Below are 72089 nucleotides of genomic sequence, written 5' to 3'. Positions count from 1 at the left end.
CTCTTTCCCTATATGGCATCTTCTCTCCTTCTATGCCCCTTCCAGAAACTGTATGCCTCCCCCTTCCATCTCTCCTTTCACCCCCATTGGTCTGGCATCTCTCTCCTCTCCTTCCCTCTCCCACACCTCTCCTCTGCAATCCCTTTCCCTTTTTTCCCCTCATTTTCCTTTTCAATTTATTTTCTGCATCTGTCTAGATTACATTCTTACTACCCTCTCATCAATGTCCTTTTTTATTGTCTACCTAAAGCTTGCCACCTCTTTCTCTCACCCCTCCAGTGTTTCTCTAACTCAATCCTTTTCTCCCCATCATGTGCCCCCCATCATGTGCCCTCCTTTTATTTATCCCCTCCTTCCATCATGCATTTCCATCCAGTGTCTGCTCCCCTCTTTCTCCCCTCCCATTTCCTTCCTGCATTTGCTCTCTTATCTCTCCCATCTGCACTTCCATCCAGCATCCCCACTACCATCCAATGTCTGCCCTTTCTCTCTCCATCTACCCCTCTTCAATTAGCATCTTCCCCCTTTCTTTCCCTCCAATATCCTTCCCCCTTATTTCTCTCCCCTTTCTCTGTACTTCAATTGCATCAGCACTACCCTTCAATACCATCCTGCCCCCTTTCTTTCCCTCCACCACTCTTCCATTCCAGCAGTCCTGTTCCTTTCTCTCCCTTCATGCAGCATGGTCCCACGATGACTGTAGCTGCCAGCTGCCAGTCCACCCCTCTCCGACGTACTTGCTCTGGAGCGGACTCGGCAGCCGCATGCTGGAAGGTCCCGCGATGACTCGTCTGCTAGCTCTGCTCTGGAAGAAGTAAGTTACGTCAGAGGGGGTGGACCCGGCAGATGCAGGGAGTTGTGGCAAAGTCTGCGGGGTCCACTCCCTCTGATGTAACTTACTTCTTCCTGAGCAGAGCCGGCAGACGAGTCATCACGGGACCTTTCTGCACCTCAGCGCGGCTGCCGACTCTGCTGCAGAAAAAGTAAGTCAAAGGTAACGTGACCATTTATTTTTTTCATCAAAAGGGGACATCTATTAATTGACTGTGTATCCTTTCTTTCATTTCTTTCTTTCTGCACTCAGGCCCAACATTTGTCCCTTTCTATTCCCTCCCTCCTTCCTTCCCATGTCCTTAGTGCCCCCAGTGCCTCCTTCCCATGTCCTTAATGCCCCCAGTGCCCCCATCCTGTGTCCTTAGTGCCCCCAGTGCCTCCTTCTCATGTCCTTAGTGCCCCCAGTGCCCCCGTCCTGTGTCCTTAGTGCCCCCAGTGCCTCCTTCTCATGTCCTTAGTGCCCCCAGTGCCTCCTCATACCCCCAGTACCCCCGTCCTGTGTCCTTAGTGCCTCCAGTGCCTCCTTCTCATGTCCTTAGTGCCCCCCAGTGCCTCCTTCTCATGTCCTTAGTGCCCCCAATGCCCCCGTCCTGTGTCCTTAGTGCCCCCAGTGCCCCTGTCCTGTGTCCTTAGTGCCCCCAGTGCCTCCTTCTCATGTCCTTAGTGCCCCCAGTGCCTCCTCATGTCCTTAGTGCCCCCAGTGCCCCTGTCCTGTGTCCTTAGTGCCCCCAGTGCCCCCGTCCTGTGTCCTTAGTGCCCCCAGTGCCTCCGTCCTGTGTTCATGGTGCATCCAGTGCCTCCTTCCCGTGTCCTTAATGCCCCCAGTGTCTCCTTTTTATGTCCCCCCACTGCCTTCCAGATTTTGTCCACCCCCAAAGCCAGCCTGCCTAAATATCTCCCTCTCTCCCTGCCGCGCTAAAGCCAACCAGCTTGCCTGCCTACATCCTTCTCTCCCTGCTGCGGAAAAAAAAAAAGCATCTCTCTCCTTCCTTTCCCCCAGTCCACGCCACTGCAATCTTACCTCCCCGTTGCTGCTGCTAATCGCCCTGACAATACGTCTTCTTTCCGACGTCAATTCTGACGTCAGAGAGGACGTTCCTGGTCAGCCAGGCAGAGAGGGAGGGAGATAGGTAGGCAGGCAGGCTGGCTTTGGGGGTGGACAAAATCTGGAAGGCAGTGGGGGGACACAGGAAGGAGGCACTGGGGCATAAGACGCACCTGACCATAAGATGCACCCTAGATTTAGAGGAGGAAAACAAGAGAAAAAACCATTCTGAACCAAATTCTCCCTGCCAGGCTCTGTACCCAACTTCATACTCCTTGTCAGCTCCCTGTCCCCCCTCCCTGCTAGGCTCTGTACCCTGTCACCCCTCTAGTGGTCTAGTGATAGGCAGGGCACAGGGCAGGCAGGCCTAGTGACAGGCAGGCTGACCCCATACCCCTCACATACCCTAAATCATCCCCCTACTTACCCCCAGTATCTTTTTTAATCATACCCCCTGTACTTTTTAAAATCCCTCCTTCCCTCCCTAGACGGCTATCCTGGTATTTTAAACATCCCCTCACCCCCCCCCTGTACCTTGATGCAATCCTGGCGGTCCAGCGCTGCATCGGCAGCCTCCCCTGCTGGACAGCCGCCCAAGTCCCCATCTGCCGCGGCAGTAATAGGCAGGTGTGAGCCCCGAGCGCGCCTGCCTGGTCTCGTGCCGCCCAAATGGTGTCAGCTTGGTCCAGCGCTGCATCGGTAGGCTCCCCCATCTGCACTGGAAGTGAAAGCTAGACGTGAGTCCCGAGCGCGCCTGCCTGGTCCTGCGCCGCCGCTCGAATGGTGCCATCAACTCCCATGAGTCTCGTGAGAACCAACAGCACGATTTGGGCGGCAGCACAGGACCAGGCAGGCGTGAGCCCCGAGCGCAGACCGGGGGAAAGGAAGAGCATGAGGACCCGGACTGGCCGGCTGTGCACCCCCCAAGCCGTGCACCCTGGGCGGATCTCCCCCCCCCCCTTGGTACACTACTGCATGTAAGGATGTGCTAAGGCCACTTTTTACCGCAGTTTAGTATAAAAGGCCCCTTGCTTGTAAATATTCAGTAATTAGCCAGATCAGATGTTCAAGAACAGGGAAAGTGATGATTATTCATGCAGAAATATTTGGTTTTCTTCTTGGGTCAACATACCTCCAAATGGTTAGAAATTAACTTTCAAAATACTGTATGTGTTTAAAAAACTGTAAAGTGATTTCAGAATGTGAATGCCAAAATTTTAAAAAACAAAAACAACAGTACAGGAAGTAATCAGAAAGGGTGGAAGAAAAGGAAAGTAAACACACCCAACACCTGAATTTTATTAAACACACTCCACACCTAACACCTTCTCTTGGAAAGTTCCAACATCTTATTTTCTCTGGCTCTGACTCTGACATCACCATATTAAGAACCTGTAATACTTCTACTTCTTGTAATTCTCTTACACAATCCTCTATCATATGCAACTTTAGTCATTTCCGGCAGAGGTGAGAGGAAGAACACAGCAGTATTAAAACAGTACACATAAACCATTCCTCCTCATCCTCATGGACTGGGATGCTCAACAAGGCCAGAGTGATGGGAGACAGCAGTGTAGCAGAGTATCGAGAAAAAAAGAGTGGAGGAGCCAGAGATCATATATCCTCTATTGAATTAGGTGTACACTTAGATTTAAAGAGAGGGTAAATAAGGTTGGGCAGACTGGATGAACTATTTTGGTCTTTACCTGCCGTCATCATAAGAACAGCCTTTCTGGGTCAGACCAATAGTCCATCAAGCCCAGTAGCCCGTTCTCACGGTGGCCAATCCAGGTCCCTAGTACCTGACCAAAAAATAACAGACTATAAGCTACCCAAACTATTAACTCCAGGGTCCAAGCAGTGGCGTAGTCACCCCCCCTCGACCCCGGTGCTCTCCTCTCCGCCCCCTGATCCTTTCACGCCACACTCGCACCCTCCCTTCCCACCCCCATACCTCTTTAAAACGTCACCAGCACAAGCAGCTTCTCCGGCCTACCTGCTCATGCTGGCTTTCCCTCTGATGTCACTTCCTGGCTCTGCGACCCGGAAGTATTTTCAGACGAAGCCAGGCCGGTGCGAGCAGCAGGCTAGAGTAGTTGCTCGGGCTGGCAATGATTTTAAAGAGGTATGGGGGGGCGGGGAAGGAAGGGCATGAGTATGACTTAGAGTACCAGCGCCCCCACCAAGACAGTTCCTGGGGCAGTCTGCCCCCCACCCCACCCCCTTACTAGGCCCTGGGTCCAAGGTAGGTGAAAAATATATCCTATAAAAAATTTTACAACAAAACAGAAAGAACAATAATAAAATGGCATAAACACATTGATAACATCACCCCTGAATAATGCCACTTTCAGGATAAATATTCTGTGACAGCCGCTATCTGAATAGTGGTGCTGAATTTCCAGATTTATTTTTTTTTTACCATTGCAGCCAGTGTTAAAAACAACAACAAAGGTTAGACTGGCATAAGGGGGGGAGGAGCTTACTGAAGTTGTTGGGCTGAACGCTCCCGAGCTTATTTTCCTAAAATGGTGAAGCATAAGTCCAAGACCCGGGTTTTTCCTGTCGAACCCCATGGATGCGTTCGTCGAACGTCGGGCCCAAGGAGAACCGGAGAGAGAGTCCTCGGCGCAAGGTGGGGGCATTTTGGAGAGCCCTTCCACCTTTTTTGAGGCGGCCAGCTTCTCTCCGGAGGAACGAGACACGCCGGCACAGCCACTCCTTCGACTGAGTTTGCAGGGTGAGGAGAGTGAGGAGAGTGTGGCGGTAACTTCCGGGAGCTGTGAGGAGGAGGAAAATGAAGATCTGGCAGCCCGGAGATTGTCTACTGCCTTTCCAACGCAGGAAGTCTTGGGGAAAATGGAGGAACGGCAAGAATCACCATTACCTTTACATTTTCAAACAGGTACTGAGCAGCTTAAAGATTTGAACATTAAATGTTTCCTAGCTCCTCTAGAAAAACCTTCAGTGGTGGATTTAAACTCAATTTGGGAGGCAATCTCAACATTACAGATTTCCTTGGGAAATCAATTGCAAACTCTGTCTACTCATTGTGCAGGGATACTTTCTGAGACTTTAAAATTGCAAAAAAAAGTGGGCAAATTGGAGGAAAAATCACTAGAACATGAAAGAAAATTGGAAGTTATGGTGAATATTGAGAAAAAATCACTTGAGCAGGAAAAAAAATTGGAAATATTGGGAGCACAAAATCAGCTCCTTATGAGGGATAATGATAATATTAACTTCAAGATGGAGATTCTTGAAAATGTAGTACGGAGACAAAATTTGAGATTGATTAATTTTCCAAAGTTAATATCCACTACAGCTCTTGATATGTTTAAACGGTATCTTTCGGAGATTCTAAAAGTCCCACAGAGTTCTTTTCCACCAATTTCAAAAATTTACTATATTCCCTTGGGAAAGAAGAAGACCCCGCAGGACAAGCAAGAACCAGTAATAGATGTATTGGACTTGACAAACTTATTAGAGAAATCAGAATCAGAGGAATTAATGGTTGCCACACTTTTTGTACAACTAGCATTAGATTCAGATAGAGAATGGCTTTTGAAGTTGTTTTTTTTAATATAAAGATGCTTTGTTTTTGAATCAAATTGTTAATAAAGATAATTGAAGAAAAAAAAAAAAGAATGTATCCAGATGTTTCTAGGATAACTAAAAAAAAAAGGAAACAGTTTTTGCTCTTGAGATTACAGGTGTTAAAAATTGGAGCTACGTTTACGTTGAGATACCCCTGTAAATGTTTAGTTAATTTTAGGGGAGCTAAATATACCTTTTTTGAATCTGCACAGTTATCGAGGTTTATATTAGATAAAGAGGTGATGTTTGCAAGTACCCCTATTTGTAACCAAGAAAATGTTCCTAGTTAGTTAATTGGGTCCACTTCAGTCAGCCTAAATTTCTTATAAATTGTTGGATTAATTAGTCTCCGATTTATGATACTTCTCCCTCATTATTTGTGGACTAATTAACAGTAGAAAGAATGTTTATTTTTCTTATATTGTTTTATGTTATGTACTGTATGGTGGATACTGTTTTATTTCATTATGATTGTGTTATCATATAATTTAAACTCAATAAAGATAAAGTAACAAAAAAAACAAACAAACAAAAAAAAACAACCCACCACTGACTGTAACTGAATATGGCCCAAGTGTTTGTGGTTTCCACTGATTGAGCTCTACTTCCTTATCCTTACTGTGTACAAGCCTTCTGACAATGGCACAAATGGGAAGCCATCTCCAGTTCAGTGATACAGAATCTGTATTTAACTGTTTTCCCACTTTTTTTCTCCTAGCTTTGACTCATCCTATCTGTAGTTTACCATCCTCTGTTGCAATTACCAAACCCTTATCTTTAAGGTAACTTCTCTTTAGTTCTTACTATGACAGGCTGTATGTAATCTGTTGTACATTTTCTGACTATTCTTTGTTAAGAAAGACACAATGCTCCCTAGACATAATTTTTTTCAGCAGTGAATATATAGATATAAAACTGTTGAACTGGAAAGTCAAATTAAGATAAGCACTTTGTTTTTTAATTGGGTTCCAGAAAAACGGAGGTACACAGAGATAAATGACTTGCTCAAGGTCACGCAGAATTGGTTGCAGGTGATCAGGGCAGCAGCTGGACAGTACAGCAACCAGTCTTTTAGGTGATGCGTCAAAACATACCTTTTGGGTGACGTGTCAAAACTGCGGAAGACAACGGCATGCCGACAATCCCGCACCAACATTTGAGCGCAGGACAAATGTGTGCCGCCGCTTCCGCTGCTTTGAGGCCTTCCCTTTTGTGCTCTAAGGAGAGGGGGGGACCTCCCACTACACTTAGAAGTCCTCTTGCTCTCGTTGGGGGGAACCCCCCACACTATACTGAAAACTCCCAAACAGCGAAAAGAACGGGAATTTTCAGTGTACGGGGGGTTTCCCCTCCCATACCCCCCCCCCCCAAACGGGAGCACGAGCTGTTCTAAGTGTAGTCGGGGGTTCCCCCATACACACTTCCTCACAGCATAAAACAGAAGGCCTCAAAGCTGCAGAAGTGGTGGCACGCATTTTTCCTGCGCTCAAATTTCAATGCGGGATTCTCTGCGCCTTGTCCTCCATGCTTTTGACAGTGTACCGTCATTTGGCATCTCCCTTCCCAGCTCATCACCTGACTTGAAAAGTGTAGCTTGGCACCCTCCAGGCTTGACACACAAAATGGTCACCCTGCTGGCCTACTCCTGGCTGAGTTCTTTCATTACTCAAGCTCAGTCCTACCATTCACTTAGAAAGTCATTGAAAACCTATTTGTTCGATAAATTCATAAACTGACTGTATTGTTATATTGTATTGTTATTCATTGATTGTACAGTTCTCTTGATGTGAACCACTCAGAAATTTTTGGTTGGGCGGTATACAAGAATAAAATTATTATTATTATTATTACTCTGGTGCCTATATTCCAGGACTTCTGAAACACTCCAGTGCACTGGTGCTTTATACTTCTCCCTCGTTATTCGCGGGGGATACGGGCAGAGCCGGACCGCGAATGGCAAAAAACCTCTATTATCCGGCTCTGACCCACCCCCACCTCCCTGCTGCCTTCCCGGCCTTACCTGGTGGTCTAGAGGGCTTTCGGGGCAGGAGTGACCTTCCTACGCTCCTGCCCTGTGCAGATCGCCATGAGGAAATGACTGCTGTGAGTTCCCGTAGTCTCTCGAGACTACAACGGGAACTCCCTACAGCCATTTCCTCATAGCGATCTGCATGGGGCAGGAGCGTAGGAAGATCACTCCTGCTCCGAAAGTCCGCTAGACCACCAGGTAAGGCCGGGAAGGTGGCAGGGAGGTAAAAAATGTTTTTTTTAATGTTCCCCCTCCCCAGAAAAAAATTGCGATTATGTGAAATCGTGAGTGCAGAAACCGCGAATGGGGAGGGGGAAGTGTAGTTTGAAATAACAAGAAAAAAAAAAGTTACAGGTTTTTGCTCTGATATTAATAGCGCACAGAATCTGTGAGAGTAGGCCTTATTGAAACAGCGTCCATTGTTTATAAATAGTGTGCAATAGTGTGAGAATACATACTATTGAAAAATTGTGCACATTGTAGGATAATACTGTAACACTATGTAATAAATGTTTATTTTTTTGGTTCCTGGGTAATAAGCATTCTTTCTTAATTGCATATGCCACAAAAGTATAGAAAATGGTTATCATTCCCCTCAAACTTTGCTTTTGTGAGCAGGACATTGATATTTCGAAATTCACCTTTTTGCAGAACATTTCAGATTGATTCCAAGCTGAGTAAACTTAGAGGCCCTTTTACTAAGGCGCGGTAGGGTATTGCTGTGCAGCAAACAATACCGCAGGTGCACTGCACTTGCTGATGTGGTAAAAAAAAAAAAAAGATTTACCATGCAACAATTCAGGTGGTAAGGCTTGCCGCGGCTGTGGGCAGAGATGGGTGGAGGACAGTACATGTTGTGGCCATGCGTACCCATAATGCACTACCCTGCTGTGGTAAAGGTACGCAGAACTTTTTACCACCAAGTTAGTACAGGAACCTTTACCACCTGCAAAAGAGGGTGGTAAAGGCTTTTCAGACGTGCTTTTACCGCAGCGCGTATGGGTAGAAACCTGCCTCAGCAGACACATCTACGAGCCGCGCTTTTTTGACCTGTGGTAATTTCTGAATTGCTGTGGGCCTGCTGTGCGCCTGCTGCATTAAACAGGCCTTAGTAAACGGGCCCCTTAGAGTAACTTCAAGAACTTAAGCCTACCAGTTCTAACTGCCTAAGTAGTAACATATCTTTACTGTTTTAGATGGTATCTAGAGGCTGCACATATCTGGCAGATGCATTTTGCTATGTATGTGGTCAATTTATCAAGACAAGAGGGGGAAAGTACTCTATAGAAGCATCTGCTAAGATGTGCAATGCCTACAAGGCATATTTCCACATGCCTGTTGGGGATCGAGGCAAACCTTGGGCACCTGACTTCACATGTGAGCACTGCCAGAACTCTCTGGAAGGTAAGACAGTTTTGTTTCTCACTAGGATGGTGGAATTTTCTATTACAAAATTTCTTAAAATAATTTTTTTTAAGTATTTAAATTTTCAATGTTATTTGGTAATATAGAGAAATAAAACAAACAAAGGATATGAGGTAATACTTTTTTATTGGACTAACTCAATGTATATGAAAATGCATTATAGTAGTTTATCACCTACAGATCTAGCATTGATGTAGCAGAAAGGCACAGGGAAAGTTGTGCTTTCTTTAGAGTGTTTATGGAAGGTTTAAACATAGCCTAAGTTCCTTGTAAGAATAGGTCTGGATTTTTTCTTGTGTGTCAGTTGCCAGAAAGAATGGATATTAGATTATTATGCAAGCTGAAGTGATTTGTGTAGCACTGACTGGTTTGATTGTGAGGAGTGTCTGTGTTGTTGGATTGGTGATTAACTGCCTTGCTGGGAAAGGATTGGTTGGTGTTTGGTGGTCACAGGTTTGATTTAATAGTCCTAGGAAGACTAGGATCAGTACTTGGTATCACCCTCATGGTGTGGCTGTTGGAAGAGAAAGGAGGAGGGAGAATAGGGGGATTTAACACCGGTCAGGAAGGGGTTATCTTGATGCGGTAGGATGGTCGATCCTAATTATAAGCATCGTGTTTCATTTGGTTGGTCATCCCAGAGAGAATAATTTGATCTTCAGGCTGGAACTACAGTTTTTTTTAGATGGCAAAGAGGGTTGCACATAAGGATGACTGAAAGGCCTGCTCAAAGAACTGTGCACGTTGCCTTTTGAAGCAACCCGCAGCAGGAGCGTCGAGTCTCTTTCATTTGATAGGAAATGCTGGAATGAGAGGGCATAGGATGAAGTCAAGAGGTGATAGACTCTGGAGTAATCAAAGGAAATACTTTACAGAAAGGGTGGTAGATGCGTGTAACAGTCTCCTAGTAGAGGTGGTGGAGGCAGACATAACACATTTGTATACTAAGGTGCATTTTATTCAAACTTTTAATGCTATATTATCGGTAATGCACTGCCAATGTTTGGAAATTCAGTAAAGATTAAAAAAAAATGAACATAAGAATTGCCGCTGCTGGGTCAAACCAGTGGTCCATCGTGCCCTGCAGTCCGCTCAAGCGGCGGCTACTAGGTCAAAGACCAGAGCCCTAACTAAGACTAGCCTTACCTGCGTACATTCCGGTTTAGCAGGAACTTGTCTAACTTTGTCTTGAATTCCTGGAGGGTGTTTTCTCCTATAACAGCCTCAAGAAGAGCGTTCCAGCTTCCCACCACTCTCTGGGTAAAGAAGAACTTCCTTACGTTTTTACAGAATCTATCCCCTTTTAACTTTAGAGAGTGCCCTCTCGTTCTCCCTACCTTGGAGAGAGTGAACAACCTGGCTTTATCTACTAAGTCTATTCCCTTCATTATCTTGAATGTTTCGATCATGTCCCCTCTCAGTCTCCTGTTTTCAAGGGAGAAGAGGCCCAGTTTCTCTAATTTCTCACTGTACGGCAACTCCTCCAGCCCCTTAACCATTTTAGTTGCTCTTCTCTGTACCCGTTCGAGTAGTACCGTGTCCTTTTTCATGTACAGCAACCAGTGCTGGAGACAGTATTCCAGGTGAGGGTGTACCATGGCCTGGTACAGCGGCATGATAACCTTCTCTGATCTGTTCATAATCCCTTCTTAATCATTCCTAGCATTCTGTTCGCCTTTTTCGCCACCGCTGCACATTGCATGGACGGCATCATCAACTTGTGTCTGATTTCAAGAAAGCCTAGGATAGTCACGTGGAATCTATTAGAGAGAGGAAGAGATAATGGTTACTGCGGATGAGCAGACTGGATGGGCCATTTGGCCTTTATCTGCCATCATGTTTCTATGGTAGTATAACTGCAACTGTGCTATCGGCAGTTGTGACAGCTAGCATATGGTACTGATCCATTTGATAGCTGTCGTAGCCATCCACTCTTCCATCCCACCTATGTCACACCTACCTCCTGCACCTACCCACATTGGCAGCTAGTATGGGTTTTATCATGTGGTAAAACCCATGCTTGCTGCTTACTACAGCTTAGTAACAGACCCTTCGCTTACAGTGGTGTATGGATGGTATTTTTATTAACTACTCATAGAATATGGATGGTATTTTTTATTAATTACTCATAGATGGTCCCACCAATGTCAAGGCTCTTGACCGCCACACACCTTTACAGTACCATCCTGAGTCCCTTCGTTCTAAGCAGAATCCAACCCCACCCACCAACAGACCTTAATAAAATTAGAGCCTCTAGAGTCTTCAGGAGCATGAGTGATGCACATTCATCCCTTACTCCACCAGCTACAGAATTCAAAATAGTGCTGGTTGAGTGGTGCCTCTCCTTTGCGCCTGAAAATGAGCAGTAAAACCAACACTGTATTAGTGGTATCATCATAAGTTCTGGCATCTATGGGGCAGGTGCAACTGAGTATTAATTTTGCCTCTTAAGACATCAGCTTGTTAGGAGGTTAGGGTGGGCTGAGAGGTGATCAAAGTCAGCTGGGCCGCCACAACTCAGCATACACTAATCCAATTAATACCATATTAATAGCATGCTAATTAGCTTCAGTGCAAAAGCTCCTGTCAATGAAGCTAATTAAATTGAATCACTTAACAGTGCTCAGAAAAAGTCCATAAGAAACCAGACTGGAATCTTGCCCCAATGCAAGAAAGTCTCTCCTTTTTCAATCATTGCACTCCAAAAAGCTTCTTATATTCAACAGTAAGCAATAGTCCCATGTGTACTTCATTTTTTTAAAAACCTGCCTTAAATGTGAACTTATCTTAATTTGAAGCGTTGCAGATTTTTAACGGGTTCCGATGCGTTTTGTGACAGGCTGCTTCAGAGAACCCGACACCCACAAACTTCTCAAATGGCTGGTCTTGCTCTTTGTCTTCCCTCTATTGTCATTCAACCTGCATAGAAAATCTGCCAAGACAGACTTACACACACTGTACTGGCCCGATACAAACATATATTTATGGGACACTACTATGGACATGGCACAGTGGTTAAAGCTCCTGCTCCTTGTGACCCTGGGCAAGTCACTTAATCCCCCAATTGCTCCAGGTACATTAGATAGCTTGTGATAGGGTTACCAGATTTTCACGAAGGAAAATCCGGACCTATGGCCATGCCCCCAGGCCCACCCAGTTCCACCCTATTCTGCCTATCATGCCCTGTTCCGTCCCCCATCCCCGCCCCCCAGATGGCATCCACACATCTGTTAAGATTTGGCGGTATATTAAATCTTAATAAACATAAACATAACATTTCTGGCAGTGTTCAAGGCCCAGTTAAAAGCCCACCTCTTTGAGAGTGCTTTCGACTCCTAACTCCTCTTACCTTGGGTTCTGCATCCCCAACCCTATATGTCATGTCCAAGTTAGATTGTAAGCTCTTCCGAGCAGGGACCATCTATAAATGTCAAAATGTACAGCGCTGCATACGCCTTTCAGCACTATATAAGTGATTAGTAGTAGTAGTAGGGCATGGGATCGTGCTCTCTACTGATGCAGTGTCTGCCCAGTATAAAAGATGCAGAGCATTTATTAGTCACTAGTTTTTTAGCCCGTTACATTAACGGGTGCTGCCACTTCCTCCAATCTCTCTAGAGTCCCTACTGATCTTCTGTCTCACTCCTCTACGCTTCCCACAAAGACAGCTTTGAGCATCCTCCCATTCCCTCTTCCACAGCCGCCACCACCAACATGTCCGCCCAGGTGAGCCGCAGCGCTTTCTTCTGTGTGCAGCGCGCAGGCGTCGCGTCGTGCGGCAGTGACGTTCAGGCCTCGCACTGCCACATCTCTCCTGGGCCGTGACGGAGAGGGCAGGGGGTGCTGGCGGTTTATGTGTTGGGGGGAGGGTCTCGCTCCCTCCTCGGTCGCTCGGAAGCCTTTCCCCAGGACCTGCTCTGCCTAAGGAGGGTGCCCGCTGCCCTTGGTGCTGGGGCTGCCCCCTCCCTCCTGGGCGGGGACGGACATGCAGCCAATTGCAATTTTTCAGTGCTGAGTTGTGGCCCTTGGTGCACATGCGCACTCTTGCCGGCACAACCCGACAGATCAGATCTCAGGGAACTTGCGGTGAGAGTGCGGATGCGTGCGTAGCATTTTATTATTATAGATGCCAACATTTACTGCACAGATTTTGCACTTAAAGCCATTCATTTTTGCACCTAATGCTTGCTAAATGCAAAATCTCACCGCATTTTAGTAAACAGATCCCTAAGTTTCCCATATTGTATTTAAATGCTGCATTCCAGAATAATGCTTGCAATGGATTTACAAAACGATTGGCACAAATTCACACTGATCTCCTGCAGATCATATTGGCAAGGGCAGCCAAGAAGGGGCTTCTAAAATCATCAGTGACAAATATTTATATCTCCAGACAGTGCTCTGTATATCAGGTCCACACTAAACAAATGAAATAAAAAGGCTCAGAAATTTAATTTTAAAAAAGCAAAGCGTTGCAATTGTTTCAACACTGCTAGGACTTCTCTTTTCCGTTCATCTATTAATGAGATATGTCACATTTCACTTTGCCATCAAAAATAAAATTTAGTTCAGCAGATCCATTTCAGGAAAAGAGCTCAGCAGAATTAAAGCCACATGTGAGTCAAATTCTGAAACATGAGGCTCTTATTCTAGAATCTCTTCCTCCTATGACATCATTCAGAGCCCAGAAGGCTGTCAAAAGACAACACATTACTAACATAAATACATGTCCAAATACATGTGGTAGGTGCCATTAGCCACGCCTAAGCATGATTGACAGGTGGCTGGCACCATTTTTGTAGGCGGCTGCCGATTTAGGTGCCATTTATAGAATTGAGCTCTTTGGCCCGGATTCTATAAATGGCATCATTGTCAGCGGCACTTGTCTTTTAGGTCATCCAAGTGCCAACTTGGGCGGGTTTTTAGACGCGTTTAAGTTTTGATTATGAGTCCTCAGGACCTTGTCCTATGCCTTAAGTAGTTCTTAGGAGGGCCAGCTTAGTTTACCTGGACAGGTACGAGTGAGCAAACATGAAATAAAAAAAATTCAGCTATTACACTTTCTCACATTGCATCAGGATTTACTAATTAGAAAAACCTGTTGATAGATAGGGCCTAATCCAAGAGCAAGTGAGAATGTGGATTAGTAGCTATAAATGAATAAATGAAAATTGGATAAGCTGGAATAAAATGATCAGAAATACAAAAAGTTTAAAAACAGGGATTTTAAGTTAACATATGGATTTGATATATGTCATGTGCTTGACGGATATAGGGAGGCAGGCTAAGACATTTTGTGATTGATAACCACCATACCAACAGATGGGAAAGCTTAAGTTTCTTATAGAGCTTCTTTGTGTTAGAGTGACCAGCCTGAACTAGGCCAATCCTCAGGGAAATGTAGGCAGACAGGAGTTGGCTTTTGACCTGGTATCCACATACCAGGGGGCCCTAGGTTTGCCATGACTTGAGTTTGCTAAGGACAAATCTAAACCACATGTGTATCATGGTATGAATTGATCCAAAATTAAGTGTCAGAAAGTTAGGAAAAATTACACAATAGAAATATTACTTAGGTAGCTATAGGTAATAAGTTAACAAATAATAAATTAACAATAAATATAGATTAGGAATATATTTTATTTTGATTTTCATATATCTGAAATCCTGAAGAGATCCTGATAAGGCAACAGATGGTGTTTGACCTCTGACCTTGAGCAACTTTTTTATACTTCGTAGAATCTTGATGGGAGGGGTACCTGCTCTTTTTGATGGGAGGGGTACCTGCTCTTTCCATCTTTCCTTTGTTCAGTCTTAGTGAGACAAAGATCTCAGAATAGCAAAGGACACTGATGGTTACAGGAAAGGATTTAAAAGTTGTATAGCCTTTGTAAGTATATTACAATATTTGTCTATGTATTTCTTCTTTTTATAAAATATGTAAGTTTAATGTGAGAATGTAACTTTTTAGATATAAGAATGTAATTTGTGACACGCCTATATGAAGCTAGCCTTATATGGGAACAAATAATGTGAACCAATTAGACTGCAGATGGATTGTAACGAAGGAATGTCGTCATTTAGGATATATATGGACGTGTAACTGGTAAAACGTTGGAATTTTTTATGAGCAAGGCCAGCTTTTGGCTTCTGTAATAATTCTCTGATGCAAAATGATACTCAATTGATTTGCTAATCAATGGAATTGAGTACTCTTATGATCTAATATCGATATCTAATAAAAAATAAGATTTTGGATTTTATTAAAATATTTTGCATCATTATTTTTTGTCATTTCATGTGCCACATGAAAGGCTGCTTAGGAAGCTGTGGAACCACGGGGTGGGAGGGGATGTGCACAGATGGATCAAGCACTGGTTGTCGGGTAGACTGCAGAGGGTCGGAGTAAAGGGCCAATATTCTGACTGGCGGGGAGTCACGAGCGGTGTGCCACAGGGATCGGTGCTGGGGCCGTTACTCTTCAACATATTTATCAATGACCTGGAAAAGGAGGCAAAGTGCGAGGTTATAAAATTTGCAGATGATACCAAACTGTGCGGCAGAGTTAGGTCCAGGGAGGAGTGTGAGGACCTGCAAAGGGACCTGGACAAGCTAGAAGACTGGGCAAACAAATGGCAAATGTGCTTTAACGTGGAAAAATGCAAGGTCATGCATATAGGGAAAAGGAACCCGTTGTTCAACTACAAACTGGGGGGGGCATTGTTGGGAGACAGCAGACTTGAGAGAGACTTGGGTGTGCTGGTGGATGCATCACTGAAGCCATCTGCACAGTGTGCAGCAGCCTCGAAAAAAGCCAACAGGATGCTGGGCATCATAAAGAGGGGCATAACGACCAGGACACGGGAAGTCATCATGCCATTATATCGAACGATGGTGCGTCCACATCTGGAATACTGCGTTCAGTATTGGTCGCCGCACCTCAAGAAGGACATGGCGGTACTTGAGATAGTCCAAAGGAGAGCAACGAAACTGGTAAGAGGGCTGGAACACTGCCCATAAGCCGAGAGGTTGGATAGGCTGGGGCTCTTCTCTCTGGAAAAAAGGAGGCTCAGGGGAGATATGATAGAGACCTTCAAGATCATGAGGGGCATAGAGAGGGTGGATAGGGACAGATTCTTCAGACTGAAGGGGACAACAAGTACGAGGGGGCATTCGGAGAAACTGAAGGGAGATAGGTTCAAAACAAATGCAAGGAAGTTTTTTTTCACCCAAAGGGTCGTGGACACTTGGAATGCGCTACCGGAGGAAGTGATCAGGCAGAGTACGGTACAGGGATTCAAACAGGGATTGGACGGATTCCTGAGGGATAAAGGGATCGTGGGATACTGAGAGAGTTGCTGGGATGTAATACAAGTATAGAAAGCAAACCAGGTAATAAGTATAGAAACCCAACCAGGTCGTGAATATGCAAGACCGGAGGGTTTGGACTTCGATGGGAAGATAGGACTTCAATGAGAAACCAAGGTGGCAAGGGAGCCCCTTCTGGTGATTCAGACAGGTCGTGACCTGTTTGGGCCGCCGCGGGAGCGGACTGCCGGGCGGGATGGACCTGTGGCCTGACCCGGCGGAGGCACTGCTTATGTTCTTATGTTCTTAACCCTAGAATAGCTATAAGTACGCTTGTGTGCAATTATCCTGATCAGTCCGTCCCTTTATAAGTGATGCCTTTCGGCAAATTATCTTAATGTATTTGTTACTATCTTTTTAAGATCTGTATTCTCGTCATCAGGCCTATGCAAAGTGAGCTAAAGAAGGGGGCAAAATTCAAAATTTGGCCACAAAGGGGGAAATTCTATTACATAGGCACTAACATTCACGTAATATGCAGGTAAATGTTAATTATGTATTTAGATTTCCTCCCCAAAGAGCTCAGAACGGGTTACAGTTTACATTCACGGTGTTACAATATAGGGTTTCCATACAGTGTGTTGCAATATAAATAATTGATAGTAGTAGTAATATAACTTCATATAGGATTACTTACCGATGCTGGTGAAGGGTTGAGGGAGTGACTAGGCAAAAAAAGGTAGGTTTTTACAGCTTTTCTAAAGTTAAGAAGTCCTTTAAGGCAGTGGTTCCTAACCCTGTCCTGGAGGACCCCCAGGCCAGTCGGGTTTTCAGGATAGCCCTACTGAATATGCATGAGAGAGATCTGCATAGAATGAAGGTGTCAGGCATGCAAATCTGCTCCATGCATATTCATTAGAGCTATCCTGAAAACCCGACTGGCCTGGGGGTCCTCCAGGACAGGGTTGGGAACAAATGCTTTAAGGGATCTGATATGAGGAGGTAAGCTGTTCCAGAGGTTTGGTAAGAAATGGGGACAGGATTGTTTCCAGGCTGTCTGAAGTTGGAGGGAGTGTACTGATGATGTAACTAGCATACACATATGTACATGTGCATATATGCTCGCATTCTGCCTAAGTGCTGTTCTACAAATATCCACTTACCCCCGGATTGTTGATCTTCTACATATTTGAATGGATTAACATGGCAATCATACTACTTTTTAGAAATCTACTTTAAAAACTCAAGGCATTTTGTGTTCAAAATCTAGAAACTGATTAGGAGACATGGGTAGTTCAGAGTATCTGGCAGGGGGGTAGCCAGACATTCAATTTCAGGTGGGCCTGAGCCCAAAATGGATAGAGACAACTAACCCACCCCCATCCCTACCCCATCCAGCATCTCTCTCTCTCCAAAAGTGATTAAGGGGCCATTTAACTCCACTCCCCCAACCTCCCCCCAGGTACCTTTAAAACATTTAGGACTTCACTGGCAGCAAGCAGCAACTCATTCCCCTTGCTCATGCCAGCACTAAGCCTTTCCCTCTGATGCAACTTCATGATTCTGCAAACAGGAAGTTGCATCAGAGGGAAGGCTCAGGCCAATGCAAGCAGGGGGAATGTACTGCTTCTCACGGCTGGCAAAGAACTAAAGGCTGTAAAGGAACCATGAGGGGGAGTTAGGAAAGTGGAGTTAAGTGACCTCTGATTGCCTGGGGAGGAAAAATGCTGGAGGATCCCTAGAGGGATAGGTGCCGAGAGTCTTCACCTGGCAGGACTTAGGGTTCCCCATCAGCCACATTGATGCTGTGCTGCTGTTGGGTAGGCTTAAGTCTAAATTGAGAAGGCTTATGTCCACCTGAGCCGACCTGTGGCCACGCCATTGGTCTCTGGTGTGGAGGTGTCAATGGTCTTATTGAAGACGCTGAAGCTTGTGAAACCTTTTAAAAAGGACCAATGAGAACTATAATTCATGGGTTTTTTGAGATGTCTTTGGAATTCTAAGTAAAAAGCACAGCCAAAGAACTGGCATATTACCTCATCTCATTGTAGGTTGCTTAGTTCTAGCCATATTCACTCCTCTGTAAAGGGACCAAAATCCACCTCTTTTCTGTTTCTGATCTGCAGTCTCTCTTCACCTTTTTCAGCAGTGAACAGTAGACAAGTATTTAATTCAGCATTTTTGAATTTTCTCCTGAGCATTATTCTCCTTTCTGTCCTACAATTACACCTGTGTATGCATTGGAAAATACAACCTCCTGCCTCTGTCCCCCCCCCCCCTCTCAGCACTACCTCGTGATTTTGTAAATTAATATTTCCCCTCTTACACTGTAAAAGACCTTCAGGCAAGTAAATAAATCTTCTCAGCCTTCAAATGTATTTTCACATGGGTATCTAACCTTTCTGGGTGGAGGAATAGCCTAACGGTTAGCACAGTGGACTGGGAACCAAGGGGCCAAGGTTCAAATCTCTCAGTTCCATTGCTTTGGCCGGTGGTGGTGCTGGCATCTCACCCCATTTAGGGCCTGCCATTAATACTTTCATACTTGTGTAGCAACCTTAAAAGCCATTCATGGCTTGCTGCTCATGGGCAGCCAGGACAAGAGAGATCTAACCTCCGTGATCTCCTCAGTTCTGATCATCTTTTACTGCCTCAGTTCTTCAGCAGTACATCATCATCGCCTACATATTCAATGCACAGATCAGGCATTTGTTGCACGACCCTTGTTACTACTACTTTTTGGGACCCCTGAAGAAGACGTGTAGTTCGAAACACGGACCGTGTTGGGTACCATCTAATATAATAAAAGCCTAAGCCGCGCATGCGCACTCCCACCGCGTGTTCCATTTTCCACGCGCTGTAGGGCACTGCAGGTAGGAGTGCACATGCGCGCGAATCTCTCTCTTTCTCTCTTCAAGGCGGCTGTAGGCCGCGGTGGCTGTCGGTGGCTGCAGGCTGCGGCAGCCGACCACGGAGCCGGGCCGAAGTTTCTTTTTTAACTTCAAAGACGCTGCAGCGGTTCCTCTCACCAGCCGCTCCTGCATCGGAGAAGGCGGCGATCGTGAGAGGAGCCGCTGGGAAGTTACACTGCTGGGGGCTCGGGCTGTTAGGTCCGTGCAGGCTCCTCTCGCGGTAAATCCCCAGAGGAAAGATGAGACACCAGTGGGAGTTTGCTATTGCTGATGGAAAAGCAGAGCTCAAGCCTTTCTGTCTGAACTACAGATGGTTGATACTTCTCCCTCTCTCTGATTTTGACATGGCACAAGTGTGTTTAATTACTTTTAACTCTGATTAAGTGTAATATTTTCTTTAGGTCTCTGTGCACTTAAGGTTGCCATTATGTGGGATGGGGAGGGCAGGAGGAGAGGGAGACACTCAGGAAATCAGGTTCAGCTCATCTAATATAATAAAAGCCTAAGCCGCGCATGCGCACTCCCACCGCGTGTTCCGTTTTCCGTGCGTTGTAGGGCACCGCAGGTAGGAGTGCGCATGCGCGCAAATCTCTCTCTCTCTCTCTTCAAGGCGGATGTCGGCCGCGGCGGCTGCAGGCCGCGGCAGCTGTAGGCCGCGGTGGCTGTTGGTGGCTGCAGGCCGTGGCGGCCGAGCACGGAGCCGGGCCGAAGTTTCTTTTTTAACTTCAAAGATGCTGCAGCGGCTCCTCTCACCAGGCTCTCCTGCGTCGGAGAAGGCGGCGATCATGAGAGGAGCCACTGGGAAGTTACACTGCTGGGGGCTCGGCTGTTAGGTCCGTGCAGGCTCCTCTCGTGGTAAATGGAGGGAGAGGGAATGCTGCGGCTGCTGGACAAGGAAGTAGGGAAGGAGATAGGAAGAAAGACACAGGAGAGACAGACAGACAAAGGGGGCCAGGGAGGGAGAGAGACAGAAAGAAAGACAGCGGGAGGAAGAGAGACAGAAAGAAAAAGACAGGGGTAGAGAGAGAACCAGAAAGAAATACAGACATATATTCTACCACCAGTGGGAGGAAGGGAGACAGAAAGAAAAGAAGAAAGACACAGGGACAGGGAGAGACACAGAAAGACAGACAGACAAAGGGGGGCAGGGAGAGAGACAGACAGAAAGAAAGACAGCAGGACAGAGAGAGAGAGAGATGGAAATAAAGACAGACAGACATATATTCTAGCACCCGTTAATGTAATGGGCTAAAATACTAGTATTCTATATAAAGTGGTTTGTTTGTATGCAACAATCTGTTGTTTGTTCTAAATAAACTTTGCCTGCATCTTGTGCCTCGGTCTGCAGTATTTTTCTTTGTCTTTTGTTCATTTGTTTCAATTCACATATGTTCAAAGTGGCCCGTTACTACTTCCATAACATGAAAACGTTTTTCCACTACTGAAATATTAATTTACTAGTCTTTAAGCCCGTTACATTAACGGGTGCTAGAATAGATGTGTCTGTCTGTCTGTGTTTCTTTATCTCTCTCTCCTTGGCCGCTGTCTGTATCCTTCTGTCTCCCCCTCCCCCCGAGCAAAGCTGTGTGCCCCCAGCACCCACCTCTCCCCCAAATATCTCTCCATGGCCCTCTTCTGTCTTCCCCCCCAGAGCAAAGCTGTCTGTCCCCAGCACACCTCCCCCCAAAGCAGCCCCCTTTCCCTATCTCTCCCCCAGCACACCCCTCCCCCCAAAGCAGCCCCCTATCCCTCTCCCTGTCTCTCCATGGCCCCTTCTGTCTTCCCCCCAGAGCAAAGCTGTTTGCCCCAAGCACACCCCTCCCCCCCAAAGCAGCCCCCTTTCCCTCTCCCGCTGACTCTCTCTGGCCCCCTTTCTCTGTCTGTCTTTCTGTCCCTCTCCCTGTCCCTGTGTCTTTCTTTCTTTCTTTCTTTCAGTCTCCCTTCCTCCCACTGTCTGTCTGTCATTTTTCCCCATTTCCCTGTGTAGCAGCATTTCCATCCCACTTCCCTATACAGCAGCAACAGCATTTCCCTCCTATCCCCCCCCTTTCCTGTGTAGAAGCAGTAGCAGCATTTTCCCCCACTCCCCCTTTCCCTTCTCTTACCTTCTCTTCCCTGCTCCATTTGGCCCCTCCCCTTCTTTTACTGCTGTTGTCGATCCGGCCTGCTCCTGACCCTCCCACCGCCGACAAACCTCTGGGCTCCAGCCGCGTAGGCAGCACTTTAAACACGCTGCTTCACGGCCTTCTACTGGCGATTTCCTCTGCCGCATCTGTCTCCGATGATGTCATCAGAGACGCGGCAGAGGAAATGGGCAGAGAAGGGCGCGAAGCAGCGTGTTTATAGTGCTGCCTACGCCGCTGGAGCCTGGAGGCGACGGAGAGGGCAGGGAGTGCTAGCGGCCGGCAGTTGCCGCTCCGCAGGTGGAGAGCAGGGAAGGGCGCGCATGCGCACTTGTCTTGCCTCGCGTGAGGCCAGAGCATAAGCCGCGCATGCGCACTTCCTATGGGTCGCTACAGCTCACGGAAAACGGACGCACGCATAGGAAGTGCGCATGCGCGGCTTACCGTTTTATTATATTAGATAGATGCCTTTATGTCCTTCCATATCGGTTACTGCAAATTCTGTACTCTGGTTGCCTAAATAAAATTTCAATTCTCTGTTCTGCAACATTTTCACAGTACTACTGATCAGCAGTATCAGAAGAAACAATGTGATCACATTACCTCAGTGTTCACTGGCTTCTTGCATCTTTCAGTACAAATTTCATATTTATTTTTAATGCATTTATTGATTTAGCTTATGCCTTTTTATCCAGTTGTACTGCACATGAAACAGAATTATATTCATGTGCAGCAGGTACTATGGGCCCGATATATTCAAAATGCGGAAGTTAGCCAGGCTGATTCCTGTGGCCGGCACTGAACCTGGATATTCAATGCCGGCTCATTTCTGGTAACTGGAATTGAATATCTGGTTTATTTTTGGCTGCTAAAAATTTAGCCAGCTTAGTCGATATTCAGCGCTGGCAAGCTAGGTTTATAGCGGCCAAAAATAGACCAACTATTTAAGTGGTCCAATTTGGCTGCTAACTTAGGGCAGGATGCACAAAGCTCCAACAATCTGGTATAAAATATCGGGTTAAGAGTGGTTTTAATTTACCGGGTGATGCTCAGCACAAATAGCATGCACATCATGTTATTTGTGTGGAGTAGCCTGGTAAAAGTGTGTGGGGGGGGGGGAGGGGGAGACTGTGCCTGGCACCTGCTCTCTTGAGCAGGCAAAATGTCAAAATAGACTTCAGTTTGTCCCTTTCTGCCACCGATCCTTCCTCCTGCTGGCAGTGCTACTCTTCTCTCTCTGCTGACTCAGCTGATCAGGATTCCACGCTTCCTGTGCCAACTCAGCTGATCAGCGGCTCTGATGACTTCTGCTAGCTCAGCTGATCTTGGCTTCCCCTGCATAGTTCCTCCCTCTAGGGAATGGCTTGTGGCTAACATAGGCCACACGGTGTTCTTCTCCATCCACTTCTTGGGCTAGGACAACCCCAGTCCAACTTCTCATGCATCGGTCTGTACCACGAAGTTCTGATTGAAGTCTGGGCTGACCAGCGCTGGTTCTGAGCAGGTGCTATTCTTCAAGGCTTTGAATGCAGTGTCCAATGCTGAAATCCATGAAACCTTCTCCAATGCTTTCTTCTGCAAAAGGTAAATTAGTGGCTTCTCCTTCTCAGCAAACCCCCGGATAAATCTCCAGTAATATCTGACAAGCCCTAGGAAGGTTCGCATCTGTTTCTTGGTCTGGAGTACCTAGGTGATCGCTTCTACCTTTTGGATCTGGGGGTTTCACTTGACCTTTCCCGACCGAGTACCCCAGGTATTGGACCTCCTGTCCATCTAAGAAGCACTTTTTAGAATTTTCTGTCAGTCCAGTGGCCCACAAACTTCCCAAGACTGCTACTACCTAGATGAGATGGGTCCTTCAATCTTTACTATAGATGATAATGCCATCTAAGCTGTGCAGTTACCATTCAGTTTGAGAAGCCAGTCAACAAGGTATTAAAATGTAGTGGGAGCTCCACAAAGACCAAAAGGCAACAGTGGGAACTGGAACAACCCTTGAGGTGTGGAAAAGGCTGTCTACACCTTGGCAGCCAGGGTTAGGGGTACCTGCCAATATCCTTTGATCAGGTCCAAGGTCACAATAAACTGGACTCCTCCTAGCCCAGACATGGGCAACTCCGGTCCTTGAGGGCCGGAATTCAATCAGGTTTTCAGGATTTCCCCAATGAATATGCATGAAATCTATTTGCATGCACTGCCTTCAATGCATATTCATTGGGGAAATCCTGAAAACCCGATTGTATTTCGGCCCTCGAGGACCGGAGTTGCCCATGTCTGTCCTAGCCTCTCATCTCATCTACCCTCAGCATAGGATAAAGTTCCAATTTGGAAACAGCGTTCACCTTCCTGAAATCAATACAAAACCAGATGCTCATGTCCAGCTTTGGCAGTACTACAATAGGAGATGACCAATTATTGTTAGACTCCTTGATTGACACTGAATTTCATCATCTCAGTGACCTCTTTTGCCACAGCCTGTTACCTGGTCTGTGGAATCTGATAGGGATGTTACCAGACTACCACCCCTGGCTCATTGATAATGTCCATGAGTCCAACCCAGCATTCTGGAAAACATATTTTGTTTTTGGCATACCAACTGATCTAGGTCTAGGTCGGCCTTCTGCAAAGAAAGCTAATCACTGAATGGGACTTGCAGGGCCTGGACTCTGTTGGGACCTCTGGAACAAAGTCATCCCTCTGGACTAATACTATAGTCATTGAAATCCACATCTTCAACAGATTGACATGGAAGATCTTTGCCTTATCTCTCTTGTCAGGTTGGGCTACCTTATAATTAAGAATATAAGAATAGCCTTATTGATTAGCTTTCCCTGTCAACATGCTAGCAGGTCTCTATCTCAGAACCCCACCTCTTCCTAGGTTGAGAAACATTTTCCATCTTTGTAATTTCTTTTTCTTTTCCTGCATTTTTCTCACCTCTGATTTCTAAGTTACTTTCTTTCATTTCTCATTTAAATCACTCAGATTGCCTTTAGATATTTTTATCCTTTTGTCATCTTTCTTTAGCTTATGCTATAGGTTCTATTTCTTGTTTTCACCTTTCCATTCCTTTCCCCTCCTAACATCCCTCATTCCCCACACTCATTCTTCCATCCCATCTCTCTATTTTTCTCTCAACCCCTACCTTTTTCAAAACCTCATCCTTTCCTCTGACTGTCCCTCTTTCCTGCTGATGCACATTTGAAAGAATAACCCAAATCAGTTACCGAATGCTAGGGTCCACCTTGGGGATTAGCGCCCAAGAAAAGGATCTGGGTGTCATCATAGACAATGCGATGAAATCTTCCACCCAATGTGCAGGGGCGGCCAAAAAAGCAAACAGGATGCTAGGAATTATTAAAAAAGGGATGGTTAACAAGACTAAGAATGTTAAAATGCCCCTGTATCGCTCTATGGTGTGATCTCATCTGGAGTATTTCATTCGATTCTGGTCTCCTTATCTCAAGAAAGATATGGCGGCACTAGAAAAGGTTCAAAGAAGAGCAACCAAGATGATAAAGGGGATGGAACTCCTCTCGTATGAAGAAAGACTAAAAAGGTTATAGCTCTACAGCTTGGAAAAGAGAATTGGCTGAGGGGAGATATGATTGATGTCTACAAAATCCTGAGTAGAGTAGAACAGGTACAAGTGGATCGATTTTTCACTCCGTCTAAAATTACAAAGACTAGGGGACATTCGATTAAGTTACAGGGAAATACTTTTAAAACCAATAGGAGGAAATACTTTTTCACTCAGAGAATAGTTAAGCTCTGGAACGCATTGCCAGAGGTTGTGGTAAGAGCGGATAGCATAACTGGTTTTAAGAAAGGTTTGGACAATTTCCTGGAGGAAAAGTCCATAATCTGTTATTGAGAAAGACATGGGGGAAGCCACTGCTTACCTTGGATCGGTAGCATGGAATGTTGCTACTTCTTGGGTTTTGGCCAGGTACTAGTGACCTGGATTGGCCACCGTGAGAAAGGGCTGCTGGGCTTGATGGACCATTGGTCTGACCCAGCAAGGCTATTCTTAAGTGATGAAGGGGAAAAGGAAAAAAGAAGTGAAGGAAGAATTACTGAGAGAAAGGTGGGGAGGAGAGATGAAGAGGTTATGGATACCAGCAGGAGAGAGGGGCGGACAGAGGAAGGGATGAGGTTTGAAAAAGGTGGAGGTTGAGAGAAAAATATAGAGATGGGATGGAAGAATGAGTGTGGGGAATGAGGGATGTGAGAAGAAGTGAATGGAAAGGTGAAAACAAAAGAAATAGAACCTATAACATAAGCTAAAGAAAAATGACAAAAGGATAAAAATATCTAAAGACAATCTGAGAGGGAGAAAAATGTGGGAAAAGAAATTAATAAAGAAATTACAATGGTGGAAAATGTTTCTCAAACTAGGAGAAGCTAATCAATGGTCATCTGAAAACAGGGGGGGGGGGTTTCAACATATCAGTCAGAGTTATTTTTAGTATTTATATACTACTTATAACCTAAGTGGTTTACATACAGGTGCTCAAGCATTTTTTCCCTATCTGTCCCAGTAGGCTCAAACTCTATCTAATGTACCTGAGGCAATAGGGGATTAACACCCCCCTTTTTTTTTTTCAAAAAGGCAGTAACAGGTCGCCAAAATTGAACTACACTTCCCCCTCCGTATTCGCGGTGGTTAGGGGCAGAGCCGGCCCGCAAAATAGCCCCCCCCCCCCCCGGCTATTTTAAGGCCTGTATGTCTTACCAAGTAGTCTAGCGGGTTTTCAGGCAGGAGCGATCTGCCCACGGGAGCTCAAGGCAGCCATTTCCTGTGAGCAATCTGCATGGGGCAGGAGCGTGGGAAGATCGGTCCTGCCCGAAAACCCGCTAGACCACCAGGTAAGGCTTAAGAGGGGGGGGGGAGGGGGGGTTCACAGGGCTTAAAATAGCCTGAAAAATGAAAATGAATTTTTTGGTAGAAAATCGCAAATAATCAAAACCGTAGATACGGAAACCACGAATACGGAGGGGGAAGTGTACAGTCTTGTAAAGGGGGAGTGGGGGGTAACTGACTTGCTCAGAGTCACAAGGAGCAGCACATGTTGCATGCATGCACATCAGGGTACTGAGGCTGTAGCTCTAACCACTGCCCCCCCCCCCTCCTCTCCATAAGGTTGATGAGTTTTGCCCTATATGGGGAATATAAGCTGTCTCTGCTAACGCTGGCGTAGTACTTGCATCTGTGCCAGAGAGCTTCCAGTTCAGCTACCTATGCACTAGGCTAGAGTTCATGTACATCAGGCAACTTAGTTCAACCCTATCCCATAAGCTGCTGAAAAATCCAGCCGCCAGCAACCCGACCCCCATTCCAAACTGGGGGAGGGAACGTCTGAGTCTCACTTCGGCTCCGCCCCGCAGCGCTCCAGCCGACCCGCGTGCATCCCGGGCTGCAAGGGGGTCGGAGGACTAGAGCGCGCGCACAGGCCCGGTAGCCATTAACCCCTCGCACTTCCGCCGAACCTCGGCTGTTTGTCTTTGTCACTAGAAGGTGGTGGGTGGTGTGTCTCTCACGTCATATGGGCCGCTTGCTTCCATTGGTCGGCAGCGCCTCACCAGACGGCACGTGCATGTCAGTGTTTATACGCCGAGTTGGAGAGGCTCTTACCTCGCGTGCCCTGGTCTCCCCGTTTTCAGGAAGAGGAGGAGGCGGTGCAGCCGCCGGCGTCCGGCCTCCAGCCTCCCTTTGCGCCTCGAGTTGATAAAAAGGGGTGAGAGGCAACGGGACGGGCGGAACTTTCTCAGCGCCGCTTGTTCCTGTTGCTTTGCATTTACTCTCCTTTTCCTGCTCCGGGGAACTTTATTGAGCAGGTTAAGGACTGTCTTCTAGGTGAGGGGGATCGAGGGCACCTCTTCGTGGTAACTGACGGGAGAGAGGGATATTAGAATGCATTGTTTAGCTGGACTTTGTAAGGGTGGCCGGATGGGGATGGGGGCAGGTTACATTTTCCTGTTATTGTTCCCCTTGCCGACGGGCTTATTGCATTGCTTGCCTGGGAAGTTTTGCTGCGAGTTTCTGATTAGTTATCATGGCAATAAAGAAATTCGTAAAACCAGGCGGGTTGTTGGCGAGAGAGAGGGCAGCGATGGGGGGTTGCCGCAGGCGCTTTAATGCCATTTTGCTTTCTATTTTCTTCTTTTGCAGTTTGCCGGCCATAGCCAAATGCCCAAGCTAGAGGATCGCTGCTGGAGCTGCTCTTGCACCCGGGGGAGGCACAAATTGGACGGCCGCAGCGCCGCCTGGCTGGCCGCTAAGGTGGGAGAAGCCATGGCCCGGGTGAACGGGCTGTTGGGGCAGGCGTGCGTCTCGCTCGCGCAGCCCCGCGGCCGGCACCTCGTTCGCCGCAGCCTGGTGCTCTTCGTCGTCGGTGCTTTCCTCGCCTTGGTGCTGAACCTGCTGCAGATTCAGAGGAACGTGACGCTCTTCCCGGAGGAGGTACTGACCGCCAGCTTCTCGCCCGCCTGGTGGGTGCCCCCCTGCTGCGGCACGGCTGCAGGTAAGCCCCCGGCATGCAACCAGCCCACCCCCAAAACCAGGGGGCCCCACTTCCTATACCGCTGCTATGTCTGCTTTTTTTTCAAGAGATTTTGGCTGTTCATTAAAAAGGTCCCTCTGTGCCTTCTGATATAAAATGCAACTACTGGGAGAGTGAAATGAGAGCTTGGTTGGAAAACACTATTGCAGCGTGTTTCATTAGCCCTTCAGATATAGCTGCAAGGTTCATTAGGAGCTTCGCAAAACAACAATGCAATTAAATAAATAAAACGCTGCTGGGTTTAAGAATGGAGGGAATCCTATAGGTTTGGTTGGGAGATAGTTTCACTTCTCCCTGTGTCTTGGCGCACTTCTTTGCTTGGATCCGGAACGGATTCTCAGCTGGGACTGGCCGTTTCCTGATTGGCTCCCTGTTAAACTGGTGAGCTGCTATGCTGCTTTTTCATTGGCTGTGTGAGCTAACATGCCACGGCTAGGAATGGAAAACAAGGAAGTGGTCATTTTGCTTGTGGGTGCACGTCTCCCCCCTCCCTTCCCCTTTCCCAGTTGTGCTGCCAGCTAGGACTCAGGCTCAATGTTTTACTTTTCCAAAAGCCAAATGCACAAGGGGTCTGTAATCGTAGCCTTAGGGGACCAACCTTTTCAAAAAGATTGGGGGGTGCTCAAGTGTACAATAAATGCATAAAGCTGGTGTTGAGAAATTAATGTCCCTTTTCTTTTGGGATAAAGATTTCCTACAAACTTGATAACTGGGTGTACAAGTTAAAAAGTACAGTACATTAAAAATAGCAAAATTATATTTTTGGTCCTTCTGTTAGTTCTTGTTTTAGCATTTTTTCCTTTTAAAAGATCCAGTTGCCTCATAATCTATGCCATTACATTTTCAAGTTCTTATTGCATTCAGATTTAGTAGAAAGATTGATGAGGAGCACACTTACAGTATAGTCAAGATCTGTGGATAGAATAGTGGTGTATATTACTTCCTTTAGCTTTAAATTCATTCTCTGTGATTCAGACAGCTCATGCATTTTATGATATTTTTAATATTTGATTTAACATTGAGTACATAAAAAACAATATCAAATACTTATTTCAGCACTGTATGATATTGTACTGATATTTTTACATTTAGGGAGTCTCAAAAGGTTGCTTAAAGTTATGCACCCAAAGTGTCTGCTGTAAGTTCAAATTCTATAATGACAATTATGTGCCTAATTTCCATTATAGAATACTAGGGTAAGTCTACAGTTATACCCCGTCCCCCAACTTCAGATACGAGCACTCAGTGGCTGGTGTAATTCACAGTACTACATGTAACCGATGGTATTTTATAAACTTAGTGCATAAATGTGAGGCACACCCCTAACATAAGAATAGCCATACTGGGTCAGACCAGTGGTCCATCTATCCCAGTATCCTGTTTCCACAGTGGCCAATCCAGGTCACAAATACCTGGCAAAAATCCATATAGCAGTAACATTCCATGCTAACTATCCCAGGACAAGCAGTGACTTCCTTCATGTCTGTCTCAATAGCAGATTATGGACTTTTCCTGCAGGAACTTGTCCAACCCCTTTTTAAACCCATCTGCATTAACCTCTGTTACCACATCCTCTGGCAATGCATTCCTGAGTTTAGCTGTTCTCTGAGTGAAAAAATATTTTCTCCTTTTGGTTTTAAAAGTATTTCCCTGTAACACATTGTGTCCCCTAGTCTTTGTAATTTTTGATGGAGTAAAAATCAATTTATTTGTACCCATTCTACACCATTTGGAATTTTGTAGACTTCAATCATATCTCCTCTATCGTCTCTTTTCGAACCGTGCTTTAAATTAGGTGCTGGTAGACACCCTACCAGCCCTTAATTTAAGCTCAAAATGCTGTTTAAAAATTAAAAAGTCATTTTAAAAAGAAAAATATGGGCGCCTATATGGAGGCGCTTTACAATGCCTAATGCCAATACTGGTGTGGTTAATGCCGGAAGTGCATTAGGCATCGTAAAGTGCCTCCATAAGCACGATTCATTGTAAAAGGAAGGCACCAGAAATGTAGGCCTTGGAAACCCTGGCCTACATTTCTGGTGCCAACCTTTTCTGAAGCCACGGTTCTATAAATGGCGCCTTCGCGTGAGTGACACGCAATTGGTGGCCGCTGACAATGGTGCTGTTTCTAGAATCCGGGCCAAGCTTCTCTAAATGGCACCTAAATCGGCAGCCGCCTACAATAATGGTCCCAACCGCATGCCAATCGTGCTTAGGCACTATTTAAAGAATCACGGCCAACAGCGCCTACCACGAAACGTAGGCATCTGCAATGTAGGCCATTGCAGATACCTAAGTTCTTTTGAGAATCGTGTCTTTAACGGCGCCTAAGCTCGTCTCCACCCTCTAACCATGCCTATTTTGACTTTAGGTGCCGTTAGACATCTCCTTAGATGCGATTGCGACACCTACCGGTGCATACTTTTAAAAAATTTTTTTAACAAGTTTTTAATCGTTGCTTAACGGCATGGTCAATTACCATGCTGATTAAAACCAATTAAAGTAATTAAGTTAGGTGGCGGTACGGCGCCTACTGCCGCCTAACTTAACGGTGCCATTTCTAGAATCAGGCCCTAAGGTTATAGAATACTAGCTGAGTCCAGCTGTACATATAACAGCAAATAAGTGCCAGTTAACTCTATTTATGACCAGTTATCGATAACACGAAGTAGTGCCTAATTTAACGATTAAGTAACTTGCATAACTGACAGTATTCTATAATTTTTATGCACGTTAAATGTGAAAGTGCTTCCAGAGTTATAAATTTATGGGGTTAACTTTTGTACTGTGCTGAGCAATAGTGAAACTAGATTAAATACCTTCACTTTTATTCCTACCAAGATCAATGCTTTCTCATGTAGTCATCCAGTCTCCAGACTGCATTTGGCTTTAAGAACATAAGAAGTTGCCTCCGCTGAGGCAGACCACAGGTCCATCTCGCCCAGCGGTCCGCTCCCGCGGCGGCCCATCAGGCCTATTGCCTGAGCAGTGGTCCCTGACTATTTCTATAACCTACCTGTACTCCTATCCCTATAACCTAACTCTACTCCTATCTGTACCCCTCAATCCCTTTGTCCTCTAGGAACCTATCCAAACCTTCTTTGAAGCCCTGTAACGTGCTCTTGCCTACCACAGCCTCCGGAAGCGCGTTCCATGTATCCACCACCCTCTGGGTGAAAAAGAACTTCCTAGCGTTTGTTCTAAACCTGTCCCCTTTCAATTTCTCCGAGTGCCCCCTTGTACTTGTGGTTCCCCATAATTTGAAAAATCTGTTTTTACTATGCCTATTTCATACTGATTAATAACATTTAGGCCTACCATTAGGGGACCTTTTAGTAGTCTTTGCACATTAGGGAAAAAAGGTATTGGAAATTTTTGATTTTTCAACCACAGAATTTGTTTGCGCACTGGTCTCAGGGCTGTCCCTCAGCCGCAGTATCTGAGAAGTCCTCTACATAAACTTATTCTGTTACAAAAACACCTTGAGATTTGTTCCTTGAATTCTGCTTTTGCTGTTGGCAAAGGCTGAATATCGTACTTTTTAAGAGTGAAGCATTCATACATTCATTGTTGTATCGCAACCTACTACCTCGCCAAAAGATAGAGATGGGCAAAATAAGGGCTGTCAAAAGAGAGAAAAGTGTTTTGTTTTTTCTCAGCAGAAGTTTAGACAAAGCTTAATCTTCTCCAGTTATTCCCATGGATCAAGACTTGTTTCTCTCCTCTTCCCCATTCTCCTGGCCCAGTAATGTTGTTTTCCTCCTGGAAGCAAACACATGGGCTGGTTTTCTTAAATTTTTTTCCCTTCGGCATGAAATTGGAGAAAAACCAGTGAACTTAAGTACCACAGAATTCTGCTTTCTCACAAAAGGAACCTTAAAGGGTTCTGATACGACATTTGGACAATGGGAGATTTTATGGATTATCCATCATATTAAGCCAACCAATTTTTGCTTAGTATCACCAACCTTCAGATATTTGATGTTTTTCCTTACAATAAATTGCAGCCGAGATGAATAATACATATTTTTGGTTAATCAGGATAAATAGTGTGCTATCATATTTAAAAAAAACCTGGGACTGCTTCTCCTGCTAATCATCAGTATATGTCTTATCATTCCCTCTGCAATTCCTCCTCCTGAGTACTGTGTATAGATGCACCTTCTTGTCCAGTTTTTGTCTTGACTAGATTGTAAACTCTTTTGAGCAGGGACTGTCTCTTCTATGTTTTGATGTACAGTGTATGTATGGATGTCTAGTTGCTCTATAGCAATAATAAATAGTAGTATACAGTGAATTGATCATGAAAAGGGTAACACTGCTTTCCCAGATTTAATATTGAAGTTAGAACTTGAACAAATTGGATGGTTCAACTGCAAACTTTCACCCCAGTATGTTGGGAATCTTATTTTGAGATCAGCAAATGCTCTTACTTGTTTTACTGTTTAAATAATTCTATCAGGTAGAGTTGAATCATTTTGTCTGACTGTTATTAACATACATGTTTTTTAATCTTTCACAGCTGTAGTGGGCCTGCTTTATCCCTGTATTGACAGCCATCTTGGGGAGCCACATAAATTTAAAAGAGAGTGGGCCAGCGTCATGCGGTGTATAGCAGTTTTTGTTGGAATCAACCATGCCAGTGCCGTATCCTTGAATCTTTGAAATTTATTGAGCCACAACTTATCTGGTGCTGAGATTTCATGGTCCTAGAAGACTCATAATAATTTAAAAACAAAAAAACACCTCAGCCCCTGCACTAATCCTTAGGTTACTTCTCAATGATGCATCAAGGTCTATTAAGAAGTTAACGTTAAAATGGTTTTTGTACTATAAATCCCAATCTTTCCTGAAGTTGTCATAGAACCCAGTATCCCTTGCTAGTTTCACATTTGGAAGAGGAGGGACAGCAGCCACTGGGGGGGGGGGGTTTAAGGAGGTAACTTGCCTTAATCCCTCCAGTGAACAGCTGCTCAGTCAGAGAACCTTTCTATTACTTGAATGTGTCAAGTACCTGGTCTAAATAACAATACCCATCTTTTTGGGGAATAGACTTCTCTTCTCCTTCTGAAATAAAGTTAGGCATCCATATTTTGACCCCTCCCTAGTGCTGTCCAAAAGATACCCAAGCCATGCTCCCTTATCAAATGGATATACTGCAGTTTTAGACATCCCTGTCCTGACTTTATAAAATCTTGATTTAGATGTCTATGTGATATGTACAGTACTCCCTCAAAATTCATGGAGGTTCCGTTCCAAGAGCACCCACGAATTTTGAAAAACCGCAAATGTGGTTTAGGAGTGGATCAGAGATGGGAGAGGGCTGCAGGGGCAGCGGTGGGTGCTAAACAAAACAATATTTAGGCTGACAGGCGATTTGGCTGTGCAGAAGGCTGACCGGGGGGCGGGGGGGGAGGAGAGGAGGAGGAATCGGCTGTGCAGAAGGCTGATTGGATGACTTGGGGAGGGGGAGGAGGAGGAGGAATCGGCTGTGCAGAAAGCTGATTGGTTGACCCGGGGAGGGGGGGGGAGAAGAGGAGAAATCGGCTGTGCAGAAGATTTGTGGACTCAGTCATTCCCTGTATTTTCTGACCCGAAGAGGCAGTCAGAAAATGCCGCGAATGACTGAGTCCGCTATTCGCAAATCACAAATTCACAGGGGTCTACTGTATATCTAAATGCTGGTTTTTAGATGTCTAACACATGAATAGAGCTTCTAAAATAAAGGCATTAGTAGTGCCAACATTTTTCCTTAATTTTATGATTAGAAATTGGATTTTGCAAATAACGTTCAGCTTTCACTAACTTTAGCTGCCCTCTCATTGGGCCTTTGGTGGACTTTTGACCGTTCAAGAAGTGGTCTTGGGCTTGGAATTACAATAGCTTTTCTAGCTACATTAATTGCCCAGCTTTTGGTGTACAATGGAGTCTACCAGTAAGTATACTGTGCTTGTCTCTCTTGATGTTGGTTGGGAGAATACATTCTATATTTCCTTTCTGTTTGGAGATTTAATGTATGAATTTTATAAGTAATAAGAACCCATGGGCAATTTAGGAAGAATAGATTTTATAAAAAAAATATCGTACATAACTCAGAAAAGTGGAGGTTATCCCAGGACAAGCAGGCATGATATTCTCACACATGGGTGACGTCATCTACGGAGCCCCAGCGCGGACAGCTTTTCAAGCAAACTTGCTAGAAGTTTCAAGTTTGCACACTGCACCACGCATGTGCTAGCCTTCTTGCCCACTAGAGGGCGCATCTCCACCTCGTGGTCCTCAGTTCATTTTCATCCGCGGAGCCAGAAGCCCTGTGGATAATTTGTGCTCGTATTGCCTTCTGTCGCCGCGGCTGTGTGCGGAATTTCGACGCGGTCGCTGCGTTTTCTGTGTTTTCTTTCTTTGTTTTCTTCTTTTTTCAAAAAAAAAAAAAAAAAATCTAACTTATCCGTTCGCTCCGGGGGCTCCCGGTAGCCGTGGCCGAGGAACCTCGTTTGTTCCCGGCCTTGTTTTGGGCCCATGTCCCGGCCCGTAACGGGATTTAAGAAGTGTGGTAGGTGTGATAGGGTTTTGTCTATCACTGACCCTCACAGGTGCTGCCTAAGGTGTTTGGGGCCCCATCACCCGACAGCATCGTGCCCTAAGTGTGCCACCTTCCAGAAACGGGCCCTTACTCGTCGCAAGGCCCGTATGGCTGATCTCTTTGCCGTCGATACCCCGACGGGGAAGGCCTCGAGCTCGGCCTCGACCTCGGCCTCGACATCGGACCCCTCGGCTACCTCGAAGCCGGTTACCTCGCAGAAGCAAGCCCCGGGTAAGTCTCCACTTCCTTCCTCAGTTTCATCTACCAGGAAGCCATCCTCGGGCTCTTCGTCGGCGGGACCGTCGACCTCGGCCCAGTCCAAGGTGTCGAAGGGGTTAGCCCCGAGGGAATACTCGAAACCGAGGTCGCCCTCTGCGGAGCGCCCCCAGGTGTTGCCTCCGGGTCTCACGATCCCGGCGTTCCAGGAATTGCTTCGCGCTTTAATTTCCTCGGAGCTCTCCGGGGCCATTGAGACCTTGCAGCAGGCTTCGGCCTCGACTTCGGTCTCTGCGGCCCCGCAGTTGGCGACCTCGGCCTCGGGCACCGGCCTTTCAGCGGCCGAAGCTCCCTCGGCCTCGACCTCGACGCTTCCCTCGGATCCGACCTCGGTGAGACAGCCTGAGGTCAGTGTGCGGTCCCGAGACAAGCAGCGCCGGGTACGCCGGATCTCCTCGTCCTCGTCCCCGAGGTCTTCACGGGGTTCATCGCCCTCGAGCAAGCCTCGGGCGAAGCACCGCCTCAAAAAGGCCAAGCGGTCTCGAGCCTCGCCTCTGAGGAGTCATCGCTCGACGATGCCCGAGGGCGGGGCTTTGCGTGTCGAGGAACTCCGCCTCGACAACCCCGATCTCTTACGGTCCCCGATCCGGGAGAGTTCCCGTGCCTCCTCGCCGAGGCGGAAGGGACGGGCCTCCATACCCCGTACCCCGGGGGGTTCCCCCAGGGGGTCTCTTCGGCGGACTGTGTCCCCGACCCCTTCGAGGTCTCGAGATCGTGCCTCCTGGGGTTCGGGGTCGGGGGGGCAGTTCGGGTATTCTCGCCAGGCCTCTCCCTTCGGCTCCGTTGAGAAGTCTCGGTCACCCTCTCCGCCTGCACGGACATCTTCTTTTTCAAAGTTTGTCCATGACATGGCGAAGGCTCTGGGGGTGGACCTGTCGGCAGGGTCACACTATACCAAAGAATTTTTGGAGGAACAGGATTCTCCTGCCCCTCAGCGGGAATCTCCCCGCCTGCCGCTTAACAAGGTCCTCCTTCAGACCTTGCTGCGGAACCTTGAGACCCCTCTTACAGTGGCGGTAGTGCCCACCAAGATGGAATCCAAATACCAGACTCTTCCCCCTAAGGGGTTTGACAAGGGGCAACTCTCCCATCAGTCGCTCCTGGTGGAGTCGGCTCTTAAGCGTTCCCAGCCTTCTAGAGTCTCGGCTGCTGTCCCCCCTGGGAGAGAGGGTCGGACCCTCGATAAATTCGGCCGTCGTCTGTATGCTAATTCTCAGATGGCCACGAGGGTCCTCAACTATGCTTTCGCCTATTCTTCCTACCTCAGATCAATGGTCAAGGATCTGCCAGACTTTCAGGGGGTGATCCCGGATTCACACAGGGATAGGTTTGCCACTTTTGCGTCGAACCTGTCCCAACTACGATTCTATCTGTTTCATGCGGTATATGACGCTTTTGAGCTTGCCTCGAGGGTATCGGCTTGTGCGGTAGCCATGCGCCGGCTGGCGTGGCTACGGACCCTCGAGATGGACCCCAACCTGCAGGAGCGATTGGCCAATCTACCCTGCGTCGGGTCGGAGTTATTCGACGACTCCCTAGAGGCGGCTACCAAGAGGCTTTCTGACCAAGAGCGCTCTTTGGTGTCTCTGGTTCGCCCGAAGCCTAAGCCATCGCCTCAGAGGCCATTTAAACAGCCACCTAGGCGGTATCCTCAAAAATCGACACCGGCCTTTTCGAGACCTCCACCCCGACGTCCAACCCAACAGGGTAGAGGGGGGCCCTCCAAGCCCGCTGCGCAGGGGGCATCCAAGCCGGCGCCGTCCTTTTGACGGGATGAGCGGCCGGGGGCTGGCCCCCGCCGCGAGGTCGCCCAACCCCCTCCCCATCGGGGGTTGGCTCACGGCTTTTGCCAGGGCTTGGTCAGTGATTACGTCAGACGCATGGGTGCTCCGGACCGTCTCAGAGGGCTATTCGTTAAACTTCTCCAGGCAGCCTACAGACATGCCTCCCGGGGCGTGCCCGTCCAATCGGAGCCAGTTGGCCCTTCTCCGAGAGGAAGCCAGGGCCTTGTTGAGCCTCCGGGCGGTCGAAGTGGTGCCTCTCGATCAGCAGGGCCGGGGATTTTATTCCCGTTACTTTTTGGTCCCAAAGAAGACCGGGGACTTGCGCCCAATTTTGGACCTCCGGAAGCTCAACAAGTTCCTGGTCAGGGAGAAGTTCCGTATGTTATCGCTTCCGATTCTGTATCCTCTATTGGACGAGGGGGACTGGATGTGCTCCCTGGATTTGAAGGAAGCGTACACCCATGTTCCGGTGCATCCCGACTTTCGGAAGTTTTTAAGATTTCAGGTCGGGGAGTGGCACCTGCAGTACCGTGTACTACCCTTCGGTCTGGCTTCGTCCCCTCGGGTATTCACGAAATGTATGGTGGTGGTCGCGGCTGCTCTGCGCTCCCGGGGGTTGCAGGTCTTTCCCTATCTGGACGATTGGCTGATCAAGGCCCCGACAAGGGAAGGAGTTATTTCAGCGACCCAACAGACTATCACGCTTCTTCAGGGTCTAGGGTTCGAGGTGAACTTTCCCAAGTCTCACTTGCGCCCGACTCAATCCCTCCAGTTTATAGGAGCCGTGCTGGACACGGTTCTCCTCCGTGCCTTCCTCCCTTCTCCACGGCTGGAGGCACTGCTTCGCTTGGGCCGGCAGGTTTCGCAACTGCAGGTAGTGTCGGCTCAACGTATGATGGTGCTTTTGGGGCACATGGCATCGACGGTCCAAGTGACCCCATTTGCCCGGTTGCATCTGAGGATTCCTCAGTGGACCTTGGCCTCGCAATGGCGTCAGGACCGCGACCCAGTATCTCGACGTTTGACTGTGACTCCGTCTTTCAGACGCTCGCTCCGTTGGTGGACCAACTCAACAATCTGTCCGGGGGTTTGCTCTTTCGCGTCCCTCCGCATCGCAAGGTCCTGACGACGAACTCTTCGGAGTATGCGTGGGGGGCTCATCTCGACGGTCTACGAACGCAAGGCCTATGGTCGGCCGCGGATCGTCGGTGTCACATCAACGTGTTGGAGCTTCGTGCCATTTATCTGGCTGCTCGGGCCTTCGGTCACCTCCTGCGCGATCAAGTGGTTCTCGTTCGGACAGACAACCAGGTGGCCATGTATTACGTAAACAAGCAAGGGGGGACGGGCTCTTGGCCTCTGTGCCAGGAAGCCCTGCGCCTTTGGACATGGGCCGTCTCTCAGAACATCTTCTTGCGGGCGGTTTACATTCAGGGGGAGCTGAATTGTCTGGCAGACAAACTCAGTCGTCTTCTCCAGCCGCACGAGTGGTCGCTGAACTCCCGGGTTCTACGCGAAGTCTTCGACCGCTGGGGGACTCCTCAGGTGGATCTGTTTGCTTCACCCGAGACTCACAAACTACCCCTCTACTGTTCTCGGGTGTACTCCCGGGACCGTCTCGAGGCCGATGCTTTTCTTCTCGACTGGGAGGGGAGGTTCCTTTATGCGTTCCCTCCTTTTCCTCTGATTTTGAGAACGCTGGTTCATCTAAAATCGACCAAAGCTACTATGATTCTCATTGCGCCTCGTTGGCCAAGACAGCACTGGTTCTCCCTGCTTCTTCAACTCAGTGTCAGGGAGCCTCTGCTTCTGCCTGTCTTTCCCTCTCTGCTGTCTCAGAGTCGGGGTTCGCTGTTACATCCCAATCTTCAGTCTTTACATCTGACCGCTTGGTTCCTTTCCCCTTGACTTCGGTTCCTGTTTCTCAGTCAGTACGGGAAATTTTGGAGGCCTCTCGGAAGGTCTCGACTAGGCTTTGTTATTCCCAGAAGTGGACCAGATTTTCATCCTGGTGCTCCTCGAACCACCTGGACCCGAGTTCGGTTCCTGTGTCTTCGGTGCTGGAATATCTGTTGCATCTGTCGAATTCTGGTCTGAAGACGACTTCCATTCGAGTGCATCTTAGTGCCATTGCTGCATTCCATCAACATCTCGAGGGTCGTTCCCTCTCTCTGCATCCTCTGGTTTCTCGTTTCATGAGGGGTCTTGTGAATGTTCATCCTCCTCTCAAGCCTCCTCCTGTGGTGTGGGATCTTAATGTGGTCTTGGCTCAACTGATGAAACCACCTTTTGAGCCTATCGACAAATCTCTTCTTAAGTTTCTTACTTGGAAAGTGGTCTTTTTGATTGCGCTCACGTCCGCTCGTCGGATTAGCGAGCTACAGGCTTTGGTTGCGGATCCTCCTTTCACTGTGTTTCATCATGACAAGGTGGTTCTTCGCACCTATCCCAAATTTTTGCCTAAGGTTGTGTCTGATTTCCACCTCAATCAGTCCATTGTTCTTCCGGTATTTTTCCCGAAGCCCCATTCTCATCCTGGTGAGACGGCGCTTCACACGCTTGACTGTAAGAGGGCGTTGGCTTTTTATCTCCAACGTACTAAGTCTCATCGGAAGGTTCCTCAATTGTTTTTGTCCTTTGATCCTAATCGGGTAGGACATCCGGTTTCCAAGCGTACCTTATCCAACTGGTTAGCTGCTTGTATCTCTTTTTGCTACGCTCAGGCTGGTCTCCCGCTCTCGGGTCGAGTTACGGGGCACAAGGTCCGGGCGATGGCAGCTTCGGTTGCTTTCCTCCGTTCTACTCCTATGGAGGACATATGTAAAGCTGCCACCTGGTCTTCGGTTCATACGTTCACCTCCCACTACTGTCTGGACTCCTTGTCCAGGAGTGACGGCCGGTTTGGCCAGTCGGTGTTACGTAACCTGTTTTCCTAAATTGCCATCCTCCCACCTACCCTCTTTCTGGTTGGCTTGGAGGTCACCCATGTGTGAGAATATCATGCCTGCTTGTCCTGGGATAAAGCACAGTTACTTACCGTAACAGGTGTTATCCAGGGACAGCAGGCATATATTCTCACAACCCGCCCACCTCCCCGGGGATGGCTTTTCTTTGCTTGATATGGAACTGAGGACCACGAGGTGGAGATGCGCCCTCTAGTGGGCAAGAAGGCTAGCACATGCGTGGTGCAGTGTGCAAACTTGAAACTTCTAGCAAGTTTGCTTGAAAAGCTGTCCGCGCTGGGGCTCCGTAGATGACGTCACCCATGTGTGAGAATATATGCCTGCTGTCCCTGGATAACACCTGTTACGGTAAGTAACTGTGCTTTTTGAAAACTAGCTGTACAAAATTGCTTGTATTTTGCAATATGTTGAGATAAAGGTGAGTTTTTTTTATTTTTACCAAAATGCATTTTTACCATAGTGATGGTTGGCAGCCTAAAGCGCCTACATAGGTGCGATTCCGGCATGTATTATTTAATCGCTTTAATGTTGCAGTTTTTTTGATGTTTTAAATGAAATTTGTTAATTAAGCACTGAGAAGCAGATTTCCACCCACACATCCTATGGTATCGGCACATCTGAAAAGCCTTTACCACCTGCCTTTTTACAGTTAGTAAAAGTTTCTGAGCTAAGAAGAAGGTAAGAAGCACCTTGTGCCTTTACCACAGCGCACCATTGCATTGTGGGTATGCACACCCACAATATGCCCCTTCCTCTGCCCACAGCTGCAGTAAGCCTTACCACCTGAATTGCTATATGGTAAATCTTTTTTTTTTTTTTACCATAACAGCAAGTGCAAAGCACCTGCGGTATTGTTTGCTGCACAGCACCCTACCACACATTAATAAAAGGGCCCCTAAATTTACTCAGCTTGGAATATTCTGCAAAAAAGGTACATTTCATACTATCAATGTCCTGATCACAAAAGCAAATCTTGAGGGGAATGATAGCTATTTTCTATACTTTTTTGGCATAGACAATTAAGAAAGAACACTTATTACCCAGGAACAAACAATTTTATTTTATTTTTTTTGAGAAGTGGGGTGAGGGTGGTCTAAAGATTTGGCACATAAGCTTGCTCCTCTAGGGACCATCAGTACTATTAATTTATATTTCTTAGTCATCGAACTGCCCTGAGATAAATATAAAGTACTGACAAGTCCATAAACTAATGAAGGTCCAGGCCAGTAATACTAATAGGCTGATATTCAAACAAGATGTCCATTAAACTTGGCTATATGTAATGTTTTAGCCTTTATCCCCCATCATTCTGTAATCTTATGTGCACATACTTGTACTTAGAATGCAAAATTGCATATGCAGGTTATAGATGCCAGCTACTCATGCCTAATTGGGTGCAAATTTACATTAACAACCAATAATTGGTAATTATTGGTGTCTTGGCCCTAATTTGCAAATACACACATAATTGCTATCCTGTAACAGTGCGTAATTGCAAGAGGGGCAAGAAAATGGGCAGGGCAGAAGTGTGCCAAGTACTTATGCACATAACTGACAATATTCTTAAAAGCGTGGAGGGGCATAATCGAAAGGGTCGTCTAAGTCCGTTTACGTCCATCTCTCACGTCTTCCAAAGTTAAAAAGAGCCTAAGACACATTTTTGAAAGATATGTCCAACTTTTTTTTACTTTCGAAAATTGTCTAATTATACGTCCTGCTGATCTGATTGTCCAAGCTACTAAATCGTCTATCTTTATACCACATTTCTGTAAGTCCAAAAAGCCCAGAACAAGCCCTGTTGGACGTGGGAGGGGTCTGCAAAGTGATGGACTGCACACCCAGACATACCACCTAAATAGTGGGGTACCTTACAGGGCACTGCTGTGAACTTCACAAAAAGAGTGCCAAGGCTTCTCCTCATTACAGCTCCCTTATAGGTGATGGTGAGCCCCTCAAACCATCTCCAGAATCCCCTAGACCCACTTATCTACTACCCCAATAGCCCTTATGGCTGCAGGAGCCACTTATATGCCAGTAAAAAAGGGTTTTGGGGGTGTATAGGGGAGTGCACATGTTTAAGTATCAATGCAGTGATTACAGGGGCTTATGGGCATGGGTCCTCCTCTCTATGGGTCCCTAACCCACCCCCAAGACGACTTAAGCTGCCTCTGGGCTGGACGACTAGGCTTTCCTATGCCAGGCGGCCAGGTGATGATGGTCTGGAGGCTGAAATTTAAAGTTGTGAATAAAATTTTTATGGAGGTGGGGGGGTTGGTGATCACTGGGGTAGTTTTATGTGTTTTCAATGCTTATCTGGTGAGTTTAGGTGGTTTTTTGTGACTTAGACCATGTTTTACATGGTGTGAGTCAGTGTTCTTCAACCACCGGTCCATGGACCAGTGCTGGTCCACAGAAATTTCCTGCCGGTCCACAGGGCCAGCACGTGCATCAGGCCCAAAACAGTGTTCTTCAACTGCCGGTCCATGGTGTGATCGATGTGGCGTTATCTTCGAGCCAGCTCCCTCTTCCTAACTGATTCAGTGCACAAAGCCATGGGCAGTGGCTCCTACGGGCATCCTGCACCTGAATCAGAAGCCTTCTCTCTGACGTTGCAACGTCAGAGGGAAGGCTTCCAGATGAGGCACTGGACGTGCAAAGTGCAATTAGTACTATTATGGGGAAGGGGTCTGGGGTGGAGATTGGGTGGAGATGGGCGGGTTCTGGCCCACGACTTAGCCCAGTGTTCTTCAACCGCTGGTCCATGGACTGATGCCGGTCCATAGAATAATTATTTTATTTCTGCCGGTCCATAGGTGTAAAAAGGTTGAAAAACACCGGTCTAAGTCACAACGTCCAAGTTCCGTCTAGGCTCTCTTAAACTTTTGGTTATAAATGCTGTATGACTAAGTCTAAGCCGGCCCATGTCCCGCCCAACTCCAGCCCTCGATATGCCTCCCAAAACGCCCCGTTTAGCTTTGGATGTTGAGCGGCACTATGAAGGCCTAGGTCGTTTTTAAATACGTCCAAAACCCGGTTTTATTATCGGCACTTGGACGTTTTTGAGAAATGTTCGTCCAAGTGCTGACTTAGGCCGTTTTTTGGACGATTTTCTCTTTTGATTATGAGCATTTGCGCCTACCTTAGAGCTAGTATTCGTGCCTGAATTTACATGCATAACTGCAGACATACTCTAGCATTTTCTAATAGCAATGAAGCACTTAATTACTGTTACATAATTTATACATAGTGCATATACTTTCTGGTAAACCCAATTCGTTAAAAATAATAGCATAAGTCTTATTTTGTCTATATAGACCTCAGCGGTACCACCCGTATGTATACTTTTTTACAAATACAGAGTTAGGCACCAATATGTGTAAAAAGTATATATACATACGGGTGGTACCGCTGAGGTCTATATAGACAAAATAGCACAGTTACTTACCGTAACAGGTGTTATCCAGGGACAGCAGGCATATATTCTCACACATGGGTGACGTCATCTACGGAGCCCCAGCGCGGACAGCTTTTCAAGCAAACTTGCTAGAAGTTTCAAGTTTGCACACTGCACCACGCATGTGCTAGCCTTCTTGCCCACTAGAGGGCGCATCTCCACCTCATGGTCCTCAGTTCCATATCAAGCAAAGAAAAGCCATCCCCAGGGAGGTGGGCGGGTTGTGAGAATATATGCCTGCTGTCCCTGGATAACACCTGTTACGGTAAGTAACTGTGCTTTATCCCAGGACAAGCAGGCATGATATTCTCACACATGGGTGACCTCCAAGCCAACCAGAAAAAGGGGTAGGTGGGAGGATGGCAATTTAGGAAAACAGGTTACGTAACACCGACTGACCAAACCGGCCGTCACTCCTGGACAAGGAGTCCAGACAGTAGTGGGAGGTGAACGTATGAACCGAAGACCAGGTGGCAGCTTTACATATGTCCTCCATAGGAGTAGAACGGAGGAAAGCAACCGAAGCTGCCATCGCCCGGACCTTATGCCCCGTGACTCGACCCGAGAGCGGGAGACCAGCCTGAGCGTAGCAAAAAGAGATACAAGCAGCTAACCAGTTGGACAAGGTACGCTTGGAAACCGGATGTCCTACCCGATTAGGATCAAAGGACAAAAACAATTGAGGAACCTTCCGATGAGACTTAGTACGTTGGAGATAAAAAGCCAACGCCCTCTTACAGTCAAGCGTGTGAAGCGCCGCCTCACCAGGATGAGAATGGGGCTTCGGGAAAAACACCGGAAGAACAATGGACTGATTGAGGTGGAAATCAGACACAACCTTAGGCAAAAATTTGGGATGGGTGCGAAGAACCACCTTGTCATGATGAAACACAGTGAAAGGAGGATCCGCAACCAAAGCCTGAAGCTCGCTAATCCGGCGAGCGGACGTGAGCGCAATCAAAAAGACCACTTTCCAAGTAAGGAACTTAAGAAGAGATTTGTCGATCGGCTCAAAAGGTGGTTTCATCAAATGAGCCAAGACCACATTAAGATCCCACACCACAGGAGGAGGCTTGAGAGGAGGATGAACATTCACAAGACCCCTCATGAAACGAGAAACCAGAGGATGCAGAGAGAGGGAACGACCCTCGAAAAGTTGGTGGAATGCAGCAATGGCACTAAGATGCACTCGAATGGAAGTAGTCTTCAGACCAGAATTCGACAGATGCAACAGATATTCCAGCACCGAAGACACAGGAACCGAACTCGGTTCCAGGCGGTTCGAAGAGCACCAGGATGAAAATCTGGTCCACTTCTGGGAATAACAAAGCCTAGTCGAGACCTTCCGAGAGGCCTCCAAAATATCCCGTACTGACTGAGAAACCGGAACCGAAGTCAAGGGGAAAGGAACCAAGCCGTCAGATGTAAAGACTGAAGATTGGGATGTAACAGCGAACCCCGACTCTGAGACAGCAGAGAGGGAAAGACAGGCAGAAGCAGAGGCTCCCTGACACTGAGTTGAAGAAGCAGGGAGAACCAGTGCTGTCTTGGCCAACGAGGCGCAATGAGAATCATAGTAGCTCTGGTCGATTTTAGATGAACTAGCGTTCTCAGAATCAGAGGAAAAGGAGGGAACGCATAAAGGAACCTCCCCTCCCAGTCGAGAAGAAATGCATCGGCCTCGAGACGGTCCCGGGAGTACATCCGAGAACAGTAGAGGGGCAGTTTGTGAGTCTCGGGTGAAGCAAACAGATCCACCTGAGGAGTCCCCCAGCGGTCGAAGACTTCGCGTAGAACCCGGGAGTTCAGTGACCACTCGTGCGGCTGGAGAAGACGACTGAGTTTGTCTGCCAGACAATTCAGCTCCCCCTGAATGTAAACCGCCCGCAAGAAGATGTTCTGAGAGACGGCCCATGTCCAAAGGCGCAGGGCTTCCTGGCACAGAGGCCAAGAGCCCGTCCCCCCTTGCTTGTTTACGTAATACATGGCCACCTGGTTGTCTGTCCGAACGAGAACCACTTGATCGCGCAGGAGGTGACCGAAGGCCCGAGCAGCCAGATAAATGGCACGAAGCTCCAACACGTTGATGTGACACCGACGATCCGCAGCCGACCATAGGCCCTGCGTTCGCAGACCGTCTAGATGAGCTCCCCACGCATACTCCGAAGAGTCCGTCGTCAGGACCTTGCGATGCGGAGGGACGTGAAAGAGCAAACCCCCGGACAGATTGGTAGAGTTGGTCCACCAACGGAGCGAGCGTCTGAAAGACGGAGTCACAGTCAAGCGTCGAGATACTGGGTCGCGGTCCTGACGCCATTGCGAGGCCAAGGTCCACTGAGGTATCCTCAGATGCAACCGGGCAAATGGGGTCACTTGGACCGTCGATGCCATGTGCCCCAAAAGCACCATCATGCGTTGAGCCGACACTACCTGCAGTTGCGAAACCTGCCGGCCCAAGCGAAGCAGTGCCTCCAGCCGTGGAGAAGGAAGGAAGGCACGGAGGAGAACAGTGTCCAGCACGGCTCCTATAAACTGGAGGGATTGAGCCGGGCGCAATTGAGACTTGGGAAAGTTCACCTTGAACCCCAGACCCTGAAGAAGCGTGATAGTCTGTTGGGTCGCTGAAATAACTCCTTCCCTCGTCGGGGCCTTGATCAGCCAATCGTCCAGATAGGGGAAGACCTGCAACCCCCGGGAGCGCAGAGCAGCCATGACCACCACCATACATTTCGTGAACACCCGAGGGGACGAAGCCAGACCGAAGGGTAGTACACGGTACTGCAGGTGCCACTCCCCGACCTGAAATCTTAAAAACTTCCGAAAGTCGGGATGCACCGGAACATGGGTGTACGCTTCCTTCAAATCTAGGGAGCACATCCAGTCCCCCTCGTCCAATAGAGGATACAGAATCGGAAGCGATAACATACGGAACTTCTCCCTGACCAGGAACTTGTTGAGCTTCCGAAGGTCCAAAATGGGGCGCAAGTCCCCGGTCTTCTTTGGGACCAAAAAGTACCGGGAATAAAATCCCCGGCCCTGCTGATCGAGAGGCACCAATTCGACCGCCCGGAGGCTCAACAAGGCCCTGGCTTCCTCTCGGAGAAGGGCCAACTGGCTCCGATTGGACGGGCACGCCCCGGGAGGCATGTCCGTAGGCTGCCTGGAGAAGTTTAACGAATAGCCCTCTGAGACGGTCCGGAGCACCCATGCGTCTGACGTAATCCCTGACCAAGCCCTGGCAAAAACCGTGAGCCGACCCCCGATGGTGAGAGGGTTGGGCGACCTCGCGGCGGGGGCCAGCCCCCAGCCGCTCATCCCGTCAAAAGGACGTCGCTGGCTTGGATGCCCCCTGCGCAGCGGGCTTGGAGGGCCCCCCTCTACCCTGTTGGGTTGGACGTCGGGGTGGAGGTCTCAAAAAGGCCGGTGTCGATTTTTGAGGATACCGCCTAGGTGGCTGTCTAAACGGCCTCTGAGGCGACGGCTTAGGCTTCGGGCGAACCAGAGACGCCAAAGAGCGCTCTTGGTCAGAAAGCCGCTTGGTAGCCGCCTCTAAGGAGTCGTCGAATAACTCCGACCCGACGCAGGGTAGATTGGCCAATCGCTCCTGCAGGTTGGGGTCCATCTCGAGGGTCCGCAGCCACGCCAACCGGCGCATGGCTACCGCACAAGCCGATACCCTCGAGGCAAGCTCAAATGCGTCATATACCGCATGAAACAGATAGAAACGTAGTTGGGACAGGTTCGACACAAAAGTGGCAAACCTATCCCTGTGTGAATCCGGGATCACCCCCTGAAAGTCTGGCAGATCCTTCACCATAGATCTGAGGTAGGAAGAATAGGCGAAAGCATAGTTAAGGACCCTCGTGGCCATCTGGGAATTAGCATACAGACGACGGCCGAATTTATCGAGGGTCCGATCCTCTCTCCCAGGGGGGACCGCAGCAGAAACTCTAGAAGGCTGCGAACGCTTAAGAGCCGACTCCACCAGGAGCGACTGATGGGAGAGCTGCCCCTTGTCAAACCCCTTAGGGGGAAGAGTCCGGTATTTGGATTCCATCTTGGTGGGCACTACCGCCAGTGTAAGAGGGGTCTCAAGGTTCCGCAGCAAGGTCTGAAGGAGGACCTTGTTCAGCGGCAGTCGGGGAGATTCCCGCTGAGGGGCAGGAGAATCCTGTTCCTCCAAAAATTCTTTGGTATAGTGTGACCCTGCCGACAGGTCCACTCCCAGAGCCTTCGCCATGTCATGGACAAATTTTGAAAAAGAAGATGTCCGTGCAGGCGGAGAGGGTGACCGAGACTTCTCAATGGAACCGAAGGGAGAGGCCTGGCGAGAATACCCGATCTGCCCACCCGATCCCGAACCCCAGGAGGCACGATCCCGTGACCTCGAAGGGGTTGGGGACATAGTCCGCCGAAGAGACCTCCTGGGGGAACCCCCCGGAGTCCGGGGTATGGAGGCCCGTCCCTTCCGCCCCGGCGAGGAGGCACGGGAACTTTCCCGGATCGGGGACCGCAAGAGATCGGGGTTGTCGAGGCGGAGTTCCTCAACACGCAAAGCCCCGCCCTCGGGCGTCGTCGAGCGATGACTCCTCAGAGGCGAGGCCCGAGACCGCTTGGCCTTTTTGAGGCGGTGCTTTGCCCGAGGCTTGCCCGAGGGCGATGAACCCCGGGAAGACCTCGGGGACGAGGACGAGGAGATCCGGCGTACCCGGCGCTGCTTGTCTCGGGACCGCCCACTGACCTCAGGCTGTCTCACCGAGGTCGGATCTGAGGGAAGCGTCGAGGTCGAGGCCGAGGGAGCTTCGGCCGCTGAAAGGCCGGTGCCCGAGGCCGAGGTCGCCAACTGCGGGGCCGCGGAGACCGAAGTCGAAGTCGAGGCCGAAGCCTGCTGCAAGGTCTCAATGGCCCCGGAGAGCTCCGAGGAAATTAAAGCTCGAAGCAATTCCTGGAACGCCGGGATCGTGAGACCCGGAGGCAACACCTGGGGGCGCTCCGCAGAGGGCGACCTCGGTTTCGAGTATTCCCTCGGGGCTAACCCCTTGGACACCTTGGACTGGGCAGAGGTCGACGGTCCCGCCGACGAAGAGCCCGAGGATGGCTTCCTGGTCGATGAAACTGAGGAAGGAAGTGGAGACTTACCCGGGGCTTGCTTCTGCGAGGCAACCGGCTTCGAGGTAGCCGAGGGATCCGATGTCGAGGTCGAGGCCGGGGCCGAAGCCGAGGCCGAGCTCGAGGCCTTCCCCGTCGGGGTATCGACGGCAAATAGATCCGCCATACGGGCCTTGCGACGAGTAAGGGCCCGTTTCTGGAAGGTGGCACACTTAGGGCACGATGCTGTCGGGTGATGGGGCCCCAAACACCTTAGGCAGCACCTGTGAGGGTCAGTGATGGACAAAAGCCTATCACACCTACCACACTTCTTAAATCCCGTTACGGGCCGGGACATGGGCCCAAAACAAGGCCGGGAACAAACGAGGTTCCTCGGCCACGGCTACCGGGAGCCCCCGGAGCGAACGGAAGTTAAATTTTTTTTTTTTTTTTTTTGAAAAAAGAAGAAAACAAAGAAAGAAAACACAGATAACGCAGCGACCGCGTCGAAATTCCGCACACAGCCGCGGCGACAGAAGGCAAATACGAGCACACTTTATCCACAGGGCTTCTGGCTCCGCGGATGAAAATGAACTGAGGACCACGAGGTGGAGATGCGCCCTCTAGTGGGCAAGAAGGCTAGCACATGCGTGGTGCAGTGTGCAAACTTGAAACTTCTAGCAAGTTTGCTTGAAAAGCTGTCCGCGCTGGGGCTCCGTAGATGACGTCACCCATGTGTGAGAATATCATGCCTGCTTGTCCTGGGATAAAGGACTCTTATGCTACTATTTTTGGAGTTTGATGGAACGGGTCTTATAAAAAAACAACAAAGATAGAGCTGTGTTTTTGAGTTTGTATTAAACCAAATTCTTTTCCATAATCATGTGCTTCTGCCAAACCCTATTTCAATTGCTGAATCGCATTCCCATGTCCCGCTGCTATTCCATGGGCTGTAGTTCCTTGGCATTCATAAAACTAGTTAGAAGTGGCCTTTCGTTTTTTTGCCTTGTACTGCTCTTAGGGTGACACCTAATGGTAGGCCAGAGAGAGGCATGATGGTGTTTATTGACGTAACAATACTCTTCTCACACAATGATTTTCAGCTATGCATCTTGAGGGCTACAAACAAGCCTAGTTGTGAAGGTGTCCACATGAATATATGAAAAATATTTACATGCACCTGGTCCAAGAATTGAGTTAATTTTGTATAGATTTATGACCTTAAGTATTACTATGTTAGCATCCCTATGAAGGTCAAATCGGAAAGAATAAGGAGTGTAGATATGCAGAAGAAGATAAATGGGAATATCAAAAATGCATGGATTTGAGTAGGTCAGGTTCTGGGTTCTAGAGAATAAAAGCATTGTCCATATTGAGTCGTAGTAGATTGTGTTTTGATAATCATCCACAATTGTATAGGATTTGTGCATTATATGAGAGTGAGTGCAGAAATACAAAATTGTGGGTTGGCTGATATTAATAAAACAGCACCTCTTAAGCATTTATGGTCTTTGAATTATTTTTAGGTACACGTCTCCTGATTTCCTCTACATCCGCTCCTGGCTGCCTTGTATATTTTTCTCCGGAGGAGTGACTGTAGGAAACATAGGACGGCAGCTGGCAATGGTAAACCAGATACTTTCACATATTCATCTATGCTGAAGCTTTCCAAGAAGATAAATATGAGCACAGAAACAAAAAGCTTTCGAGTTAAAGTAGCTCTTAAGGAAATGGCTATTCCCCAGATATTAAACTCAAGAACTGATTTAAATGGTCTTATGAGCTGCTTCCCCCTGCAGTATTTGTAAAAAGGATTAAGAGAAAAGGTATCCTACTCTTACCATCTTTTCTCTTCCATTAACTAATGGGATTGGGACTTGTATACCATCTTTTTGTATTTTTACAACCACACTCAAAACAGTTTAAATACAGGTACTTTTAAGCATTTTCTCTATCTGTCCCGGTGGGCTCATAATCTATAATGTACCTGAGGCTGTGGAGGATTAAGTGACTTGCCCAGGGTCACATGGAGCAGCGGCAGGGTTTAAACCCGTAACTTCAAGGTGCTGAGGTTGTAGATCTGGCCACTGCACAACTCTCTTAACATCTTAGCATCAAACTCATGTTGAAAAGTGCATGCAGCTTGGATTTTGAATGCAATAGGCTGATTTTAACAGAGAAAATTTCACCTCCACCACTCTTGCTGGTACAAACTAAAAGAGCTTGCATGATCTTAATGAATGGGTTAGGTTATCCTGACTTGGTCCCTTCTACTGCATATGTAAAGAAAAGCTGATTAATGGCCTACAATTCTCATTTTCCTCCTTCCCAGCAGGGTTGTAGAGTCAGTCTGAAGCTATTTTGGGTTGTGTCGGTCAGTAAAAATATATTTACCAGTTCTTTGGATCCAGGACAAAAAGCTTAAAGCCTAATATTAGTAGGAGTCAAGAGTTTGAGTTGAAGTCAAGAGATTTGGTATACTGATGCCACAGCCATGCTTCCCAGGCCGTGTGTGCATGTTGCTGTAGAAGTTTCCAATCAATAAAAATGCATAAAAACAGAAATAAAAACAGTATCCACGTATGACAATTAAGCAACTGTGGAAGATGGGGCAGGGGAGGTTGCAGAAACAGTACAAGACTAACATGACAGGAGGGGAGGAACGAGAGGTGGTAAAAAAATACATTGAGTTAAAAAAATGTCAGAAAGGAGAGGATAGAACATAAGGAGATATTTTGCTTCAAAAGAAGCATTTGGTGCTGAATTACCTGATTTGGATGATCTCATGCCACACAACTTCAGCCTTAGTCGGCTTGCGGAGTTAACCCTAAGCATAGAGCAAAGTGCCCTTCTCCTATTTACACAGTCAGTGACAGATATGGACTTAAAATAGTATTTTCAGGTTTGGAAATGTGTGTGAAGATCAAGACTGGAGGATGAACAGCATGGTTTTAGAAATGAGCTAGTTATTCAATTATTGTTGGTTTATAGCTGGCTAAACTGCACAGCTTAGAAGGAAATTCTTCTTATTTTTTTTTCACTTGCATCCTAGGGCGTTCCCGAAAAAGTACACAAGGACTGAATTTTCAGATAACAGCAGAAGATATTTGACTCCAGTATGAGAGAAGACAACATCTTCCTATGTTTAAGAGGAATCTTCAAGTGTAGGATCACCTCACTCATTTGTGACTAGATTAATCCACCGTTGAATAGCCAAATGAAATTAACTGCTGATTGTGGACTCTTCTCTTGATTTTTGTGGAGAAACGTGTGTCTGGCTGTCTAGTTGGAATTGACAGCACCCCATGACAGGCAGTTTTCTAAATGCAGGCTCTGACTCAAAGTGACAGCTGCCAAATTTAAAAATCTTTAACCTGCATTTTAATTGCAGGTATTTTTATCCCTGTGCCAGGAGCAGTAGGTGGTTTACAAAGGGTGAAATACGATTAAACAGGAATGATATTTATCAAAGTATAGACAACTTTTTTGTTTTTTAATGTTTATATAGTCTGGTTTGAAACTGCTGCAATAAGTGAGGATTATTGCAATAATTTACCAGTATACTTTTCTTAAAGCTAAATACAACAAATTAGTCTAAAACTAGTAAAATCTTAGGCATTCAAAAGTAAAAAAAACAAAAACTTACTAGACAATCCTAGTGAAAAGACAGACTGTATTGGCACAGGCAAGTGGAGCATATAGCAAACACAGCTGTATCTCGGCAGATTCAGGAATAGGAATAAATTCATTTGCAGTCTCAAAAAATGCCAGGGTTGCAGTTCCCCCAAGGGTATTTGCTGGGTAATGGCAACTTTTTCAGAAGTATAGGCGTATACCTGTACTTTTATTTCTAGGTCGCTGGTTTAAGTTCAGCTAACGTGAATGATGGTCAGAAAACTGTATATTGGAAATTTCTATGAATTGAATTGGTGGTTAGCATCCAGTACCCAAAAGACAGTTGTGCTCATAATTATTAAAAGGTAAAAAAACCCCACTGTCCCTGGTGGCACCCTTGCTAAGTCAGTTTCCCATTACCCAATGAACTTTTTTCATGCTGAACCCGACTCTTCCCATTGCATTATGCCATACAATGTCACAATAAGAAACCAGACTTTCCAGGGACAGTGTTCACAGCTGTGGGATTTTTTTTGTGTGTGTGTTTTATTTAAGTGGTGCTTCCGTCTCAGTCAGGAAATGAAGAACATAATGACATCTGGTCCGCGTTCTGCCTTCTTCAGAGCCCTAAGAGTGTTGCCTTATATTTAAACACATTGGAGGGGAATTTGAATATATGGTTCGCAGGTTTAGGGACAGGGTGCCCTATTGATAATTTTGCAATCTGTGATTGCCTTGTAAAAAAAGAAGTGCTTATGGCACTATGTTAAACATTTGCTCTTTCTACATACATGGTCATGTTAGTGAGCAGAGTGTATTATTCATTGTAAATATAAAATAATGTCAACCATCTTAGACCCTTAGATATAAGTAGCAAATATCGAGTCTTAAATTGAAGTACAGTGGAAAAAAGTCACCTGAGCCCACTATTCTCTTCAATATTTATTAACAGTCTGACTTGATAAATAAACATAAACTTGTAAGATATTCAAGAGATGGGTTTCTGTTTTAATACAGTACTGCATGGAAGAAGGAATTCAGCAATAATGCAGTTTCTAGTGAAGTGCTATGTATAAATACTCCAGTTGTGTGGTTTGCATTTATGTTTTAGTTTTTAGGAATGTCTTCTGTATTATGTCATGAAATAGGTTTCTTTTGGATTCCGATTTTTGCTCAGTAAACTGGGTGATGGGATTAAATCGCGCGAGACAATGGCGCGCAGACAACTGAGCGCAAGGTTGACGGCGCGCCGAAGAAACGCACTATTTTAAAGGGTTCCGACGGGGGGTGTTGGTGGGGAATCCCCCACTTTACTTAACAGACATCGCGCTGCCGTTGTGGGGGGTTTGGGGGGTTGTAACCCCCCACATTATACTTAAAACTGAACTTTTTCCCTAAAAAACAGGCAAAAAGTTCGGTTTCAAGTATAATGAGGGGGGGTTACAACCCCCCAAACCCCCCACAACGCCAGTGCGATGTCTGTTAAGTAAAGTAGGGGGGTTCCCCACCAACACCCCCCGTCGGAACCCTTTAAAATAGTGCGTTTCTTCGGCGCGCGTCAACCTTGTGCTCAGTTGTCGGCGCGCCGTTGTCTTGCGCGATTTTGTCTATGAACCGTAAACTGACTTCTAAGGGATTCATGGCCTAATTACCCCATGAAAATGTACCTTTTCTGTTTTGAAGGAGGGGACAATTTGTATGTTAAAATAATTTATATAAACTTATATATGCTTAGCAAAACATAGCAAAGGTGTTACTAAATCAGAATTCCCTTCCATTGCAACAGCTTCACCTACAATGGGTTTTAGAAACTTTTGATACTATTCTTAGTTGGCTTGCATTTTTTTTTGAGGAGGTTAGAGAATGTTCATGTAATTAGTCTCTGTTACATTTGACCTACATAAACAAAATGATGTCATGGTATTAAATTATATACTTGATCCTTTAGGTGCAGTAAGTATTTTATTTTGTAATAGAATTTAAAGAAATGGAACTCATTTGTGCATTTTGTACATGAGGAAGCCAAATATGTAAAGACAAATGCATTCATTTGTTGCTAGTACTTTTGACAGGTATGTGAACCAAAGTGTCCTGAGTTGATAAAAGTGTCTGTCTGAAAATAAATTTGCACTATGGTGAATTTGAAAATGGGCATAACTTCTTGAATTAAGTTTTTCCAAGTTTTGTGTTTTAGATGTTTGGAATTTTGTTAACACAATTTCATTAAAAGGCTGGAGCTCAGACTTTGTGCTTTTATTTACAATTTGTACCTGAGCCAGTAGAAGGTGGACAGTTTGCAGCTTTCTTTTCCTGCTCTCTTTTTCTCTCTCTCCCCCTAGCATCACAAGAATCCAAGCTTCCTTCCTTTATTTGCTTCCCCTCTCTCCTGGCCCTCCCTCCCCCAGCTTGCCTTATTTCTCTCTCGTACCCAATTTCAGCTTGCTCTTTCCTGTAGCACACATCACAAAGCAAGAGGAAGGTGGTTGCCCACTGGGCCACAATTCACTGTGTCCTAGGGTCAGATGGATGGTTTGACCCACACAATAAGTAGGCATTTAATGGCTATGAAGAACTGTATACCAGAGAATGACATGGGGATCATATTTGTCCCTATCCCCGCAGGAACTCAATTTCCCCATCTCGTCCCTGCGAGTTTTGTCCCTGTCCCTACTCCATTCCTGTAACTTAGTACAGTGGTACCTCGGTTTACGAGTGCACCGGTTTGCGAGTGTTTTGCAAGACGACCAAAACATTCGCAAAATCGGCGCCTTGGAAACCGAGCTTGCATCCCCCCCGCTCGCGTCGCACCCCCCTGCCGCGATCTGAAATCCCCCAGCACCCACCCGAACACGCTGCTTACCCCCATCTGGCCACCGGCACCAACGCACAGGACATGTCGGTGCTGGTGCCCAAAAATCTGCATCTTCTTCTTTGCTGGGCCTTGAGATTCTCGGAGAGCGCGTGAACTCGAAGGCCTTGAGCATGCGCAGATGCTCAAGACCCAGCAAAGAAGACGCAGATCTTCGGGCACCGGCACCGACATGTCCTGTGCATTGGTGCCGGTGGCCAGATGGGGGTACGCAGCGTGTTCGGGTGGGTGCTGGGGGATTTCAGATCGTGGCGGGTGGGGTGCGACGCGAGCGGGGGGATGCCGGATCGCGGGGGAGGGGGCCGGATCGCGGGGGGGTGGCGGATCATGCGGGGGGGCCTTCGGGGGGAGCAATGCCGGTTCTCGGGAGGGGGGGAAACGTATCAAGCGAGTTTCCCTTAGTTCCTATGGGGAAACTCGCTTTGATATACGAGTATTTTGGTTTACAAGCATGCTTCTGGAACGAATTATGCTCGTAAACCAAGGTACCACTGTAAATGGTAGCAGATAAAGACCTGAACGGTCCATTCAGTCTGCCAATAAGTTATACTCATTACAAAAATTCATGATTAGATTAACTTGTCTCTTCTTTGACATTTCTGGGCCATAGACTATAAAATCTGGGATTGTCCTAGGTTCCAAATGCTGAAGTTGCCATCCAAGCTCACTCCAGCCTATCCAACCATCCCATTATTTACAGGACATGTAACGTAAAGTCTGGCCTGTAACATCCTCCTGTTCCATATTAATGGAGTTCACATTGATGCCCATCCTATACCGAATCACCATTTATGGAACACAGGCCATGCAGGTCTGTCCAGTACCGGTCTTGGTTCTTTACTTTACATCTTTCATTTTCTAATTAGAGATTCTCTATTTTTATCCCACGCTTTTTTTAATTCCATCACCGTTTTCCTCTCCACCACTTCCCTCGGGAGGGCATGCCAGGCATCTACCACCCTCTTCGTGAAGAAGAATTTCTTAACATTGCTCCTAAGTCTTCCTCCCCATAACCTCAAATTATGCTCTCTAGTTTTACCATTTTTTCTTCTATGGAAAAGATTTAGTTCTATATTAAAGCCTTTCAAGTATTTAAACGTCTGTATCATATCTCCCCTGTCCCTCCTCTCCTCCAGAGTATACATACTTATTTCTTCCAGTCTCTTCTCATACTTCTTTTGGTTCAAATCTCTTACCATTTTCGTCATCTTCCTCTGGACCGCTTCAAGTCTTTTTATGTCCTTCGCCAGATACGGCTTCCAAAACTGAACACAGTACTCCAAGTGTGGCCTCACCAACGACCTATACAGGGGCTCTGCCTTAACCGCACAAGCCTCGAACACTTATGATTTTAAAGTGTTTGAGGCTTGTGCAGATGAGGATGGAGTTTTCAGGAATGGGGCAGCGACAGGAAAAGAACTCGGGATGGGAAATTGAGTTCCTGCGGGGACGGGGAAAAAAATTGTCCCTGGGTCATTCTCTACTGCATACGGATAGGACTGCATTTTATGCAATTCTATTTATATGGTTATCTTGACCAGTTTAGTGCTGAATATTCGGCACGTCACTCAATAACGGCTAAGTGCCAACTCCTGGAATGCCCTGAAAATTGCTGGTTTCGGCTCGAGTCCCGTCCGGGGCTAACAGGGTATTTTCAGTGGCATTTAACCGGACAGTGCCACTTAAAATTCCTGGTTAGCACTCAAGCCGAAACCAGGAGTCTCTGAATATTTTGAATATCGAGCCCTTTCTGAATATTTCTGTAACTGTTCGCTTAGAATGTTGATAGGCGATTAATGAAATTTTTAATAAACCTTGAAACCTTTCAAGCTGAAAGTATGAAGAAGTACCATGAGTGAGAATCTGCTAAGGGGAATAAAAACTCCATTGAAATATTTTACCTGCTAGCATTCAAACTTTGGAAAAAAAAAAGCTTGGGCTTCAGTAGGTTTATTTCATTGTCTCTTTTACTTTTTAGTTCAGTACTCTGCTTTAACAACAAAGTCAGTTTAGCCAATAGTGTAGCCTTTAGAGTCTCTGTTAGGGTTTTTATATAAAAAGTGATAGCCCAGATTAGCATTTTAGGTTACATTTCAGAGTATAAGATAAGATCAGATTTGTGCACAGATTGCAGTTGAGGAAAGTCTTTAGTATTTAACTCCTGCCCACCCACCCCAGCTCCCACCCATCCCCCTGGCCTGATCTGATATTTAGAAGAACAAATTAGAAGGCTAAAAAAGTAATTAGCTGTTAAGAAACAGTCCAGGTAATCTACCAATTACAACATTACAAAATAATAAAAATTAAACATTACAAAATAACATACAACTAGCGATCTTAGGGGAACTTTGTGTACATATTCCAACTCCTATAGCAACATAACAAATCACCAATATTATGATGCAGGCAGCAATCCAGCACCAAAATAGGGACATCCAGTCTTATCTCAAGGAATTGTCTGAATGGGAACGTCTATAAGAGTAGAAATGCAGTGGGCAAAACTGAAAGGAGTTATTATAAGGGCGACTGACCTTTTTGTGAGGCAAGTAAGTAAAAGTAAGAGGCTGCTTTGGTTCTCAAAAGTAGTAGCTGAGAAGTAGAGGTCTGCACGGGAACAGGGATCGCGGGAATCCCCCCTAACCCATGGGACTCCCATGGGGACCCTCCTCTGGTTCACGGACTCCCACAGGGACCCCCCTCTAGCCAACGGGACTTCCACGGGGATGGAAGGCTTTGGAAGCAGGATTCGTCCATATAATATAATGGACATGTCAGCCTTAGTAAAAGAGGGGGGTTTATAAGTTAATTACCTTAACAGAAAACAAAAAAAGGGTTCCACCAAAGAGATTCCACAAGGAAAACAGCAGCGCAAACACAAAATAAACTGTGGAATTGATGATCCTGTCAGAAGTAATTGCTGCTTTTTATGGGGACGGGCGGGGATGGAGGTAATTCCATGCAGAGATGGGTGAGGACGGAGAGGATACTGACGGGGACGGGTGGGGACGGAGAGGATCCTGGTGGGGACGGGTGGGATTTCTGTCCCCGTGCAACTCTCTACTGAGAAGGTAAGGAATAATAGGTTAGCTTTCATAAGATGCAAAAAGATTGCAGAAAGAGGAAGATAGGCAAGAATATCTGGAAAAGTTAAGAGAGGCTGGTTGAGTAGTCAGGAAAGCAAAGATGTAAATGGAAGAAAAAATAGCTGACAGTAAAATGGAGAGATGACATTTTTTAGATATATCGGTGATAGGAAAAAGTGCAAAAGTGGCATTGTAAGACTCAAAAGTGAAGGGGAGGAATTTATAGAAGCTAATAAAAGGCTGAATTGCTTAACAAATATCTTTTCTGTGTTCACAGCTGAAGCGCCAGGAGTGAGACCACAAAAGACAAATGGGAATAGGGAAGGGAGGAGTGGTAGACCCCCGATTGATTTTTAGAGGGTAGTGTTCATGAAGAGCTAGCTAAAATAAAGGGGTAGGCAAAGTGATGGGGCCCGATGGTGTACATCTGAGGGTGCTGAAGGAACTTAGGGAAGTTCTGGTGGCTCCGATGACTGACCTTTTTAATGCTTCTCTAGAGTTGGGAGTGGTACCGGAGGACTGGAGAAGGGTGGATGTGGTCCCTCTAAACAAAAGTGGAAGTAAGGAAGAAGTAGGGAATTACAGGCTGGTAAGTCTGACTTCTGTGGTAAGCAAATTAATGGAAACGCTTTTAAAACAGAGAATGGTCAAGTTTCTGGAATCCAGTGGATTACAGGAACGGAAGCAATATGGATTCACTAGAGGTAAGTCTTGTCAGCCAAATCTGATCAATTTATTTGGATGATGAGAGAATTGGATAGAGGGAGTGTGCTAGATGTGGTATATTTTGTTTTTAGCAAAGCCTTTGACAGTGTTCCACACAAGCAATATGGATTCACTAGAGGTAAGTCTTGTCAGCCAAATCTGATCAATTTATTTGGATGATGAGAGAATTGGATAGAGGGAGTGTGCTAGATGTGGTATATTTTGTTTTTAGCAAAGCCTTTGACAGTGTTCCACACAGGCATCTAATAAATAAATTGAGTGTCCACGGGATGGGCCCCAAAGTGACTGAATCGGTCAGGAACTGGTTGAGTGGAAGGCGACAGAGGGTGTGATCAATGGAGATCTCTCTGAGGAAAGGGATGTTACTAGTGGTATGCATCAAGGTTTGGGTCTTGAGCCTGTTCTTTTTATTTTTATGAGCGATATTGTTGAAGGAATGTCGGGTAAGATTTGTCTCTTTGTGGATGATACAAAAATCTGCAATAGAGTAGACACAGCAGATGACCTAGCGAAGTTTGAAAAATGGTCTGAAAATCGGCAGCTAAAATTTAATGCTAAGAAATGCAAGGTCATGCATTTGGGCTGCAAAAACCCAAGGGAACGATACAGTTTAACGATACAGTTGAAGAACTTATGTGCACGACAGAAGAGCAGGACTTGGATGCAATTGTATATGATGATCTTAAGGTGGCCAAACAGGTTGAAAAGGTGACGGCGAAAGCGAGACGGATGCTAGGGTACATAGAAAGAGGTATGGCCAGTAGGAAAAGGAGGTACCGGTATTCATGACCTCGTTTAGAATATTATGTACAGTTCTGGAGACCACACGGCTCCGTTTTATTTTCTGTTCTTAGTTGTTCTTTTTAATAATTCAGTCACTACTCTGGGTCTGGTTGTTGATATCATATTTTGCTTTCAATACCAATCATTTAGTGCATAGTGTTCTCTGTTTACATTCCCTTGGTTTTTATCAGCTTTCAACGTGGCATGCTTAGTCGGGCAGTTTTTAGAACTACATGAAGCCTTTTATGCAGTTTTTCTTGCTGGAATTCCAATGTTTTTTGTATGCATATGCCTTATGATTGATGTTCTTCCATGCTCTGTTATATGTTTTAGTCACTCCCATTGGTTTTCTTTATGCTGGTCTGTTTTTTCCTGTCTTTCATGCTCGATTATTCATGATGGTATATTCATGCTTTTATGGTTCTGCATGTTTATCTGTATGTATTAATCGATTCATGTGCATTCGCTTATTGTTTTTAGGTTTGGTTTTTTGTACTGGTCTATTTCCCATTTTGCTCTTATGCTTTGGTATTTTATGCTGGTCCATTTATGCTTTAGCCTTGTTCTTTTAAATGTATTATATGGGGGATTTTTTAATGCCGGTTTACTTATGACTATGTTTTATGCTCCATGGTTCTCATAAGTTCTTTTATATGCTCCCTTTTCATGGATTTTGACATCAGCCCTTCATTCCTTATTTGATGGTCTTCATATAGCATTTTTTTATATATAGATATATTTATATACTTTATGGCCTTAATATACATGTAACGAAAACAAAGAAATTGACCCTGGACGATCCACAGAGAATAAAGAGTCCAAGAAAACTCCCAAAAACACTGTGTTTCAAGTTTCAAGTTTATTAATTCTTTTGATTAATCGCTTAATCATAGTTCTAAGCGATGAACAATTTAAAATGCATTCAAAGGGGAACAATACAAAACAATACAATACAAACTTAAGACAATACAATAGGTTAAAAATTAACTCATCAAATTCATAACATAAGGTAAAAAAGGGACAGTGAAATACAATTTAATATAGGAAAGTAGAACAAAAAAGGAAAGGTACATAAGGGAACAAAAAATAAAAGCATATTAATAGAATAAAATCAATGACCTGGGTATTAAGAAATTAAATATCAAAGGCATCTTTAAAAAGAAAAGTTTTTAAATTACTTTTGAATTTTCCTAGGTCCTGCTCCCTTCGTAAATAAATTGGAAGAGCGTTCCAGGTCTGTGGCGCGGTCACTGAAAAAATAAATTGGCGTCTTGTATTTATAATCTTAAGTGAAGGGATAGTTAATAAGTTTTGTTCATTTGATCTTAAAGTTCTGACAGGATTATATGGTATTAGGCACTTATATATGAATGCTGGTGTTTTATTGAGAAGGGATTTGAAGGTAAGCAAACAGAGTTTATATGTTATCCTATGGATAACTGGAAGCCAATGTGCATCTTTTAAAAGGGGTGTTATCCTATGGATAACTGGAAGCCAATGTGCATCTTTTAAAAGGGGTGTAACATGATCAAACTTTCGAGAATTGGTAATAAGTTTGATGGAAACATTCTGAATTATCTGAAGGCGTTTAATTTCATTTAATGATATTCCCTTAAAGAGTGCGTTACAGTAGTCTATTTTAGAGATTACCAAAGAGTGAATTAGAATATTTAATGACGTTGGACATAAGAATTTGGAGATTGAACAAATTTTACGTAATCTATAGAATGTGGAGAGATGATGTTCCTGAAATGAACTTTATTATTTTAAAAAAATATATAAAAGTCAACATAGCAATCCATATAAAAACCTTAAGGATCTAGTTCGCTGGGAGCGTTGGACCCAACATGGTCCATGTTTCGACAAGAGCTTCCTCAGGAGTCCCTGCTAATCATAGGGTGGAAAATACGTGGAAAAGCTAAACAATCCAAAAGTACCAATGTGTAGAAGCTCCGCATGAACCGTGATGCTAAAACAAATTCAATAAAAACATACGTTTTTTAATGTTCTAATGCATGTTATGTGTATTTTTTACATAGACAAATTTATGATCTTAATATACATGTTTCTTAACGTTCTTTTTTTACATAGATGAATTTATAATTTATGATCTCAATATATATGTTTCATAATGTTTTAATTTTGTGTTATATATTTCTTAATAGTTTTTTTTTTTTAAGCGTCCCCTGAGGAAGGCACTCTTATACGCCGAAACAGGGATCCTTGTTGGGACTCTTATTTGTTAAATAAAGACTTTACCACTGTTTGGATAGACACCACCCCTGCCTTTTTTTTGTTTTACTGTCCTTTCTCGAAGGCGAGGTGTTTTTCTGTTTTGCCTGCTCGGGGACAGAGCCACAGAAACAGGAGGAGGAAAATGGTGGCTGTGGAAAGATTCTCATATTAGAGATAGCCTTGGCTAGGCAAAGTGAAAATACGGAATGGTTTTCTTATTCCTCAAAGTTCCAGTACAGGTCTTCTTGTTTATGATAATAGATTATGAAGCCTTGGATAAAGGCAGAAAACAAAAGAAGCAGAGGAAAAATTAGGCACTATCAGCTGTGGTTTCCTCACATTGGAATTAGTTGATTTTGTGTAAGACCATGCCTAACTTACAAAGGAACCAACCTATGCACAAACTTATAATATAATTCAAGGGTGCTATATCTATCATACAAATCTTCCACCTGATAGTGTATTTTTCTATCAGCTGCTTTGCAACCCTATGTTTTTCATTTTTTGGGGATCCTCACCACCACCACTCAGAGCTCAACCTGATCTCATTGCTCTAAGCTTTACGTGCCAGCTCCTCATCGGGTCACTTTGTTAATTTCTATCATGTATTTTTTTTCATGTATTTTTTAAAAGCTATTTTGCTTTTGTACCAACTACTTATTTTGTCAACATTTAAGCATGTACTTAGCTTTTATCTTGTGGTCTCTGGCTAGGGGAAACATCACGCCAACATGTTTCGCTACTAGAGCTTTATCAAGGCTTTACCCCTATAACACTGCACAACAAAGTTTTTGCTTCCTGAACACTGCTGGGTGTTTCTTATAGAATTTTGGGTGCTGATCATGAATATTACATCAAAAATTACCCATCACGTACCATTTCAGAGAAATCTTCAATTTTGTCGTGATTTTTTCTTATATTTGGATGCAAACAATTTTTTCTCCCATAAGTGTCTTATCAACAACGGTTTGTGCCGCCTGGGTATGTCCATGCATAAAATCTAGCCAGGTTGGAAGCTGTTTTATGGAAGATGACATCCTGGGCATGTCTGGGCAGGTCTGAACGAGCTTGCGCTGTCTCACCATGCTATAATGGTGGCTTCCATACACCGATCCTGCTCATTTGGTTAATATAGATAGTCCGTGTGTGTATATAGTATCAGTATAGTAAAGTATAGTAGTATAGTAGCTGTAGCAATATAACAGTAAGTAAGCTTGATGCTATAGACGTTTTGGTGTCGGGCAATATGTCTCGTCGGTGTCGTAACAGCCGCGACACATTCTGCTATATCTGTGGGGAATATACACTTACGCCTCAGAGACGTTCGATGACTGCCCTTGTAAAGAAAGCCTATCATCTGTATTTTGGCTGCAAAATAGGTGATCAAGACAAGCAATGGGCGCCTCACATTTGCTGTGCGACATGTGCTGTTAGTCTGAGAGCCTGGCTCAGAGGTACTCGAAAGACGATGCCATTTGCTGTTCCGATGATATGGCGAGAACAGAAAGACCATGTGACGGACTGTTATTTCTGTTTGACTAATGTGTCTGGTTTCTCTGCCAAAAACAAGAAGTCAATTGAATATCCTAATCTGCCTTCAGCAATGAGACCCATGCCACATGATGACAGTCTTCCAGTTCCGAAACCACCAGAGGATTGGACCTTAGACGAACCAGATGAAGAAACTGCAGTGCAGGGTTCTAACAGTGACATTGACCCGGATTTTGAACCATCCTCATCAGGCGATCCACATCTGATAACACAGTCCGAATTGAACGATTTGGTCAGAGATTTGGGTCTGTCAAAAGCAAAAGCTGAGCTGCTAGGTTCGAGACTGCAGGAATGGTGTTTGCTATCACCAGGTACGAAAATTTCTGTGTTTCGAGACCGGCATCATGATATAACCAAATTTTTTGCACAAGTCGACAGTCTCTGTTTCTGTTGTGACATTGAAGGATTGTTCTCGGTCTTTGGTTGTGATCACAACCCGGAAGAGTGGCGTCTTTTCATTGATTCGTCAATGTTAAGCCTGAAAGCTGTTCTGTTGCACAATGGCAACGTTTATCCTTCAGTACCTGTTGGCTATGCAGCACATATGAAAGAAACATATGAGAATATGGAAATGTTACTAAAGTATGTCCAGTATACCAGGTATAACTGGAATATCTGTGGAGACCTCAAAGTCGTTGCTCTGTTACTAGGACTGCAGCTTGGCTATACAAAGTACTGCTGTTTCATCTGCGAATGGGACAGCCGAGACAGAGAGTCGCACTATTCTAGAAAGAACTGGCCACTCCGTAAAAAGTTAGTTCCAGGACAGAAAAATGTAGCACATGAATCGCTTGTTGACCCGACAAAGATATTTTTGCCTCCTCTTCACATTAAACTGGGACTCATGAAGAATTTTGTGAAAGCAATGAACAAGGAAGGGGAAGGTTTTCGTTATTTAAGACAGATGTTCCCAAGAATAACTGATGCCAAGATCAAAGAGGGTATTTTTGTTGGCCCCCAGATCAGACATGTTATGAGTGACAAGCGATTTGAAGATCTGTTAGTTGGGCCGGAAAAAATTGGCTGGAAAGCCTTGAAAGACGTTGTTGACAATTTTCTGGGCAATTACAGAGCCCCAAACTACATTCAGCTGGTAGACAAACTTCTCAAAGCATACAAGAGAATGAAGTGCAATATGTCACTCAAGATTCATTTCCTCCATTCACACTTGGACTTCTTCCCCGCAAATCTCGGTGCTGTGAGTGACGAGCACGGTGAAAGGTTTCATCAAGACATAGCTACGATGGAGAAACGATACCAGGGCAATTGGAATCCGTCAATGCTTGCCGACTATTGTTGGATGCTACAACGTGATGCACCAGACACTGAATATAAAAGAAACTCGGGAGCAAAACACTTTTAATTCTGTTTCATTTAGTCGCTTGTGCGAAACGTAAACTTGACTATATATTTTATTGTCAGTAAACATAAAAATGTCTATTTCTCATAGTTCTTACGTGATGCAGTAAAACCAAAACCATATTTGAGCATACCAAGTTGGTACCTGTCATAATCACCAAAAACTTTTCAGGAATCAAGACTTAACCAAAAAATTGTTGTGCAGTGTAATAGAACAAAAGCTATCATCAGTTACTTATCCTCTTTATAGCAGACCTAATCAGATTAATCTTTACTGTGTTGCCCTGCATATGTTTGCTTACCTATTTATTTAACCGCCAAACCTGCGACCACCCTGTCCTCAGATATGGCGGCGGCGTTCTTTCTAAAGTTTTAAATAGAGCGTAGCCCTGCTCTGCCGGGCCTGCGTCATTACGCAGCATCCGCGTCACAGGGCCACCCACTGTCTAAATTTCTAAATGTAAATAGTATTAATTAAAGAAGAATGCCAATGTTAAGGCCGCCTCCTTACCCAGACTCGCATTAGATCAAGGACCCCCCACTCTAACTCGGCATTCAAGCCTTGTAGGTTGACTGTGTTTAAGGTATAGATCCAACGTTGTTCTTTATAGTTTAAAAAATCACTTACAAAGGAAAGCATGAAATGTTGCTACTGTTTGGGTTTTTAGCCAGGTACTTGTGACCTGGATTGGCAGTTGTGGAAACAGGATACCGAGTTAGATGGATCATTAGTCTGACCCAGTATGGCTATTCTTATGTTTTCTCTTGCATGGATCTTTCTATTTGCAGAATCACTTGAAACTAGAATTCTAACTGATTTCTTATCCTATCTTAACAATATGAGCTTTGTTTGCTCAGTTGGTTAAATCACCCACTGATATCAAAGGCCACTGGTTAAATCTGGTAGGTCTTTTTTTGTTTATTTTTTTAGTTCAATAATATTTATTAACTTTTTTAAATCACAAATAACAGGACATCCACCAAGGCACCAACAAGCGCCAGGTTTTATACATTTATACGTTAGGCTGACCATAAGAATCCAATAAACCCCATACTTTAAAAAATATATATGGCAAACTCTTCTGTTTTACAGCAGCCACTTCATACTTTCGCACTAAACAAACTTCATTCCGCTATGCCCAATCTGAAAGTTCAGTACTATTCTTCCAACAAGTTAAAATCGCTAAACCCATGAATACATCAAATAACTTAGCCTCTGTTTTATTTAACATTGCTGCTAAGGCCGCAGACCAACCAGTCTGTAAGTTAGTGGAATATGACATTTTAAAATAGCTAAAACTCTTTCCCATATTGACTTCTAAAACAATTGTACACAAGAACAGGTAAGTAGCATATGTTGAAAGGTCCGCACCTCCAGGCAACAGGACCAACAAACACCCGTGACACTTTATAGCAGGGGTGTCCAACCTTTTGGCTTCCCTGGGCTGCATTGGCCGATAAAAATGTTTCTGGGGCCACACAAATGCGCAAACGCTGCAGCAAGACAGAGGAGGGGAGCTGGCAAGACGGTAAACACCCAGGGACAGCAGAGGAAAAGACTGTATCGCCTTTGACCGGGGCCGTACAAAATACTTCACGGGGCCGCAGGTTGGACACCCCTGCTTTATAGGGTGTCCAAAGGGTCCGATGAGCCACATAAAAGAGGGACTGTGTCACTGAAGCCGAGAGGGTAGGCCTATAAACCCTTGTCCAAAAAGTCACCCAGTCATCCTCCCCCACTGTTTCCCCAAAATCATGCTCCCAAATGTGCTTCAGAGCCACACATTGATTAACCCCCTTAAACTTAAACTTTCAGTACATGGGTTGAGGCTTTTTCATTCTGCTCATTTAACCCCTCACAGAAATCTCGCAAACCAGATCTGGGTTTTGAAACACAAATTTATCTAGCTGAAAGTGATATCTCTGAAGTTCCTCTTTCTTAGGAAGAGTTATTCAATGGAACTCCCTTAGGAAGACTTTGATTTTATTGAACCATTTGCGTTAATTAGTTCATTGCCAGATGCAAATTATCATGAAATATCAAAAACTTAACATCAGATAAGGTTAAAGATTTCCTAGGTAGTGCAGAGATAACTGTAAATTGTGAAGCCATTGACTGGATGATTGCATCTTGGAACATGGTGCTCTGGTTTCAGTAAAAACGTCAGGCTTATTTCTGATAAAAAGAAAAAAGTGTTGTAATTTCCTAAGAGAGACCTCTTGAAATGTCAGACCTACCAGTGTGACTGGGAAAGTTTAAGTCTCAAATTGATTTGAAAAGGAACAAAGATACACCAAATATAGTTATCCCGTTAAAAAAAAAATGCAAAAAGACAACATTTTTCTGACCACCTAGCATCAGCTGGGAATTATACAAAAGAATTATTTCAGATCATTAATTCTTTGTCTGGGAGTAATTCACATTCTGCTCCAATTCTCTTTTGAGTCTTTGTCCTCTGAGATTTTTACTGAGTACTTCAAGCAGAAAATTATTCAAACATGCAATTCACTGCTTTTCTCACTCAATAAGAAGGGAAGGGATTGAGCTCATGTCTTTTTTTTCAGTTATAGCTCAAGGTGGATTATATTCAGTTTGGTATTTTCCTGTCTCTGGAGAGGTTACAATCTAAAAAGGCAACTCTATAACTGGGCTCCTTGAGATAGATACGCCAAAATGGCATCTGTATGCAATGATGCTGGTATACAATACTTGCACAAGTTGGCATTGATACACCTAAAACATTTTCCTGGTCAATATTCAAAGCAATTTAAAAAGCTTGGAGCCAGCCAACCCCCAATATTCAGTGGCATTTAACCAGGCAATGCCACTAAATATCAGCACAAAACAGCCATGTTTAAGCTAGGTTGCACAGCGATATTTGGGGGGCGGAGTCAGGGCAGGGCCAGGAGTTATGCGGGTGCTGCCAGTATTCAGTGCCGTTACCCGCAAATTAATCAAGTGAATTTAAGACTACATTTGCCCAGTTAGCTATGCGTGTCCAGGCACTGAATATCAACTGGCACCCGCAAACATAGAAAGGTGCACTCTGCTCCTATGATCCATCTCCCACTGCTCCAGTCCTGATCCTTGCCTCCCCAGTGATGCCCAAACCCCATTCCACTCCGTCCAGCAAAGTCTATACCCTCTTCCAACCCCTGTGACAAGGATAGACCCTTCTATCACCTGCCCTGGAGATTTACACCCCCCCCCCACGCACACACAGGCCCAGACCCATCCCCAGTCAAGATAGTTGCCCCCCCCCCTTCCGCCGGGCTTATCTAAAAACTCTGGTGGTCCAGTGGTGCAATGTGAAATTACTCAAGCAGAGAGTACCATCCTATGTTGCATACATCAAGGAACAAACCTTCTGAAGTTGAACCTCTTCATCGACAAGGAAGGCTTTCTGAGAGCTGGGGGTTCACCTCTCCCAAGCAGAACTAGAGAGGAGTGTGAACACTCTTATTGTCCCAGGTCAGCATTACATATCAACCTTGCCTGTGTGACATTACCATGAGTAAGTTAAACATGGATTATGCCTTGTGAGAGCAAAACGTAGCATTACTTCCCCCTCCCCAGATCTGTAATGCACGAGTGTGTCAAATGTTATAGACTATGGAGCAGGCATCAAGAACAAAGAATAGCAGATTTAATATCTGCTGGTTTTTCCTTGCATTTTCCTTGCATTTTATATTATTGATTATTAATGTGGTTTTTCTCTTAATTTTAATGCAAATTTGATCTTAATCATTGATTGTAAACTGCTCTTAAACTTTGTGTATAGGGTGGTATATAAAATACTTGAATAGAATAGATTTTCCAGCAGATTGGATCAATACTGAACCAATACTCTGACAGTTGGTGCAACCCATATGGTGTTCCACAGGGCTCTCCGCTTTCCCCTTTGCTTTTAAATGTATATCTATCTTCACTGGGATCTAAGTAATCTAATCTTGGAATTAAGTTGTTTAATTATGCTGACTAGAGAATGGCACAGGGACTATTTACCGTGGTAAACTGTGGTCACCGCAGTAAATCCGCAGGAATGGAGACATTTGCAACTAGTTTACTGCAGAAATGGGGACAAGACCTTTCACCGCCCCATGGGAATGGGGACAAGACCTTTTACTGCTCCTGTGGTAAAAAAATTGCCCGGGTCAGAATTGGCATCTCCTCCCCAGCTCCTCTTGTGCCTATTTTACCTTCAGGAGCCAGCCATGCCACGATGAAGACAGAAGGAACCCAAAACCAAAGCCTGAGACAAATGTGATTTGAATAAAATTACCAGACAACAGAAAGGGGTGCAAAAAGAGTCGAACAAAAGACCCGGCGTGGATAACTAAAATAGTGAAGGAAGCGATAGGCAATAAGAAAAATTTATTCAGGAAATGGAAAAAGGACAAAACTGAGGGGAACTGCAAAGAGCACAGGAAGTATCAAAAAGAATGTCACCGAGTGGTTCGAAAAGCCAAAAGAGAGTATGAAGAGAGGCTAGCCAGGGAAGCACAAAATTTCAAACCGTTCTTTAGCTATGTTAAAGGGAAGCAACCGGCTAGGGAGGAGGTGGGACCGCTGGACGACGGAGACAGGAAGGGAGTGGTGAAGGAGGAGAAAGAAGTGGCAGAAAGACTTAACATGTTCTTTTCGTCTGTATTCACAAACGAAGACACATCCAACATACCGGAACCTGAGCATGTTGAACAAACCAAAAGCACATAAATGAAATATGTTCAAAGATGAACATGAGCCAATTAATACCAATATTTAAAGGAAGGAGATCATAAAAAGCATACATAAACAACCAAGCAGTTCTCATTGAAGTTATTGAGTCAATGGACACTTCAGATTTTATCAATGCTTTGCAAAGATTCCTTTCCATCAGAGGTCTAGCCAAGTAAATGAGTTCCGACTGTGGGACCAACTTTATAAGGGCTTGCAGAGAGTTGAACATTTCATCTATTAAACACTTCCCTTACTGAGAGAGGCTTTGTACAGATGTGCCAGTGGGGACAAGTGCTGGATCATTTATCAGCAAAGTGATGGTATGAAAATACAATATGGATGAAGTGTCCTATTACCCTTTTGAGCAAAACCCAACTTGAGAAATGAGAGAAGTAATGAGATCCCAAGTTGCTTACAGGCACAATGTTAATAGCAAGAACTGTCATCTCTGGATGATCTCTATGTGATAGTACCACAAGGCTGCTGAAAGTGCCTTGTGACAGCCATTTTGTAGAGGGTAAGGATGGGCAACCTTGATCCTCTAAGGCTGCAACCAGTTAGGTTTTCAAAATTTCCCTAATGAATATGTATGAGATCTGTTTGCATTGTATGCAAATAGATCTCATGTATATTCATTGAGGACAGTGACGTACCTAGCATATGCGACACCCGGGGCAGATCACTTTTTATCATTTTATCTATTTGAAAAACATGATTTTAAGTAATAATCCACAATTGGCACAACAAGGCTACCTAGAAAAAGACAGCATTAGTACAGATCAATTCTGGACAGTCAATGCTAACAGAAAACAATGTCCTTTTCATACATACGGAACACAGATACACCCTCGCTCAGTATGGAATAAGTAGTCAGAAACGAAAAATATAAATACAGTATCTAGACAAAAGTTAAACTGAATCAAGAAGCCAGATTGCATACTGTGCAACACCACAAAAACAGTGATGCATGTTCCCTAACTAATATTGTGCAAAATATAAAGACAGAAGATGTAAATTTGAAAAAAACAAACAGATAAATAACAATCATCACTTTACAAATTAACAAATATGAAAAATAAGATAATACCATTTTATTGGACACTAGTCTTTAAGCCCGTTACATTAACGGGTGCTAGAATAGATGTGTGTGTCTGTCTTTCTTTCTTTCTCTCTCCCTTTGGCCACTTTCTGTCTGTCTGTCTGTCTGTCTTTCTTTCTGTCTCTCTCTTTCCTCGGCTGCCCACCACCACCCCTTACTTGTTCCCCCTGTCCAGCAGCAGTCCTTCTTCCTTCATTTAACCTCCCCCCCTGTCCAGCAGCACCTCTTCTCTGCTCCCCCTGTCCAGCAGTAGGCCTTCTCCCTTCATTTAACCTCCCCCCCTGTCCAGCAGTACCTCTTCCCTGCTTCCCCTGTCCAGCAGTAAGCTTTCTTCCTTCATTTAATCTCCCCCCCTGTCCAGCAGCACCTCTTACCTGATCTCCCTGTCCAGCAGTAGGCCTTCTCCTTTCCCTACTCCCCCTGTCCAGCATCCGCTAGCCCAGCCTCAGGGTTTTTGCTAGGCCGGACCACCTCGCATTATCGAAGTGGACTGACCTAGCAAATGCCCTGCGGCTGCTGCGTTTGTTGGTCCGGTGGTGAGCATGGGCATCCCGGCAGCGGCAGCGCAGGAGTCAAACCACCACCGCCGCTCAAATCACTGCACACGTCGCAAGCCGCCCCACGCGCCTTAAATCGAATTTGACATGGAGGCATACATCATGCTGTCAGGGAACATGGCGTTGTAAGTGCACATGCGCGTTTAGGGTTTTATTATAGAGGATACATTTTTCAATTAGCTTTCAGAGACCAAAACCTCCTTTTCTCAGGTCGGTAAAGTATACTGCTGCAATGGTATCCTGTCCTGTCCTGAGGAAGGGGGTTTTGAATAGTGATAGTGAGGTAGCCGCATCCTTTGAATCTCTCTTGAATTCTCCCCTGAAGACACGTAGTGCGAAACAGGGTTCACCTATAGGGAGTTTCAGTGCTGGTGTATTTGCTGCTGTGAAATACAAAGGCTACGGAGTGGAAAGAAAGCAATATTGGAACATTGCAGAGAGGCTTTGCTTGCTGTGAGAAAGACGTCATCATGGGATTGGGATGGATTCTGAGACAGAAGAGGAACCACGCTACCTGGATTAGGTTGTTCAGCTAAGTGATTTTTTTTCTTCTTTTTTTTGTCATATTTTTTTCAAGAGTGTGTTATCCTGAATTTGTAATTTGAATTTTTGAAATGCGCTCATAGGTGTTTGATCCATTCCAAACGACTCCCCGATGTAGCTTGATATTAGTGTATGGACATTATATTCTACAGTTTATTGAGGCTTTCCCAATGTCCTAGTGTATGTCCCAGTGTCGGTCCTTGAATATAAACTGTTTGTTTGATGCTCAGCTATACAAGCACTATTGAATATTTTTTGAGAGACCGTGAGAGAGCATTTTCCTAAAGTTTGTTCAAACCACTGCTTTTTTGTATATTATGGGGACAGTTTGATATAAGTTCTATGGAGTTGTTTTTTTTAAACCTATGATTAAGGAATGCTTGCTCGACTATTTGACATTTGTTTCAATTGAGTATAGTGCTATACGCACTGAAGTCTTTTTTCTCCACTTTTGTTGTTTGTACATTGAGCAGTGATTTGGACTTCTTTAGAAGAGAGTGGAGGTGAATTTTTTGTTTGATATTTTTCCTGCTCTGGCCTGTTTGTAAATTTTTCTGTGATTTCAATTACCCCAACATTGAGTGGGTAAATTTTATATCAGGGAGTGCTTGGGAGGTTAAATTCCTAGACGTCATAAATGACTGCTTCTTGGAGCAACTGGTCCAGGAACCGCCAAGGGGGGGAGCTATTTTAGATTTGGTTCCTAGTGGAATGCAACGCATAGTACAGGAGTTAACTGTGTTGGGTCTGCTGGGAAACAGTACACTTCTCCCTCCGTATTCACGGTTTAAGTACTCTCGGTTTCGCTTATTTGTGATTTTTTGCATGCTGACTCCTCCCCCCAAATTACATCATGAGTAAAGTACTGTACCAATAAAAAGTTTGGCGCTTCCCAGCTTTCACCCTGAAAATCACTGTATTATTATTACTGTACACTACTGTATTGTTATGCAATAAATAACTTT

The 72089-nt window shown here is 45.6% G+C and overlaps 1 protein-coding gene across 4 annotated transcripts; it reads left to right on the top strand.

The window, feature by feature from the left end:
• Positions 1-26123: 26123 nt before the first annotated feature.
• Positions 26124-52867, top strand: INSIG1 (insulin induced gene 1). 4 transcript variants are annotated; one of them, XM_033931634.1, is made up of 6 exons: positions 26124-26142; positions 27446-27797; positions 32359-32483; positions 33605-33771; positions 49511-49610; positions 51037-52867. In XM_033931634.1, exons 2-6 carry the CDS (start codon positions 27464-27466, stop codon positions 51064-51066), a joined length of 756 nt encoding a protein of 251 aa, XP_033787525.1. In that variant the 5' UTR covers positions 26124-26142; positions 27446-27463; the 3' UTR covers positions 51067-52867. The 4 variants fall into 4 exon arrangements, with proteins under 4 accessions (XP_033787525.1, XP_033787524.1, XP_033787523.1 ...); XM_033931633.1 differs by lacking the exon at positions 26124-26142 and adding an exon at positions 26624-26731; XM_033931632.1 differs by lacking the exon at positions 26124-26142 and adding an exon at positions 26878-27011.
• The last annotated feature ends 19222 nt before the right edge of the window (positions 52868-72089 follow it).

Source organism: Geotrypetes seraphini, chromosome 2 (assembly GCF_902459505.1).
Source record: "Geotrypetes seraphini chromosome 2, aGeoSer1.1, whole genome shotgun sequence".
NCBI lineage: Eukaryota > Metazoa > Chordata > Amphibia > Gymnophiona > Dermophiidae > Geotrypetes > Geotrypetes seraphini.
Note: the sequence above shows the minus strand (reverse complement) of the source record. Positions and strands in the feature narration are given on the sequence as shown.

Bases quoted from the DNA above. Each gene is read 5' to 3' on its own strand.
- INSIG1 (XM_033931634.1), top strand. From the start codon at position 27,464: ATGCCCAAGCTAGAGGATCGCTGCTGGAGCTGCTCTTGCACCCGGGGG. The intron at 32,484-33,604 runs GTATCCTTGAAT...TTTTATGATTAG, and splicing joins GAATCAACCATGCCAGTGCC to AAATTGGATTTTGCAAATAA. The intron at 33,772-49,510 runs GTAAGTATACTG...AATTATTTTTAG, and splicing joins GTGTACAATGGAGTCTACCA to GTACACGTCTCCTGATTTCC.